Consider the following 69,552-nt stretch of genomic DNA (forward strand, 5'->3'; position numbering starts at 1 on the left):
GTCACATCACACCAACTAATTTGATTTATGGTTACAATTTTCTATTTTGTCCGTATCAAACAACAAATTAATCATGGGACAAATTGATGATTCCGTTAAAAAAAAAATAGAGTTAAATCACCACAATTCTAATTGTAAAGGAAATTGCCTTACCTAATCCAAACAACTTAAAAGTTCAAGCAATGACATCAATGAAATTAGAGTATAATTTTGATTGGGAGATTATAAGATGAGTAACTGCACTTGAGTTTTATCTCAATAGTTTGTCATATACAATTTTTAGTCAAATTATTGTATCAATGATAACAACACACAAGTTTCCAAGTTGAAATGGCTCTTCAGTCATTCATCAAATACAATATACAACAATTACGCAGACACCCAGTAAAATAATAATAATAATAGCAACAGATTTTGAGAAAAACAAAAAAGAAATTCAAAGCTTCCAATATATACCCAATCGGTGCAAAATGCCTGCAACAAAGGCCCAGAATAGGATCTCCGCAAAGATAACATACAACAGGATTCCTACTCTCTTCGAATGCCAAACATTAATGAAGACATGCTTTTGTATCCAATAAGTCTGTCGAAAAAGTTACAACCTCATCAAATTCGAATATACGAAAGAAAATTACAGAAATTATCAAATAAATGGAGGTTTAACTAAAAGACATTATGAGGATGTGAATTTACCAGTGTATTATGAGGGTCATCATAGTACCACCCATTGATGAATCCTGCGAAGATTCCTTCAGCTGCCATGACATAAACAAGCATGGCATTCATACCAATCCATTTCAAAGGCAAGAACAACAATGTCAAACCCCAAATATCAACCTGCAAGGATAATGCTAAATCCGTCCATATGAGAAATGTGTGACATTAATCAAAGGGGTAAACCTGAACTGAAAAAGAAACTAGAAGAAGACCTTAATAGAAGAAAGGCACAATTTCTAGTATTACGAATAAAATACCACAATGTAGAAGGCTGAAAAAACTAATGCTGCTGCTCCAGATGTCACACAAACATAGCTTAGTGTGTACAACTGTTTATTCAAAGGAATGGCTGCAACAAATGGAAGGCAGGGGTGAAATCAAAGTAAGCAACTAATAGTTCCATGGTAAGTTTTAGTCAACACTGAGTTAAGAATTCACACCATGAGTGAAGTGAAGAATAAGTCCTGAACCAAGGAGTGTTAAGCCAACGAGAATCCAGTGCTTCAACCTAGAAGAGTGATCCTAAAGTCACAAAATTGAAGGAGTAAGCATGTGTTAAAGGATTGTAATTTTCAAGCACTTTTTACTTCGAGTGAAAAGGCTTCACCTGTAAGTGTACGAGTACATGTCCAAAATGCAATCCAATGATTGTGGAGAGAATAGCAGATATTGAGCTGCAGTTACACCTACTTTGCTATTAGGATCCGCAGAACAAGTTACACATACAAAGGTGAATTCATTATCTTACACAGTCCTCAAAAGGGTCACTGAGATTTTCAAAATTTTGAGAAAAAATCAAGTGGCTTGCGCTAACCAAGCTGCTGAAGTTGAACAAAGGAAGAGTGAATATGGAAGTTCTCAACTCTTTCTTACTAATATGAGTGTCATTTTCAATTATTTAATCACATATAATGACAGCATCTATTTCAAATAAAACAAAGCTAACGTTGTCAAGAACTGATTGAAGTCTGTTTATAGGATGTTTGTGAGTTCAGCTAAACAAAGATACACACTAAGAGGGTTTGGAGATCACAAACAGACCTTAAAAGTCCTTCTGGCTCAAAAGGAGCATAACACCATGAAGGTGCACTTCTTTTAAAAGGTCCTTCATATGGGGATTTCTCTGTGCAAGCCTGCAGCACTCAAAAGGCAATTAGTGTCTGAAAATTCCTACAGACATAGAGCAAGTCTTTCAATTTTAGAGTAGAAGATAGCAACACACTTCAGATCTTCTCCACGCTGGACGCTTATACATGTGGTTGATTCCAAGCACCTCTCTGTCAATATATCCCACAACATTACAAGGGGGATCGAGTTTTCCCCTGACACCACAGGTCACCTAAGATTGACAGAGAAAACAAATTAGCCAGAGCAGAGAAAAATTTAGAAATACAGTAAGTAGCACATATACTAACACAGATATGGACACTTCGACACTTTTAATCTCCGAAATGTAGGACATAAGGACACAAATCAATATATTAGATCATTATGTATTTAAATACTCAAAATCATCTATAAATAAGATTAGTCAAATATAATAATCCAAACAAATTATCAGCTAATAAAAAAATAATCTAATATATATATCTAATATTCAAAAAGTGAAAAGTAGTCATCATATCAGATTTGTTCCTTATTTCTATAATCATAATAAAAACTTATGTAACAAATTTACAAGTTCATAAGTTTTTCAGAAAACCACTGTATCCGTAGTTATTAATATTATGTTGGAACCATGTCAAAATTATGTTCGAGACTAAAAAATGTGTTTCAAATTGGACATTTTACACATTTTACCAATAATTGTTGTGTGTGTCGGTGTCTAATACTTATTTTTACAGAAAGAAAACTGTAAATATGTTAAAAACTAGCAAGAATGAAACAAAAAAACTCATTTAATGCAAAAACCATAATACAGTCCACACTGGTGTTTAACATGAGCTCAAGTGAGATCATCACCAGGATTTAAAACCAAATACTACTTTATTGATATTCCCACTTCATGTGTTTTTGTGTACAGAGAGAGTATCAATAGTGTTTGAGAGTATGAGAGACAACCAACGGGAAGCTTACAGTAAAAGTTGTCCCATTGTATATGCTGTCTGGGTTATGGACAGTGAATTGCCAGTCCGGAACATACATTCCATATAGTAAAGCCAAGTAAACAGCAAGTATGCAAGCCCCCACTAGCCTGAAATTTTAACAAATAAATGTTCAAAAGCATATAATATTATCAATTAACCAGAACCATACTTTCACACACTAACCAATGCCAATAGTACAACTTGAATATTGAGAGTTGGGTGGGTTCTGGATCTCTATCTTCTGCACTTCTTGAAAATATCTCCACTAGTGCCACAACCAAATATGCCAGAGCAATTCTCTAGAATGGTTCAAACACAAGTGTTATTCTTTTTGTACTTAGACTTATCAGCTAAAATATACTCTAATGAAAATGTGCTGGAAAACAGTATCAAAGGGACAATGATGTTTTTACAACTAAAGTTTGACAACTTTCTCTTACAATCTGGAGTGACATCTTCTAAGTAATTTTGGAATATAGAAAAATGAAAAAATGGAAAAATGAGAAGTTACTTAGAAGATCCTGTCCCAACTACCCCAACCATACCACGAACCAAGGGCAAATGCGCATAGTATACGGTATGCGGCCAAGTGAGCAACCTGCCCAGGCCACCTATTCTCAACTATAAGGCACACATATAATACACGGCCAACTAGCAACTCCCTGTGTCGTATACTCTGTACTGAGTATCCCCTCAGTATAGTATGCAGCCACTAGCAAACCCTTGGGCCGCATACTCCGTATTGAGTATCCCCTCAGTATAGTATGTAGCCACTAGCAAACCCTTGGACCGCGTACTCCGTACTAAGTATTCCCTCAGTATAGTATGCAGCCGCTAGCAACCCCCTAGGCCGCATACTCTGTACTGAGGATTCCCTTATTACATAGTATGCAACCACTAACAACACCCTTAGGCCGCCTACTTTGTGCCAAAGAGCCCTCAGAGTATAGAACAAGTAGCCCATAACCAGCCATAGTCACCCAAACGACTAAGCGACCAAGAAGTACCCAGCCATTCAGATCCACATGATCGCTTACTGGGTACTGCATACTATGAACACCCTTCAGAGTATGCGGTATCCAGCATTCGTGACCCACAACCGCTTGCCAGTGATTCTCGAGGAACTTCTTAGTAATTTCACCCATCGCCACTAGATCCAGAAACAACCAAAAGAGGTATTTGGGCCCAAAGGCCCACTCCAGGTAGGACCCACAGGTAAAAAGGAGTATACGCATTAAAATATTTTCTAAATCTCTGACATCATCAGTGCTAACTTAAGCATCAGAGTGTCTTTTGCAGGCACCCCTGTACTGACATCGGAGCTTCATCGGAGTAAGAAGATACCCAACTGACAACCCAACACCAGATGTGGAGTACAACTTGGTCCCTTAAGAACAGATACCATCTCAGATTGTAAGATAAAGTCGTCAAAATTTAGTTGTCAAAGAATTATTTTCCTTATCTCAAAATCACCTGAAGAATGCCACACCACCTTATGTGTTTCATGTCAACACCATATGTTAGATTATCCGGAGCATGAGAGAAACCACCTTCATCATTGAGGTCATCCATCATACAAAAACAAGGCATGGCTTAGATGTTACCAGAATTAGATTTGCTAAAATGAAATCTAGATTCAATTAGTATTGCACATTATAGAAGAATAACTTTCAAAAGATCGAGCATATTTCAGCGAAGTGTATGTAACATCAAATAAGAAGTTCCCGATTCCTTTTCTCACCCCCTCCTGAACAGTGGAACTATTTAGTTATGCTGATTTGAAAAAGGAGGGTAAAAGGAAATGCATGAGAAAAACTAACCTTGCAAGAGCAATCCCCAGAAGAGGAGTTTGAGTGTTCTAACCACAACCTTTTTTACAGCTACAACTCTATTTGGTATTCTCTGTAGATAAATGGAAGCATCAACAAAGGGCTGGTTTGAATCAAAAAGAAGAAACATAGAAACTAACGCTTGAAGCATTCATAGACACCTATTTTCTCATTCGGAGCTAACCTTGAGAGCCAGAGGAATGGCCATCCCCACAATGAACAAAAAGAAAGGCATCACAAAATCAGCAAGGTTGCAGCCATTCCACGGCGCATGGCCAATCATAGGCCATTGCCCTCCGGCATCATCAACCAAGATCATTAACTACATCACATAGATTCAGAACATGTTAAAGCGAAATCATAACGATATACACGTCTAAAAAAATAAGCAAAATGATACATGATAACACTGAACGAAGGAAAAACAACTCATATATACTACTTCAAACCTGAAACTTCAATCTTTAATGTTTATGGTCTTGTTTTTCTTATATGCCATTCGACTTTTTCACTTTTATCGGTTTTGTTTTTCTTATATACCATTCAATATACTAACAATATAAATGAAAAAGAAACACAATAAGTAACCAAGTAAGTAATTGAACAAGTGACCAATACCAGTTCTCTATAATAGACTCTAATCCCAAAGCATTCTTCATATTATTCCTATTTTTATAGCAATTTTCATAGGCTTTCATTTATAACAGTTCATAACCTTAGCAATCTCTATAATGTTCTAAAAACACAGTTGAACTGCAAAATTAAGAAAGAAGAGAGAAGCACCGCAACAGTGAGGCCGCGAAAGATGTCTAGCGACGCGACACGCTTTGATTTAGGCAGCTTTGTGTCTGAAAGAGGAAGCGCTTCGGAAACATTGAGGCTGTGTTCGCCTTTGATTTCGGCCATGCTGTTTGTGAATTCTTTTACTCAAACTCCAACTTGAATTGGATTATGCTACTCTCAAGTCTCTTTCTTTACTGTGCTAATTTCTGATTCTAGTGCAGAATAATTACTATAACATAGTTGATTAAGAAAACAATTTAGCTACTCTGTGCATATCTTCATGATTTTCAAATTATTGTTATTAATCAACAAATGAGGATATGAATCATATCATTTGAAAGAAAAGACAAAAAGATTGATTCAAAGTGTAACTTTATTATATATTATTATTATTTGGAATACATCTATCTGAGGCTTAATGGCCAACCTTCTTGTCCACACGTGTGAAATACAAACATGTGCCACGGGAATCTTATCCACGTGCTCATAGTGATAGGCTGTGCAAAGGTTACTTCAAGTGAGACACATCTAGGAATCTGGATTCTCTTCTGTGTTTTTTCTTTTCCCTGTGAGTATTAAATATATATAATAATATTGATATATTAAATTTCTTTTTAACATAATTTAAAATATCAAAATGTCCATCAGTGTGTTTAAAACAGCACACAAAAATTCAACATAAAATTCAAATTCCACATTCAGGTAGATCAGACATATAATGATTATAATTTTGTATTTTCTACCTACATGTAAAAAATATTACACTTTTTACATTTAATTGTTGCATAGATAATTAATTTTATTTATTTTTCTTTACTAATTACATGAAATAGGAACGACTGAAAACAAATATTTATGCAAAAAATATTGTAATAATAGCAAAATCAAAATATATAATATCTTATGTTAAAATGTTTGAATTAGTTTTCTGATAAATTCTGAATTTTTTAAGACATAACTTTAATTAAAATTTTCATCGAATAATTAAAACAAGTTATCAGACAAAAGCTAAAAGAAAAAAAGATTACACCCTATGTATTACTGGCATAATGTCCACAATAATTATGTAATTTATAAGTGATTACATTCTATAGTAGTTGTTAAGCCTCTTTTTATGCTTGTATGATACTTGAAAGCATGCTTAGTAATTTATGTTTAATTTTATGACTGTTTAAATTTTGAATAGTGAACTTGTAATGCAAATGATAGAGAAGAAAGGTAAGATGCATCAATAAAATGAATGAAAGGAATGTGAAAATATGAGAAATAAGGGAGATGATGGATGTTTTGCTTATAATGTATATGCAATGTGATCTTAATTGAAAATTGAAAAATACCCACTGCCGTAAATAATTAAATTAAAAAACTAAATCCAAAATTACCTTATAATGTCACCAATGGTGAATAAAAAAGGATAAAAAAAATTAACTTTCGCCCTCATTATTTGATTAATTTTTCATTTTATATTCACATATCAAATTTAACATGATATTAAAGTTAACGGTGATAAAACAGGTAATAACACATGAATGAACTCTCCAAAATTCGAAGAATCAAGTTAAAATTTTTATACATGTTGAGTTTAAACCGATTCACTTAGTTTAATAAATTAACATGTCAAAAGAAGGATAGAATGAATGATCATATTCATCCGTTTTTTTTCAAATTAAAAGTTAAAAAAAAAAAGAATTTAAGAGGTTAACTTTTTATATTATATCATTTATAAAATGTTAATAAATATATAACTTAAATGATTAACATTTATAAGTTTAAGTTTCAATTATGATTATAATAAAATAATTTCACATATAAATATAATAAATATTTTAATTTTTCCACTTAAAAATATTAGTTAATCCATTAAAAATTTAAAAAATACACATGACTAATATGTTTTTAATCTTCATATATAATCATAATTAAAAAAAATATTAGTGCTAAATTCTGGTCACAAATTCAAATCCCATTTATAATTTAGTCAAGTCCACCTCATTTTTGATAATAATGGATTAAAACGGATCACATTTATCCGTTTTGTTATATATATATATATATATATATATATATATATATATATATATATATATATATTATATTATGTGATGTCAGGTATTTGATAAACCAATATATTCATTTAAAAAATAATAAAATACGATAAATAATATATATATATATATATATATATATATTTTGAAAATGTACAATAATTATTAAAAACATTATAAAAACATTATATTTATTGTACAAATCCAAATTAAATTATATATATTAAAATTATTAATATAAAAAATTATAAATTACTGTCACCATAAAAATATTATTTCTTTAAAAATATTATTTCTTTATAGATTAATACTTTATTAATAAGGAGTATTAAGGTATTCTAAAATATCGAACAGAGATACATTTTTAACATAGATACTTAATCCAATTTGAAGAATGAATGTATCGTAACCAAACTAGAATACTCTTTTTCCTTAATTACATTGTTATAGTCACATACTAGCCTGATAATGTCTTACATTTCCAGGTCATAATTTACTGTATTATATTTATAAGTACATAAGGACAACCCATTTGATAATGTCTCTATAAGTACATTGTTACCTTCACTAAGCAGCCGAAAATTGCATTCAGAATTTCAGATACCATATAGCTAAGAAGGGTTCTAGCCCGACTACTGTTAATTTCCGTACAAAATCATTTTGTTGTGATTATGTTTGTTTTAAATAGTTGATAAGTAAATTGAAACTTATTTTATGCGCCTATCTGTTTAGCAAAGCCAAACATCAATTATAGCAGGTTTCTAAGAGAACAGTATAAATGTAGTGGAGGCAACAAATTCCAAAGTTCTCTTGCATTTAGACACATAAAAAACAATGGTTGATAAATCATGATTTAGAAAACATGGAAAATTTGCAGCCAAAGGTGGCTTTCAAAATTCTACTGTCAAAGCAAACAACACACCGTATGCAGATCAAGAAGTTTTGGAGACATGATCGTTTGTCCCTGGGACTTGGTTCTTTGGTAGCAAATACAATGGAAGAAAAGAAGGCACGATGAATGCAATTCCAAGACCAAGTACAGCCAGTGCCACTACCCACCATGCTTCGTGGGGTAAGCCAAATAATAGTTCATCACATACTGCCCCCATCAATAGAAGAAAATACAGAATATTAGCAAATAATGAAAATGGTCGTAATACTGGAGTGGATTCTGTTGCAATAATCTAAAAAATATCAGATAAACTTAGGATAAAAACTTGTAATGAAGCATAGGAAGTCACAATAAGATCAATTATTAACATACTATGCAAAAAAGTTACCTATATTGTAGATAATAAATTGCCTCTCCGGCACATGCTGTTTTGCAGGAAACCCTTCTGGCTCAACAGTTACTAATACTAGCTGGAATTCCTCCTGAATAACGTCAATAACATAAGCATATATAAACTTTTCAGAAACTTTTGAGTATAAGGCTTGATACTAATATTGGACCTGATTGTTGTTCTTAAAAATTAGCTTTTCAGTGTTGAGCAATCTCCTGTTATTGTTCAGCATCACATCCGACCTGTTTCTCTTCAGTTGTATGGAAAAGCTAGCAGGTATCTGGTGTTTTTTTATTTAGTGTCAGTTTCCAGAGGAAAGATCCTCTGCAAAGAACTAAAGGAAGACATAATATACATACAGAAGCTGGATATGATATCTTCACTTCATACCACGTTTGAGGTTTCAGGCCCTGTAATTGATAAAAGCAAGAGCCACCTTGTAATGGCATAGTTTCTTTCCACAGCTCTTCTCCAACTTTCAAAATTTTGTCCTCAACGCTATCACAGAAAACAGTTGAGCACTATAACTAAGTTAATAACAAGAAGAATTCTGATATGAGGAGACCAAACAATTAAGGTGAATTATAAATAAGGACTTTTATACACTCACTTATTCCCAAAGCAGGGAGTTGGGCCATTCACGATGATGAGAAGAATGCCAAGCAGAATAAGCATATTTCACATGCAAATGCAAGGGATTGATAACGAAACACCTAGATCTTCAACTCAAGCCTGCAGAGGATTAGTATTTTAGTACACATTGAACCATTCAAACTTGGTAGAATTTAATATTGCAACAGACTCTTTATAAACCGCACCACCTATCATCAGATAAAAAGGGGCATTTCAAAGGATAAAAGAACATACAATTGAAGCTGACTTTAATGAAAAAGCTAGGGGAGAAAGTATTAAAACGTCAAATATTCATATTGTTATTGCGTTTCACAAATGTATTTAGTTTTAGATGGATTCTAAGGTGGACCATGCTCCACAATTAAGAGCCCGAAGATTCATACAAGGTGCACAATCCCTCCCTATAAAAAATCCCTTTCTTCATTGGCACCATGCAGCATCACTAGAGGCAATTTTCAAAATCATGCCATTTTTTCCGCTTTATCTCCCTCTCATTATTCCCCTTCTTCGCCCCTAACTCTCGTTCCATCTTCACAGTTGGATCACTAACAATTCCTAAAATGAAAATAGTTTTCAGAATGGACCCTTGCATCTCTAATTTTAAAGAAAAGATCCGCCAACATGATTATCACGTCATTGTCCCTTCTTCATGTCTATTTTGTCTACCAAACATAAGCACAACTCTAACTCCTTCAAAAGTGACACCAGATCAGTTGCATATTTAAAATGTAAAAAATAAGCTGTTACTAGACAAAGTCCAATCCAATCTAATTAGCCTACAGGTTCAGGCATACTCTTTCCCGAAACAAAGTTCCCTCTTCAAAACTCAGGGTGTTATCAAAGGACTCACAAGCATATGCACCTGCCTTACTTTTTCTCCATTGGTTGAATCATGGAAAACAACGATGCTACGCAATAAAAGACAATGACGCAGGACTAGAATAAACTTATATATTAAACTTGGCCACTGTCTTTCCCTACTCTGGAGAAACTAAACTGTTGCAGTTCTGGTCAGGAAACAACCAATCTCCTGGTATATCATCAGGGAAATGCACTACAACATGAGGTCTATCAACATCAACCAAAGCTTGATTGCACGCTTAGTTTTACAGTGAGAGCAAGCTTTGGAAACAATGTTTGTTCCCACATGGAGCACATGAATGTATGATTTGGCTAATTCACATCATTCCAGAGCCAGAGAGAAAAGCCAATAGATTTCATTAATTACTACTATATACCAACTGATCACATATGGTTAAAGATATGAAATGAATTGTCATTCACCATCCATTCCGATTTTAACGTTTTCAAAAGCAAATATGTCTATGAAATGCAAGCTGGATCAAAAGAAAACAATAAAAAATTAAATCTATGAGCTTTTCCAAGTTTAAATGTAAGATACATGCTACTTTGTCGGAACAGATTCCAACATCAGAAGCAAAACCCAAAAAGTAGCTTGAATCAGATGCCAAGAAGCACGTTTTTTACTACACTGATGAAAAGCCGTATGTGAATCATTAGAAAAACTATTGTTGTTAGTAGGATATTAAATGTGAGTTAGAAGCTCTCACAAGATTCTAGATATCTCCTTGTAATCAATACTTTAGAGTTAGAATTCTCTGTATATAGAGGTTGATGTATTCTTTCAAATCAACCAATTGAATAAAATCTTCTCTTATTTAGATTAATCCTTTTCATGTTGATAGCAAGTCCAGGTTCTGATTCTGGAACCTGTGGGTTATGACCCTAGAATCTTCTGATAGCTTCTACAAAAAAACTTAATATCCTACTAACAACAAATACTAAGGGAGCAATTATATAATAAACAATTGGGATGCAACATCTATATCTGGTAATGCAGGTAAACAACGAAAATCCTTGGTGCCTTACATGAAATATTTTTTCACATCAAACTTTGATAGGAATTTCATTTGGACCATTAACTAGGATTACCATATTTTTATTTAAATCTTGAACTGTTTTTAACTTATATTGTTTCTCTGTATTTCCCTATCTTGACAAAACTTGCAAATCAGAATTCATGATTTCGGATCCTTGGTATTATTTCTTTATTAGGATAATTTATGATTATATTAATTAGAAACTTTCCTTATTTTTTGTTTTATCAATTAGAATAATGATAATTATGATCCAATTAATTAGACATATCTTTATCATTTTTATTAAAGACAGTGACCTGATTGGAATTTTGTCAACGAGAAATTATTTTCAGAAAAGAAAAAACCTTTGTTAGAGTTTAGAATGGACGGAATATTATCAATTGAATCCATGCAATAGAGCTAATCAACCCATTGCATAGCATGACAACACAACATCAAATTCTAAAGGGTATTTTATGTTTACCATTAGTTTTTTGGTCTTCTGTTTTATGATTGACAGAAAAAAACTGACTAGCTTAGCTGGTAAAGAAAGGAAATACAATGAAAGAATGGAGGGATAGTGACCCAAGATTGTTAAGCTAACTGAAGAAAATCTCAAGTTCTGGTTGTCAATGTTCAAATTCACTATTGCCAATTGCCAATTTTGCAAGTGACAAAATGTACTAAATTTATTCAATATGATTCTCTCACCCAAAACTAATTGACCAATTTAAAATTTACTAACATCTGCTTCTTCTATTAATATCTTACCTCTGCTAACTAACAAGACCTGTAACAATTTCTCTAACCATTTTAACTAAGAACACCTATTTGAGGCCGACTCACTTGGCTGTTTTCAACATACAGTAGCGGCTGGATTACACACATTTGGCTTCTTTTTATCAAAAAATTTATCCAGTGGTGCTGCCACCATTACTAGTTATCAACACAACAAATCGAAGGACACACATGAACAAAGGTTCAAATCGTCAACCCTGCAACCTTGTCTTATTGCTCAATATACATACTTACATACATGCTAGTCTCCCTCATCTATACATATCCCTTAGTAGGGAGGAGACCTAACAAGCTAACATCGTCAATCATCTCGTATATAGCTATATACATGTACCGTGCAGTCAGATTAAATCTTCCCTTGCATGCTGCCCTAATTTTTTCCTTCTAAAATTGCACACATGCCATCATCTCTACTTCATCTACATCATTACTAACTATTTAGTCTAATTTTGAAATTGCTTATAATTCCACAGTCCACGAGGTTTGAATAACTCAAGTAAAGGAGATATCAGCTCATAACGAAAGTTGAAAGGTGGTTATGCAGCACAGATATGCATTTCAAACAAGGAGTCTGATTAATGTTCGCGATAATGTCTACCAGTAGGGAAAATATGGGAAAAATATGATGAAAAACATTTATATTTTACATTTTTGACATCAGTTGAAATCAAACAAAAATAAATGCAAATCCAAGATAATTTGGTAAAAATCGAACAAACAAATTCTAGATTATAGAGATAAAATGCAAATCAGTGAAATTAAAAAGAAATAAAATCAAAACACAAATCAAGGAAAAACAAATTGAATCATCAAACCCTACATTAATTGAGTTAACAAGTCGTATATTAAAGACATGAAAAAGATAAGAAGACAAACCTGAAACTAACTACCCAAAGACAAAGCTACCGAAGCTTCCAGGGATGGAGCGAGTGAAGCTTTGAAGGGCTTGAAGAAGTGTACTTAGGAGAGAGAAATTCAAAATTTACAATTTTCTAATGAAACTTCAAATTGATGAAATTAATATAGAAATGGTTTTTAAAAATAATTATAGCACTTTGATGTATATACTCATAAAGTAATTTAAAAATTATTATTAATAGAGTAGTCACCTTTTAAACATTTAAAAATATACTAAAAAAATGTTTCCTTACCACCATTATCTAAATTTATATAGGCTTAAATATACATTTGGTCCCTATTTTCATCAAAATTATTCAATTTGGTTCTTATTTTCGTTATTTTGTCAATTTGGTAAAAGGACTCGATTGAATACAATTTTACAAAAGTGAGGACCAAATTGACCACACAACGAAAATAGGAACCAAATTGAATAATTTTGACAAAAATGAGAACGAAATGTATATTTAAGCCATTTATATATATATATATATATATATATATATATATATATATATATATATATATATATATGAACCCATACTTCAATTAAAATTACGTATCTCTGTCATTGTGCTGGATAATTATCATGTTCAATATTTTAGAATACTGTACAAATATTTATTAAAGAATTATCTAATTTATAAAATATAGTAAACATTTGTTTTCCGTATTTTGAGTTGAGAGTTTGATGCAGACTTAATTGGAACACAGGCTTATAAAATTTTAAAAATTATATTACGTTATGGAATATTAAGAATCATATCATTACAATATGAGATATTATGAGTATTGAAAATGTGGAATTATTCTAAAAGTATGAGATATATAAGATATATCATAAATATAAAAGATATGTTATAAAAGAAATTTGTTATTTTATTTTATTCACATACCTTTTTTTTTTCTTTCTATATATACAAAATATAAAGTCAAATGACTATACGTGAGTTTTTGTAAAAATAAAGTCACAGCATTATTGATTCAAAAATTTTATTTTTTTCAATACAAATTTAAACGAGATACGGACTTAAACGAATATTTATTGTAATGATATTTTATAATAACAATAACTTAAACTTTTTTATTTTCACAATATTTCATACATATAATTTTAACTTAGATTGAAACGATAATAATTATATATTTATCATAGTTTTTAAATTTTCACACACTTTTTATATACATATATTATATCTTATTATTTTTAAAATAAGTGTATCAGATACATGTGATATCAGATAAACATGATGTCACCATAGCACAAAATTATTTTAGTATAAATGAATCTTTATAAAGTTTAATCGAATTAAAATATTTCAAACTATAATTAAAAAGGTAAAAAGAAAATAATTTCTAACTGTACATTGCTTAATCATCGAATCATAAGTACTATTTCAAGAACCTGAAATATATTAATATTAACATAAATTTAACATAAATTTTAAAATATGTACAATATATATAACCATATCATATCATGATATAACATATTAGCATTTCAAACTAAGTAGGAAATAAAATCGATTTAAATTGCATCAATGTATAATAATTTCTAAATGTAATAATATATTTTATAATACTTTAGCATATTCTGATTTAGAAAATTGTTGTTCATTAACATAATTAAAAGAATAGTGAATGTTTAGATTGAGATTGGCATTAGAAAGCATAATAAATAGAACTGCCAGTCAAAACAATTCATAAATATTTGTTTTTTTCTGTTTTTATATTCTCATTCATACCTATTATAACTTATCTTTATTACAAATTCAAATTTCTGCAATACGACACACTATGTTGAATTTTTGACGAGGAACTTAATAGTCTAACCAAACAATAACTAAGATAAAATACATCTAATCCAATTAAACTTTACCTTAAATGAATTTTACAAATATTTGATTTACTTAAAACAATTCTGTATTAAACAAGTCTCTATTCTTGGTTAAAAATTCGATGTTTAAAAAGTTATATCCAACTTTAAAACAATTAATTTTATAAATTATAATAAAAACTTTAAAATACACTTAAAATAATGATAAATGTAGATGACAGTTAAAATATTGGCATGGCCTAAACGGGTTCAGTTTCGATTAGATCACTGTTTTATATTTTATTTAGTCTCATCTAACTAATTTTATCAACTCCTACTGAAAACACATGCATTCACCTTCTCTTTATAACAACAAAAAATAATAAAATTAAATAACAACCATAGCGAGTAGTAAACCAACTTGCAATATTTTGAACTGCAATCAGAATGTTCTTAGGTATGATGGACAGAAACAAGACAAACTCTTCTGCTATACAAATAATGTCAAAAAAGAATTACAATGAACTACAGTACATCAGCGGAAGATACTCACTCAGACAAAGGATGAAGCTTCATGAAGCAAATGAGTGAATATAAAGAACGTCAATCTAAAGAATGATTGACTTGATGATACGAGGTGCAGTGAATATATGAAGAACTTGTCCCACCGAGTTCAAGTAAAAACACAAACTTCTATTAGTTCTGTGTGACTGTGTGTATTTACTTTCCAATGCCAAGTTCTTTTGATATGTCTCTCGTCAAGCTAAATTGCAAAGTATTATTCCATGGAAATAAGGTGCGGGTCACAGGAAGCTTTCGCCGAAGATCCTGCAAATAATATAATGAATAGCCTTCAAATTCAATAGATATGCGTAAGAAAGGTATCACATATAGCTTGTCCTTTTTATTACCTCTTTCACTCATACACCCAGGTAGTTCGGATTAATCATATAAATTATATAATATCAATTACATAAAATACTTAATTCGGTCAGAAGAAGGATAAAAGAAAAAGGAACTTAAAGGTGTTCGGTCTCGGTCATGACACGGATTATTGAGAAATGCAAACTTAATGCAAAAAAAGCAACTTAATGAGAAATATTAGGTACATGATATTGGTTTAATGAGAATCAAAAATCACCACAGACTTCACAGAAATGCCACATCTGAAGCTTAGATTAAAAATATGCAGTATGACATAACAGGGGTTACCTTGAACGTCGAATCAGAAAGGTTTAGATATGATGCCTGTCAAGTTATGGTCATTAGAAAACCATGTGCACATTATTAAGATAGAAAGAATGAAAGACCCTAGCGACAACAAACAAAATCAGAACCTCAAGAGAAGCAAAGTACTCTGCTTCATGATGACGAATAATGGTTGTTATGGCAACTGCACATTCTTCGGGGGTCTAAAATAAAATCAAATAATAAAATATTAATAGATAAGCTTTAACAGAAACATAATTAGATAAATGTTTCCTTTCTAACAATCAGTTTCTGTCTCAACCTCATCATTTTATGCATACATTTACTAAAATATTCTTTGGCTTGTAGAATACAAGTACATTTATCGGAAAATAACTATGGAAAGACTTGGGCAGTGCATCCACACCTAATAAAAATAAAATGTCTAATGCTGATTTTTGGTAACCTGAAAAAGAATTGTATCTTTGCATTCGTGCTTCGCATCTAACTGCACATTTCCTTCCTCAAAATAATGGGCACCCACCTGAAAATGGGTTAAAAATAATCAAGTCTTAAGAGCCTTGCACCATACCATTCAAAATTAATGCATAAATATCTATACAATATTACCTGCATTTTACCCTTTACTTCCACTGCTTGTTGATCATATTTGAACTCAATATTCCATACTGAAGACCAACTCCCGTTGCTATGAACAAAAGCCAAAGAAAAAACAAAGTATATTGACATTATTAATGTATCAATGTTCTTATTTGGAACTAGTATGGAACAAAGTATCAATAAAAAAAATAGTTGGAATTTCAGTCAACTTATTTCACGAACCAGAAATTCTGGGGGCTGTGCCTAGCAGCAGAAATCACCACAGCAAGCTCAAAATTAGAACCTGGAGCCTCTACATCTTTCCCATTTATGCAGTAAACAGAGCAGACACCTTTTGGATAGGCTTCTTCAACATATTTAAGTAATTCAATGTCCAGATTGCATCTGCAGAAAACAAATACCGTTAAATGCAAACAATGTACAACAACAAAGATATAAAAATGTGGTATTCAATTTACTCTATTAAAGGGTTGAATCACTATTTCACGTCCTCAAACATCAGCAATATAATTTTTTTTATTTAAAAGAATAAATAGCCGGATATTAACCAAAATCAGTATTGAATCTACTTGCCAACTAAAATACAGTACACCTTCCCAATAAAACAGCTCCAAGGAAACCACAAATCTAAGTGGATTACGAATTAGCATATTCGAAGAAGATATTTCCAGAGCAATCTACTGTAAACAAGTTTGGGCAGGTAAAAGTCGAGGAATAATATGCATTGAAGCAACAGAGATTAATTTATTTGAAAGGAGAAAAAATTCAATGAAATTTAACATGAATCAGTATGTTCTGCCTCTGAATAGATTTTGAAGCTCGCTCTGGTAAAGGAACATTAGATTATCAAACATTAAATACTTCAACCACGAAGAAAATCAGAGAATTACCGAAATTCTTCGACATATGGAGTTGCAAGTTCTTCGTCTGTGGCAGGTCTCACATCTGTACAAACCTGTGACATTAAGCATACTATCATAAGACAGCAAGCACACAGCTTAGAACTACTGCACTTTAACCTACTTATCGCAAAAGTCACAGATAGTTAAAGTAGCAAAATTTTTCATGATTTGCTTACTCCCACTTTCAAAGCTAAAACGCATGTTCCAGGAAGCAAGTTTAAAAAGCATAGAGTTGAACCTTATAATGCTTCACTTTATACATTGATATACTAAAGTTGAGATCAATGCATGAAGATCCAGACTAAAGTAAATCTAAACATTAACTTGTACCACTTTCATTACCACTAAAGCTGAACTAAAGAAATTAAAACTAGTGAGCATAACAAATGTGCAGTCTTCACATTCCTTTCCTTAAAAAAGAAACCAAAAGTTAAGCGAAGCACGGATATTAAAACTCAAAAATAGCTCCTGAAATAGTATGTAAGAAATTATGGTACTTGGTACTTACTTGTTTAACATGGTCAACAATTGCTACTTGAGCAGTTCTAGGTTCAAGAAATGCATCACCATCAAGTTCACCAAACGAAGTAACCAGTACCTGCAAGAACGTGAGAAGTCCCACAAGAAATTCGAAAATAAAATCCACTAAACGAACTAAAAAGTAAACAAAAATTAACGAGGAAACCCTAGGAAAATAAGTTGTTAAGTGAGAGTGAGTGAGTGAATGAGAGAGAGAGAGAGAGAGAGGGAGAGAGAGAGTTACGTCTCCGCTACGATTGGCCATTTGAATGGAAATCAAGTGGGATTTGTTGTAAAAGGGAAAAGCCTCGGAAGCGGCCTCATTGTACAAATCGTCGTTGTTCAGAATGGATTTGACATCTGCAGAAAGGATTCGTGAATTAATCGAATTGTGGAACAATAGATAGATAGAAAAAGAAAGGGAAAAAAGGAAGAAGAAGAAGAAGAAGAAGAACCTTTGGCAACGTATTTGATTTCCCCAGGAGGAGAGTTGAGGAGGAACCATTTGGCGATTTCGACTTTGTGCTTATCGCTGAGCTCCGAATCTTCTTCTTCTTCGGCCATGTCTGGGTTCAGAGGAGAAAACGCGATTTTTTTTTTTATTTAAAATGAAATGCGAAATGAAATGAAGATCTCATTGTGTCGTGGTCTCGTCTTTTTCTGAATGATATAGGAGAGAAGAGAAGAGAAGGGTTCTTCGCCAATCAGGGTGGTGGGCTCCACAATTCAAAACATAATGGGCCCAACCTCGTCTAATAATCATACTTAATACATCGTTGTGTAATGTGTGGAGCTAGTGTGTGATCTGTAAAGTTCATCGCATAGGCCATAGCTCCCGGTTTCGGCTCAAATCATTTTGCTCCACAATCACGCTCTCTCAACATCATACATTACATTACCTTGCTAAAAAAGCTCAAAGCACCTAACCATATTCCTGTTCCCCAATTCGCAGTACTACCATTAACTACTAGACAAACCGGTTATTGTGATTTTTGAAGGAATAGGTTTTAAATAATGTCGGTAATGGCAACTGTTTTTAAAACTTTCATTATTAAATGCATCAATTGAAAACAAAATACACTAGATATACTATTTTTACACAAATACTAGCAACTTCTTCAAAATTCTAAATATTTTCGTCTCTAAATGATAAAACTTCTATCATAAGCCAACATAAAAACTGCACGTTATGTTCTTGCTTTAAAGAAGTAAGCTTTCTTTCATAGAACTGAGCTATCTAACAAAAAGTTTGCATTCAGTCAGTAAATATAGGAATAAATTTCAATCATTCAATTAAAATAGATTATTAAGATCAAATTTAAAATATCTGCGATCTTATGTGTACATATATGACTATTTGAGTTAGATTAATTACTTCCATGTTGAGGTGAGAAGTGAAAGCATTATATACTAGCCGCTGAAAATATTTACAAAACTTATTTAACGAAAGTGCGATGCATATACGCGAGATATTTGCATGCTCTCTTTTTTAAACTGGGAATGTACTTTTAGAAAATCAAAACTGCTACTTGCTAAAATTTATTTTCTAAATAATAATATACATCAGACAATAACTGTGTATATCACACAAATTTTATTTTTGCCCTACTCGGTGCCTCCTATAGTTTTTCAAAAAGATAGTATGAACGGGCTTTTACAGTTCTATCTTCAGGACGCCTTGCCACAATGCAATTCCGCCCTCAAACTTATAATAAACTATACGAATAAATAAAAGCTATTTAAGTTACAAATTCTCAGCAATTTAACTACGTTTAACTGCTTGTCTAACAAAATCTCGATTATTTGAATTTACACACTGATATGAACTTTCAGTGATGGACGTAATTCCACTGGCGTAATAGATTTGCTTCCAAAAACTGCTTCCATGCCTTTAAGGGGCCTACCTCTCTACTAGTACAGCCGGCATTGTTCTTCGTTTCGTAATTCATAAATATGCCTCTGGCAGCGAATGACACAAGCTCCATCTGATCAGTATAACCACGCATTCTGTATGAGAATCCGGCTCTCCAACTCTGATCGCCATCATTAGATTGTTGAGGCCGAGAAACACCAACAACTGGGAGGGAAACTGTTTCTTGTCTCTGTTTGGAATCATCTTCAGACATGAAGCTATCCGCTCCAAATAATTCCCAATCAACCTGCTGTAATATTTCAGAGGTTCGTTCAGTGCTGCGTGAAGAGTGATCTTGTAGTTGCATTTCCTGTTCGGCTAAAGTGTCAACCTGGGCCTTCAGTTCATGCAACCGATCGCCAATTCTAGATGCTATTGCATCATACAGTCGTCCTCTTGGCACATCCAAGCCTTTCTCCATGTCAAGTTCAAGTATATCATCAAAATTGATCGGATCACCTATGAGCACTGTAACCTAGAGAATCCAACCATGCCATACTGATCAGAGTATGAAATTTAAACTGAAAAATAAAGAACAACTAAAATTAATCCCATCAATAAAAATATATGCTAGGCCATGCAGAATCTAGATTCTGTAATCGAACATCTTCATCCGAGGATTAAATATTCTAAGAAATGAATCAAGAATACGTACAATTTTGCCTATTCTGGGAAAGTTAGCACCTATAGGCATGATCTCCTGCATCCCTGTATGTACAAATGGGACAACAAGGGGCGTCCTATCTCCATCCAGGACCAACCTGATGGTGGAAGTTTAAGTCAAGAGCATGTTTTACACTAATAAATTAAAAATTAGCAGAAATAGAGAGAAGCGAAATTTAGTAGATGAAAGTACAGTATTGACCCCATGCACATGAACAAGGTTACTAAAAACAAAAGAAATAATGGTACAAATATGAAACATAGTCTCCAAATATAACATAACATGCTAATTTAGAAATTAATAATTCAGTTATTATGGACCATGGCAAATCATTGGTGGTAAATTACCATTATATTACGACTACAGCACACATAAATATAAAAAAGTATCTTTGAACCTTGACTAAGACATTCTATGAAGCCACAGACAAATACATGGCCTGAAATCATGAGAACATAACCTAAAAAATCATATTTTATATTAATGATATCAATACATCAGAGTTTAAAAGATCGTGCTTACATAAATAAAATAAATAAGTCATAAGCCTGAATAACATCATTAAATCTTTAAAGAAGAAAACTAGCAAATTATACATCATTATCAACACTCCAGAACTATAATTTAGAATATGACAGTTCAGTAAATTTTAGTTTACATTCGACTTCATTTGGTCAAAATGTCATTTGAGTCAATAACAATAATTTTTGGCACTAATGGTAATACACAACTTTTTTAGAACTTATCTACGTTCCTAACTTCTATAAGAATATATAGAAAAATAGATTGTGAAAATTTTCTTGAGAACCAACCATTTCTTTAATTAATAATTTAAATCGTAATATATTAAATAACCAGAAAATAATATTGCTATGAGACAAATAAAGTGTAAGCAAAAACCGGTCTGCATTACAAGAAACAAGTAAAACTTACTGCAAACTACTAAGGAACATTCTTACCTCCCAACACCTCTCTTGGAAGAGCTCATGGTTTTTCCACCATCCCGGGAGCGGCTGCCTTCTGGGAATATGTGGACCCAGCTACCATTGTTCAATTTTGAAAGGGCCAAGTCCATTCCCTACAAAGAAGAAAGTAATTGCAATCATCCCTAACTATAGAAGCTTCAGTTCAGAGAGGCAAGGGGGAAGCAAGAGACAAATGAAGGATAAGAAAAGATAAATACAAATAAGATATACTCTATTAATTACAAAAATAACAGCCCTACAATAGGAAGTACACGAAGAACTTATGAAATTGTTAACAGAAGAAAAAAAACATGAAGATAAATTTAATAACTCAATCAAGTCATAGAACAGTAATAAAAAGGTAAAAACAAAGAACACTGAGATCTTCACCAGAGTTTAGCTATTATCATAGACTCAAAAACCTCAAATTGGATGACAAAAGTTCATGAGAATCATTCACCAATATTACAAACAATGTAAAAGGCTTTTAGCTTATGTCTGTTAGATCAATACCTCCTGATAAATCCCATCACCCCTAGAAACTGGCAAGACTTTGACAGATCGAAAAAACGCAGAAGTAACTGGGTTTTTAAAACACCTATCACTTGCACAAAGCGTCCATCTAAGATTCCTAGCATCCAAAAGAACACTAGGAGGAAGAAGAGAAGCAATAACAAGCGGATCATCCATGGAAGCAACATGATTGCTGACCTGAAAACAAAAGGACAAAAGCAAAGCCTCACCAAATAATTAAACCCAAACAAACATAGACTCCAGTTCCACAGCTTAGACGAGCACGTACCGTAAGAAGAGGTTTACCCTGAGGTCTATGCAGCAAGGCGGAGTGCAGTTTTTCTAAACCATACACCTATTCTTCCACACATAAAACAGTTCCATCATAAATCAGAATGCAAGATATGGTAAACCAAACAAGAAATATATGTAGAATATCATACCTGCACACGGTTTAACCCGTTCATAAACACATGGCAAACATTTCCAATAACAGGAACGGCAACTGCTTGCATCATACGAACAAGAGTGGAATCCTCTTCCGAACTGAAATCCCTAGTAACTTTAAATACACAGGAAAAGAAAAAACATCCAGTGAAAAAACTAGCAAATAGCACCTATCGTATATTTAATTTGAAACCAACACAATATTCGAGAAAATATATGTACAGATTGATTGTAAGAGCGTTAATTAACCAGGCACCTCGTTTGCGATAGAAAGAGGTGGACGAAGGCAACGATTCTCTCCGGAAATCACGAAATCTGGTAAGCCAACGTTGAATAGTGGAGGAGAAGTAGACGTCGGCAGCTGGAATGAATGGGTGGTTATGGCGGCGGCGCCAATGGCGGTCGACGGCCACTCGGAATCGGTCTCTGAGCTGTAACTGCAGAGATCGCGCCTTGCTCTTCCAAACATCACCGCGATCGAGACGGGGGATAGGCATCGATAAACGAAATGGAAGAGAGAAGAAGAGAAGAATTGAGTTTCCGAAGAATGGGGGCGTTCAGTTAGTGGCACAGTTGAAGTAACAAATCGTTAGTGTAGAAGGAGAAAACAATGGGATGGAGCAATTTCTAACACCGCTTATTGACTAGGGTATCCACTAAGCTCTCTCCTTCGTTGTACAAGTTTATTTATATTTTATTTATTACATATTTATATTTATAAATTAATTTGGTAATTGATTGGATAGGGATGACCCACTCCAAGGCATGACAACAAGTATAGCTTTTTCATTAGGAAGGGACCCGCACCAGGGATATTTCTTCTAAGTTATAGTACCACATTTGTCAGATAGAACTTAGAATCTTATGTTTCGGCTTGGATTAATATTTTGTTTGGCTAAATTAAAAAAAAAAATCAAGAGAATTTCTTAATCCGTTTCTTTCTTTCTTTTCATTTCATAATTTGTTTTTGTCATGTGGCACTAAATTTGTAATAAAGATATTTAAACATTCTTCTTACCAGAAATGAGATTCCTCTCTTAGGACTTTGATCAGCCATTTGGCCAAAAAAATTCACTTGTACATGTTACTCAAGTCAATAAGAACAAAAAAAAAAAGTAATAGAAGAGTATATGAGAAAATTAAATGAACGGATTTGGAATCGAAACAGACATGTCTCTATGTATTAAACATTTAGAAAAATAAAACAAGACAAATTTCTGCATAAACTAAAAATAATAGTTATAAAAAGAAAAAAAAATCATAAATAATTTATATATAAACTAGTTTTAATTCTTTTAAATTATTAAATTTCTCTTTCTATTTTTTTCTTTTAATTATGCGGTATATAATTCCACAATCTATTTTAGACATTAATTTATATTTCACTATATTTTTAAAATTATTTAATTAATAATAAAATATTAATCTATAATTTTTCTTATACATTTATAATTTATAATCGATATAAAAAATAATTCCGTGCACTGCACAGGTTAAAAACTAGTATAACAACAAAGGCAACGCAAGTTGTTTTCATTTTTTCTGTCAACAGCTACGTTTGTTTCTCCTCATTCTTCCACTGGGTCTCATCCCATTCTATTATTTGGTGTTCACTTTCTGAGAAAAAAAAATACAATTTAACTGCTATTGTACATTGATAACAAAAAATAGCTATATTTACAACAATTGAGTCTAAATAAATACAAAATGTAAACAGACAATATCTATGTTTGTGCTAATATTTTGTTTTACCTTGTTATAAATCATCACAATTCTATTTCAGTAGTGTTCTAGATTACTTACTAATAATTTTAAATAAACATTACGGTGAAGAAGTTTCTTTACATATGCAAGGATAAGAATCTGTGGAATGATCCTCTTTCGTATAAAATGCACATCGAAATTCCTCGCTTAAAATGCACACCCAATTTCAAATATAATCAATTGGTTTTCACTATAGTTATGTACATTTTTTCTTTTGACTCCTACACTTAAAAACTATCTATTTTAGTTCCCCCATAATATCACCTATAAACTTCGTCTGACAATCAAAATCATTCATGATTGCTGAGTGACTATGCAAAATCAATTAGGAAATGCAAGAGCTCAAGCCAACGTTCAAGGCACCAATCATGATACGGAATTTGTGTTATAATGGCATAGAATTGTTTAAAATTGTTAGTTAGTCCACAAAAATTACACGAGCATATACATTACCTGACATAGCTATCAGGCAACCTATCATTTTGGAAGAAATATGTTATGCAATAATAAAATTGACATACATTATTAGCTTTAAGCTTCGGCAATCTTCATTTGTACGAGCTGGTTTGTCGTTGGGATGTGACAGTACGTCATAGTTATGTATCTCGATCACAGCATCAACATATGAATATTTGATAATTTCTGGTTTGAGATCCAACATTCAAGTAGTTCACGTCAACAGCAACATGCCCAAGATCATCTACAGGGAATAGGTAAGGTGAAAAAGCACACAAAAAAGTAACTTTTCTCAGAAAATTTCAAGAAAATGTTAAGTTTCTGGGATAACAAAACAGCAGTGCAGAAAAAAAAACAGAAACCCGAACCTTCATATATAGTCCTTGCAAATTTTACATAATCAGGTATTAGATCTCTGTATATGATTCCATCAGGACTAGCATCCAGCACAACCAGAACACCTGTGCAATTGATATTATTAAGCCAATTATTAATTATCAACGCCTAGAAAAGTTTATCAATGGTAAAAATGGATCAGGATGAGTGAAGAAAATGCATTATGATTTATAAATGAACTCCATTAGTCCAGATCGTGCCCAAATGTGGTGCAACTCAAGAATGGGAAGAGGTTACAAAAAGGACCCAGCCTCTCCCAATTAAAATTTTAATCTCCCAGACGCCGCAATCTAGTTCCCTACTTTTTCTTATACAACTCATCCCTTAAAAATTACAACCTCGCCTACTGTTCCTTAGCTTATTTACTTCCTTTATAAGCTAGTTATTGAAGGTCTGTTAGTTGTTGCGCATCCAGTTTGTATCCAAATAAACAAAAGGAAAAAGAGAAGAGATAAACAGGAAAATAGTCTGTCAACATATTTCTTTGTTAGTACAATGAAGATCAGCCATAGTCAAAAACTTTTATTTCATTAATTTTATTTGAATTCGGTTAGTGGTTGAGGTAAATGAGTACGTGGTTGGTCTTTAGTAATGATCACATATGTTTATTAAAGACAAAAATTAATATACAATTAACCTTGAAAGAGCTACTAAGGATTTTAAATTTACAAAATAATAAGTAAAAAGACTTGCTTCAAGGTTAATTGCATATTAACATATAATTTCTCCTTTATTAAACCCACGTTACAATTATTTAATATAAAACACATGCTCATTTACTTCAACCATTAATGGAGTTCAAACAAACTAATAGAATTAAAAATTATGTACTAAAATGGTTCCATTGTCCAAAAAATGAAACATGTCAATACTTATTGTATTAAACAGACTATTTACCTGTGATACTTGTATTAAACAAACGTTTTAGAAAGGTAGAACTAAAGATCTCTATGATGTCAATTTCAATTTAGTGTATGAAAACAATTGACATGTTAAAACATCCACATTATTTAGAAGTGTGTTCACCTGCAAGTGAAGTATGAAGGACACAGACAAGAACAAAAAGGAAAAGAACATAAAGAAAGTGATTGCTTGAATATAAAACCATTTGTGCAGGACACATGTAAAAGTAAAAGAGTGCAACCGCCATGTATCATAGGTGCAAAAAATTGAAAGGTCATACACACATTTTGCAACCGAGAGATGGTGAGATACAAGTGATTTCTAATGTGTCCTACACCAAAAACATGGGTTGTATTTGAATAATGGAAAATTAAAGGGCAGTACAATCTCATTTGAATAATGCAGTAAGAATTGAGAAGACTTGCTGCAAGTAAAACGTAAGGACTATGCATTGTGGTAATACCGTAATAGAAATGCTAGAAAGTCTACACAAACCAACTACTGGAGGAATTTAACAGGAAAATATCCATCCCAAATTATCAAAAGCCAAAAGGAACAGACCAATTTCAAAGCATTGTTTACCACCATGCTTCAGGATCCAATGAATCGCTTTAAGGACTATTATTAAAGTTCCCAAATCACAATAATCCAAAAATTTTATTGGACAGTTTGATAACTTACCGTGTTACACATTTATTATAACAAAAATGTAGTGCGAAACTTAAGAGTATGTGCCATACGAAAAAGCATTCAAACTTTATACAGATATAATAATTTCAGATAAGATACCCGGTGCCACCCAAGATTCATCAGAATCACCAGGATTTGGAGCCAGCCAGAGAATATTTCTCAGATTCATTGAATCTCCATATGTCACATTGGACCCTGAAAGAAGAACAAAGGAATGAAAAACTGAAATAAACATTTTCCTAAAACCTGAGCATCAAAAGAAAGACAACCAAAGATAGATAGACAAATACACACACATATAAGCATATATTTATACACACACACACACACCAGCCCTTCACTGGGAGGTCTTAAAATTAGGAACATCAAGTCATCAAGGTTCTCGCCTTTATCTTCATCTCATGTCACACAAAAAAATGAAGAATCTCACAAGATTCAGACAAATATAATACCACAGTATTTCCAGTTGAACCATACATAACATTTACGGATGAATGATAGAATGTACCTCTCTGACAAAAACCCATGTTGTACGGGAACACTTGCTTATCATATGATGGGTATTCCTTTGCATGAAATCTGCCAAATGTAAATTGTAGCATTCATAACTGTAACAAACTTAAAATTCTTAAAATGTGAATTAAGTATAATCTATATAATACAGATAACAGTGGAACCAAATCCCCCTTCGGAACAAGAAACAAACAAGGCAAAAGTGGATATACACAGAAAAAGCATCAGAATCAGTATTATTATTAACAAGTGAACATACAAGATACCGAGTCTTCCAGAGTCTTTTGCAAGAAAAAGGTGACCATGGAACAGATCAAACCGGTTCAAGGTAACATCCAATCCAACAGAAGGACCTCGCTCAGCAATGAGTTCAAACAAAAACTGCAGATACAGGTTCAGTTCCTGCAATATTTGAGAGAGAAATGCACCTTAAGTACTCTACCTATCAATGTGAGCTATTTCTATCTATTGTTGAACTAACCTCACAAATGAAACGTCTACCATAGGGAGTTCTAGTGAGCTCACACCGTTCTTCCTTTGATCCTTCACAATCAGGTACCTGTGATATCACAATTCAGAACACCACGCGTTCAGATAACAGTGAAGGCATTGGTATCCGAAGAGAAAAGCGAAAGAAGCTGACCTGGATAATGGTTGGGTCGAGAAGGCGATGAATAGCGTCGGGGTCGCCGCCAGAATCGACGGCGAGACGCGCCAGCTCCAAAACGGCCTCCGGCGGCCACCAAACAAGCTCGTTCCGCTTTCTCCAACTTGGGCCAGTGTGTTTGGACCAGGCGAAGCCCAACTTTCGGTGAGTAGGCTCCACTGGAGAGAAAGGAACGAGAAATTTGAGGCATGATTTGAGCTCACGTGCTACCACGGGATTCACACCTGAGGAATGGTGTTTGGAACCTAACAGAGACAACAAGTCAGAGGAAGTCGCTTTGGAAGTGGAAGAAGACGAGGGAGCGTAACGCTTCGAAGAAACAGGTAACGGTGGCAAGGAAGATGACGACGTGAGAGAAAATGAGAGGAATAGTGCGAATCGGAATTTGATCGAAGGATAACTCATTGTAAGTGTAGCTCACAGATAAAACAATTTTGAAGTTAAATTTAACGTCGAGATGGAGCTGTTGTTTCTTGCATCATTGTACATGTGCATGGTCATAAAGCAAATTTATTTGGTGTGCATTAATTACGATATAAATAATGAAATGTCAGTACAACTATTTGTAGGCCAAAATATCTAATACTTAGAATTATGTCATTTTAAACGAGTGAGTAACTTGCAAAATACATACTTTTCTGAATCAGTTTAATGATTTCAAACATGTACAACGAACTGAATAATAGAAAGGGGACGGTACGTAATTTGTAAAGATTTATTTAGCTTGCTGAACGATATAGAAACAAAAATATAACAAATTTGCATGTCCTTCATTGATAATATAATGATAAACGTCAGGGTCCCTATATAAAAATTGGGCGACAATCAATGACTACCCAATGATCAGAACCAAAACATTGTATATGACCACATGGATGAACATCGCTGTTTCTTTTTCTATGTTTTTTCCGACATTCTTAGTAAAATGTCCATCGACTTTCTTCCTTCTGGGCACTTCGGCTCATGATCTACAGGTCAGTTTTCTGTCAATAGCTGTGGCACATTTCTGGACTCGTAGACAGTGAAAACAAATCCTACGGAAACTTGGGACCTGAAAAAGGCAGCATAGTCATAAAACTTCTGATCACACAACACAGAAATAAATGAAACTCGATATTTTTAAAAAATTAATAAGCCTTAATAAGCCACAGCAAACTAAATCAGAGAGTCATTTATCATGCGGACAAGAATATCAAGTTGTCGCTTTGATGTTTAAGGAAAAAAGTTTAGATCGCTGATACGCATCACACCATTGTACGCCAGTGTCAACATAAACTTCTCAGGTCATTTATAGTAGGATTCCAAATAAATTTTCAACAGAGTACGCTATGAAGTTACTAGTTCCCATTTGAATCAAAGGCAACTTATTTTTTTTCCAATCCCTCTTTCTTTTTTCCTTTTTGCTTTATGAGCACAAATTAAACAAAGATAGCCAAACACTATTCATTAAACTGCTTCAGAAACAAACTTTAGGCAAAATCAATATGTTTTGAACTAGTTCAAATTTATATGGACTTATTTACATCTTTGTTTAATCAATTCAGAGCTCGTTTTCTACTTTCCCTAACACCACCATATATGCTGCATTCTCACGGAGCAGCTTAGGAGCTTCACTTGGTTCTCACTGCCAAAACTGAAGCAGCAAACCCCTTTGTATACCCCTCGGCCACCCCAAAAAAAGAGGAAAGCATTGTCACAAAAAACCAAATAGAGATTCCACATTTTACAGTGACCAAATGAGTGAGGAAGATATGATTCACTTACATTGACAAGTATGTATCCACAAAAGAGGAACTAGAATTCATCTACAACTTTAATACCAGCACCCTTGTCCCACTCCTCTGGAGGAGCAACATCAGCCATAATCTTTTCCTGGCCACGCCAAAGAACCTGGGACAGTGTTCCGGCATTGATTTGGTCAGGAATGCATGTTCAACAGAATAGACTAGACAACCCATTCACACTATATAAATAAGTACTTACTCTGTCAATGACACCAAATTCCTTAGCCTTTATTGCATCCATATAATATGGCCTCCTCATCACTTTGGCAACTGTTTCCTCTGACTGGTATTTTAGAGAAGACGTAAATAACAGAAATATAAGATTTAACCTCATCTTTCCTAAATAAATATGACATCCAGTATCTGAGCATGATACTCACATTTCCCGTGTGTTTAGCTAGTAGTTTAATCAGATTGTCTCTGTTAGTTATCACCTGCAAAATAAAATAACTATAAATAAACAGAGTTTAAAGATAAAATTAGGCATTGTTTAGAGTTAAAAAATAAATAAATAAAAGATAGAAAGAAAGGAGGGGGAAATAAGATGTTTTCATTCATATTTATATAGATGAAGAATTGCTCCTGTTTCAACTCACGTATGTTGAGATAACATCATTAAAGGTCAATTATATCATTCATGATTTTGTGTTAAAAGGCACTTCAGAAGGTTAAGGAAGGAAGGTGTATTTAAATTGTCCTTAGTTTAACTCCTAAGAGATGTATGACTATTGGGTGTACCAGAGTAGTCCCTTATTAGTCTAACCTTATGTCTGGACGAAGCATTTCAACAATGCTGAGAAATTGAAATGCATTGTATTTGAAATTCTTGCAATTAAATTCCCTTAATTTTCTAAATAACTTGTTTGGATAAAGAAATTAAAATACCTCACATTTCAATTTCTTGTTTGGATAAAATAATTGAATTTCTTATGAGATAAAATTTCATTTTATCAATATTTATTTTAGACTTAATTATATTTTGAGTTCATGATAAATTTGGAAACGGGTCGGTCAAACTTGTCAGGTCAACAGGTCGATCGGGTCGTAGGGCCTGCTCGACACGTCTGGGCCCGCCCGACACCTTTAGGTCATTTGGCCCGCCAAACCCGTGTGGGTTGTTGGGCTCGCCCATCCTGCTTGGGCCATCGGACCCGCTGACTCGTCTTGATTGTCAGGTCGATTCAACCCGTCTCTGTCTTTGAACCCACCTAACTCGTCTGGGTCGTCAGTCCCGTATGGGTTGTTGGGCCCGCCCGACCCGTTTGTGTCGTAGGGCCAGTCCGGTCCGTCTGGGTCGTTGGGCCAACCCGACACATCTTGGTCGTCGGGCTTACTTGGGCGATGTGGGTTGTCGGGCTTGACCGACTAGACCAACTTGTTTGAGTTGTCAAGCCCGCCCGACCCATATGTGTCATCAAGTCACCCCCTCGATCTGGGTTGTCCGGCCTGCCTAACCCGTCTAGGTCGTCGGACTCGCCTGACCCGTTTGGGTCGTCGGGCCCACTTGACCTGTCGAGGTCGTCGGGCCCACCTGACCAATCGGGGTCATTGGGCCCGCCTGATCCGTCGAGGTCGTCGGGCCCACCTAACCCGTCTAGGTCGTCGGGCCCGCCTAGCTTGTCTGGGTCATCGCGCCCGCCTGACCCGTCTGGGTCGTCGGGCCTACTCGGCCCGTATGTGTCGTCATTCGGGTTTGTCGAATCCGTTTGGGATTGAGTTCAAAGTGTGAGGTTGAGTGAGAAGAATTTCAAATTCCACCTTTTTTAGGGTATTTGAATTTCTTCTACTTTAGCTAATTGAAATACTTCAAAAAAATGCATGCATTTTAAATGCTTTTTAATTGCTCTATCCAAAAGCATTTCATTGCAAAGAATTTCAAATTCTCCAAATAAATGAATCACCCTCTTGAATTGCCTCATCCAAACACACCATAAGGGAAATGAGGGTTCCTCTTTGGAACCAATTTTCCATTCTTCCCAATAATTCGTCTTTGAAACCTCATTTTTATCCCCACATACATCCTTACTTCTTCAACTTGAATGTGAGACGAGGCCTTATTTCGAACTTCGTCCATTGACTCGAATTTATTCCAAACCTGAATAGGCTAGCCCTAAAGCCCTTGTTGAAGGCGTCAGTGAACATCTCCTTGTTTGGTTGATAGATGTGTACACTAATGTAACAAAATTGGTTGAGATAACCTTTTTGGGACTTGCTTTCCTACTACTTGATATCAAAGAGATTGGTCGTCTTAGGGGGTTTGATTTTGTTAGCTGTGATTTTGTGAATCGTTGGAGTAACATGTGAGAGAACCAAGGAAAAAAGTTGATAGCCCCATCAGGAATTCCACTAAACCATTGCAAAGCAGTTTTAAAGAAGGTCCATACTCACATTACTGTACAATGTCTAATCCGCCTGAGATTAACATATGGATTAAAATAGCTTTCAGGTGATTTTCAAGATCTCTTGACCCTAAAAAAGGAGTGAGCTTTGGTACCATGTAATGTGGTGACACTGGCTTGTCCATGATTTGTTAGGAAAATGTCAGAGTATTTTGGCTACACAGAGAGTAGATTGGCGTCAACCTTCCGTAGGCCCTCAAGGTTTCCTCCATTTGTTGACAAGACTCCTTGGCTTCCTATCTAAGTGTTTCCTATTCTAGTTATGATTCCTCTGTTCTCCTTCTGTTTTTCTCATTTTCTTGCCATAATTCTTGCATTGACTCTCTAGTATATGTTGTAAGGTTGGAGTGTCCTCAACTCCTTCTGAATGGACCCCTTGTCGTGGTTCCTCATGATATATTTGTGGGGTAGGGTGAGTTTTACCAGGTGCCACGGTGGGCCTCATTACTCCTGCTTAGGGTTGAGTTAATCCAAGAAATAATTTTAAGGGTATAGTATATGAGTGTTTACTTGCCTTTTCCTTGTGCAACTTTATCTATAATAGCAAAATTCTTGAAGCTTTCCGGTATAAAACCCTAAGTACAAGAAAACCACTACGAATGCCTTGGACAACTGGAAAACTGATAAAGCCTGATTTGGAAGATTGTTACTCGTTTCAAAGTAACTGAGTATTTTTCTGAAATTCTAGCTAAATCTGTTTTCAACAGCTCCCAAAGATATGGCTGAATATGTGACTAGGAGTTCCATCAAGACAATGCTTTTACAATTTGAGGGAAGGTGAAGTATTCAATCTTAAACTAGATAAAACCCATAGAAACTAGGTTTAGAAGAAAAGAAAAATTGCTAATTTTTTTTTGGGGCAAATGGAATTTCATCAAGAGGTTGCATTTAAAATATGAATGATATATGATACTTTTAAATTCTAATTGGACATACTATAAAAGCTTCAGCATGAATAAAGTGTTCTATTGAAACTTCTTTGACAACAAAAAATAGTTAGTCAGTATTACAAGCTGATTGCCGAACAACCATAACCATTTGAGGAACAAAGCTTTTTGTCATTTGTAATAATAAAAACTGCAGTATAGAAAAAAAAATGTGTAGACTAACCTCCTTTGCACGAATAAGAACATCACTTGCAGGCATCAACCCAGAGGATGGGATACGAGGTTGCTGAATCATAGCTGAAACAGATATCAATAGATCACTATTACATCTATAAGGAATTAAAGAAACAAAGATACAAAGTTAAATCCCAACTTTACCTTTAGCATGTGGCATCATAAAGCGTTTACCCGGAGTCCCTGCTGAAAGTAGCAAACAGGCTTGACCTATAGCAGCTCCAACACCCACTGTATGTATCTGCTCGGGATGCCAAAGCCAAATACACGACAAAAGATATATTCAAAATCTTAGTGAAAAGAAAAAAAAAACACAGCTCAACAAGGTAGAATAATAATTCGTAATGCTTATAAGAAAGGTAATTACCCTGCTGTCCATCATAATTGTTTCAAAATAAGTTACTCTGATTAAGTCATAAATATTAATTCCAGGCCATATGCCAATAAAACATAAACTGCAGTATAGAAGGAATTGTCACTGGGCTATCAGTAACAAAAAGTACCTACAGAATAACCCAAAGTTGATGCCATGATTTCCCAATCACCATAATGATATCATCATTATTCAAATTTTCCAGAAACCCAAGGCAACCAACAACAATCTTATTGGATCATTACTACCTACCAAGTACCATCACTAATAGAACTCAACAAGGCATACCAGTGTAGATAATCAATAAAAGGAAACAAACCTCGTTCTTTAACTGCCTCATTGCATCATAAATGGCAAAACCTTCTGTCTCCATACCTACCTGAACGCAAGAACTCAAAATGTTCAAGGATAAAAATAATGAGAAAGGCAGACAGTCAGCTTTACAGATTATCTTAAACCACGGATATCAAAAACACATCCAAAAAGAGTCCATGGTACATCAAACATTTCATATAAACAGCAAGGCAGAAGCCAACTACCGTTTCACCATCATCTCGAGTAGTCCCAGTGGAATTTATGTACATATAGATTGGCTCTTTAGGATCCATATACTGCAAGTACATCAATTCCGCAATAACAAGTTCTGTGACAGCCGGAACCAACTGAAACACAGAAAGAGTCACAGCAGGTTGTAAAAATTACAACAGTGAAGTATTAACTAAGGGCAACAATCAGAACTGGAACCAAATGCAAAAGCATATAAACCAATGCACAACTGAACACTTACAGGCATCCCAATGTAAATAATTCTACCATTGAGAAGCAAGGAAGGCAGGTCCGGTGGCGGTCTTGTGGGCCGATGTTCATTGTATGAAACAGACCTTTCAACCTAATTCAAACCACACAATTGTTCAAGTTACACAAACAGAAAAGCAAAGATTATCATCCTATGCATAAACTAATTGCAAACAGTATTTACAGAAATTCTCCCGTATTAGCTTCCGTAGGAGAAGATTTTTAACTTGTGCATAACCTCAAATTTATATCACTTTTCCTTCTTATTTCCATCTCAAATTATATGTATCTATCTAAAACTTTATCCAAACAGAAATTCCCCAGCACTTACCAGAAAAATAAAATAGAGCATCCAATCTCTTTCACCGCATGTTTAACTAATTCTAATCAATGAAACTGAGACACTAAATTTTAACTTCAAATTGTTTCGCTAAGTAGTAAGTAGCACGATATGTAACAAGAAAACCTAACCAAACCAAGTATTGACACGGCAGTCAAAAAAAGTGAAAATGAATATATAATTACTTGAGCGGGAGTAGCCATGAGTTTGGGGGAATCGAAGATATCGAGAAAAGGAGGGGTGTCGGAGTTCCGGGGAGGGTTGAGGAGCGTTTCCGGGGAAGAGGCGGCGACGGAGGCGAGCTTCGAGAGAAATGGGTCTTTAGGGTTGTGAGGAGGCATCGGAATTTTGGCGCTGTTAGTGGCGGCGTTAATGGAGCAACGAGTTCTTTGATTTCTGCATCTGGTTGTGGTGGCTGTGGAAGGTTGCGAGAAAGTGAGCATGGGAACACGCAAATACGCAGCCATCATGGTTTCACCTATCATACTGTGCAACACTTCAACTGGTTTCAGCCACAAATGGATTAGCACATATGGAGTGAACCGTCACTGTAGCGTGCGTGAGATGTAATATACAATTTTTTTTTTCTTTTGGTAAACAGTGGATTTGATATATTTATGTTTTAGTACATATACTTTAATCCGTTCAAATTTGTTTTAAATTAGTTAATAGCTGAACCGTATTTGATTTTCAAAAAGAAAATGACATTAATATAATTGTGTATATTGATATAAAATAAAGGTAATAACAGAGACAAAGGAGAGGAAGAATAGAGAATGAGATAGTAGTAGGGAGCAACTTCTGTTTGTATGTGTGTCTTATTAATGATAGGACGAGTCCTATTTATAGATACAATATGGTAACCCAGAAAGAATATAAAATCAAATAGTAAATACAAAAAAATATTACATAAAGAGTAATGAATAATATGATTATCAATCATATGAGTAATTGTATAAATCAATGGACGACCATTAATTTATAACACTCCCCCTTGGGTGTCCATTGATAAAAGAATGTGCCTCGTTAAAACCTTACTAGCAAAAACCCTTTGGGATAAAAACCTAGTAAAGGAAAAATAGTACATCATTCTATATAATATTGTTCTTTGCATCTTTTATTTCTCCCCCTCATGTAAACTTACATCATTAAGATGGCGGAGTCCAATCCTGTGAACTAATTGCTCAAAAGTTCTCCTTGGCAAAGACTTTGTAAATAAATCTGCTAGATTTTCACATGAGCGAATCTTTTGGATTTCTACATCACCATTTCTTTGAAGATCATGAGTGAAAAAGAATTTTGGAAGAATATGTTTTGTTTTGTCTCCTTTAATATATCCTTCTTTCAATTGAGCAATGCATGCACTATTGTCTTTATATATCGTTGTTGGTTTCATTTTTCCCAAGGATAAACCACAAGTTTGTCGCACATGTTGAATTATAGACCTTAACCAAACGCATTCACGACTTGCCTCATGTAATGCTAAAATTTCTGCATGATTTGACGATGTTGCTGTTATTGTTTGTTTCACAGATCGCCATGAAATCGTTGTGCCACCACATGTGAACAAATATCCTGTTTGTGATCGACCATTATGAGGATCTGATAAATAACCTGCATCTGCATAACCCATTAGATCTAATTTTGAATCATTTGGGTAAAACAAGCCCATATTCATAGTGCCTTTAAGGTAACGGAGTATTTGTTTTACTCCATTCCAATGTCTTCTTGTAGGTGAAGAACTATATCTTGCTAACAAATTTACAGCAAATGCTATATCGGGTCGAGTATAATTAGCAAGATACATTAGTGCTCCTATAGCACTAAGATATGGTACTTCAGGACCAAGTAGTTCTTCATCTTTTTCTTGAGGTCTAAAAGGGTCTTTATCAACATCTAATGACCTCACAACCATTGGAGTGCATAGTGAATGTGATTTGTCCATATAGAACTTTTTAAGCACTTTCGTTATATAAGCTTCTTGATGTACAAGAACACCTTTGTTTAAATACTCAATTTGTAATCCCAAACAAAACTTTGTCCTTCCAAGATCCTTCATCTCAAATTCTTTCTTTAAACAATCAATTGCCTTTGTGAGCTCATTAGGAGTTCCAACTATGTTTATGTCATCTACATAAACAGCAATTATGGCAAATTCATTCTCGGATCTTTTCATATAAATACAAGGACAAATAGGGTCATTTTTATACCCTTCCTTTAATAAGTACTCACTTAGACGGTTATACCACATACGTCCTGATTGTTTCAATCCATAAAGGGACTTATTCAATTTTATTGAATAATCCTTTTTAGAATTTGCTTTGTTGGGCACATTAAATCCTTCAGGGAGTTTCATATAAATATCATTTTCCAAAGAGTCATACAAATAGGCTTGTAAAAACATCCATGAGGTGCAAATTCAAACCTTCTTGTGCAACAAGGCTAATTAAATATCTAAATGTTGTTGCATCCAATACTGGAGAATATGTCTCCTCAAAATCAATACCAGGTCTTTGTGAAAAACCTTGAGCAACTAACTGTGCTTTGTATCTAACAATTTCACCATTCTCATTTCGTTTTTGTACAAAAACCCATTTGTACCCAATAGGTTTTACACCCTCAGGTGTGCGAACTACATGTCCAAAAACCTTTCGTTTAGCAAGCGAATCTAATTCTGCTTGGATTGCATCTTTCCATTTTGGCCAATCATTTCTTTGCCGACAATCTTCAATTGTCATTGGTTCTTGATCATCATTGTCACTTATAACATCCTTTGCTACATTATATGCAAAAACCTCGTCAATATTGACTTTATTTTGATTCCATATTTTATGATTCATGACATAATTTATTGAGATCTCATCATTTTCAACAATTTCAGGTACCTGAGGTTATTCTGGAACCGAATCATTGATTATGTCAAAAGAATCTTTTGGGACTTTTACCCCCTCGATTAGGCCATCTTGCCTTTTTTCCCTTTTTCTCACACGAGGATTTTTATCTTTGGAACCCAAAGGCCTACCACGCTTTAGGCGTGTTTGAGATTCATTTGCTATATTAGATTGTCCAACATGAATATCAATTCTGATTGGAGTATTAGCAGCGGGTATATGCGACTTAGTTACCCTTTTTGTGTCAGTAAAAGCATCTGGTAATTGGTTGGCCAATTTTTGTAAATGAATTATCCGTTGAACTTCTAGTTCACACTCTTTTGTACGAGGATCAAAATGAGATAATGATAATTCATTCCAACCAATATCCTTTTCCAGTTTCTTTCTTTCTACCCCTAACGTTGGAAAAATTGATTCATCAAAATGACTATCAGCAAATCGAGCTGTAAATAAGTCACCTATTGATGGTTCAAGATATTTTATTATCGATGGAGAATCATATCCAACATATATTCCCAAACGTCTTTGAGGACCCATCATAGTCCTTTTTGGTGGGGAAATTGGGACATATACAGCACACCCAAAAATTCTTAAATGAGAAATATTTGGTTGTTGACCAAAAACCAATTGTAAAGGAGAGTATTTGTGATAACTTGTTGGTCTGATGCGAATCAATACTGCAGCATGCAGAATTGCATATCCCCAAGTAGTCATTGGAAGATTAGCTTTCATAAATAAAGGTCGTGCAATCAATTTTAGACGTTTTATCAATGATTCTGCAAGTCCATTTTGAGTATGAACATGTGCTACTAGATGTTCAACTTCAATTCCAATTGACATACAATACTCATTAAAAGCATGAGATGTAAATTCACCAGCATTATCAAGACGAATTTTCTTAATTGGATAATCTGGGAAGTGGGCTCTTAACTTGATCAATTGTGCTAATAACTTAGCAAATGCTTGATTTCGAGTTGATAGTAAACAAATATGTGACCGTCTAGTGGACGCATCAATTAATACCATGAAATATCTAAATGATCCACATGGTGGGTGTATTGGACCACAAATATTACCTTGTATTCGTTCTAAAAATGAGATTGACTCATTTCTATTTTTTTTCTGGTGATGGTCTTATTATCAATTTTCCCTGCGAACATGCAGTACATGAGAAATCATTGGACTGAAGAAGCTTTTGACTTTTAAGTGGATGTCCACATGAGTTTTCAGCTATTTTTCGCATCATGATATATCCAGGATGACCCAACCGATCATGCCAAACAAGAAATTCATTCTTATTTGTAAGCTTCTGGCTTACAATAACATGCATTTCAATCGCATTAATATATGTGTAGTACAAGCCATAAGAGAAGGTTGATAATTTCTCCAATACACATTTTTTATTTGACTCAATTTGAGTGATATAAAGATATTCAACATCTCCTTCATTATTTGTCTCAATATGATATCCATTTAGACGAATATCCTTGAAACTTAATAAGTTTCTATTGGACTTAGGAGAATAAAATGCATTTTTAATATGCAATCTTGTACCTCTTGGCAGAAGTACTGTAGCTCTTCCAGAGCCTTCAATTATATTTGTAGTACCAGAAATAGTACTAACATTGACTTCTCGCATTACCAAAGTAGAGAAAAATTTATTACTCTTGAGAATTGTATGAGTTGTTGCACTATCAGCAAGGCACAGATCCTCATCATTGGTGTTAATGTCAATATTCATTCTTCATATAAACATAAATATCAATATTAGAGATTACTTTGTAAGAGGAGAGAAAAAAAAATAAAATAAAATAGAGGATTTTATTCATAAAAACATAAAAACTTGTACATATAAAAGCAACATGAATTAAATATAAAACATTGTCTTAAAATTTAATTATAAAATAAAACTATTTTCTAACACTCCCATCACCAATAAGGTGATCAATGCATCCATCGGGTTTAGAAAAGAAATCACCAATATCAAGATGAGTAGTATCCATATGACCATAATCAGAATCACCATCTTCACAAGCAAAGTGTGTTTCTACATTCTTCTTTTTAAGTGATTCTTGGTAGAGTTCAACAAGATGCTTTGGTGTATAACAGGCACAGGTCCAATGACCTTTACTACCACAACGGTAACATATATTTTCAGCCTTTTTGCCATTATTTTCACCCCTTTCTTTTTCCTTTTTTCGCATTCTTGTTCCACTTCTGTTGATGAAGTTTCTCTTTGAAATTTCCTTTATAACCATGTCCACGACCATGATTAATAGCACGACCACGACCACGACCATGGCTACGACCACGGCCAAAATTACGACCACGATTATTATTATGGTCTTGACCTCGTCCATGATTATATGGATCAGATGTTGCTGCATTCACTTTTGGGAATGGAGCAGAACCAGTTGGTCGGGCCTCATGATTTTTCATCAAGAGCTCATTATTTTGTTCAGCCACAAGAAGGCATGAAATCAATTCAGAATATTTGTGAAAACCTTTTTCACGATACTGTTGTTGCAAAAGCAAATTAGTTGCATGAAAAGTTGAGAATGTTTTTTCCAACATATCCTCATCAGTAATTCTTTCTCCACATAGAGTCAATTGAGAAGTAATTCTAAACATTGCAGAATTATATTCACTTACAGTTTTAAAATCTTGCAACCGTAAATGCATCCAATCATAACGAGCTTTTGGCAAAATCACGGTCTTTTGGTGGTCATATCTTTCTTTTAAATTTTTCCATAATACAGAAGGGTCTTTTATAGTAAGGTATTCAATTTTCAACCCTTCATGAAGATGGCGATGAAGGAAAATCATAGCTTTAGCTTTATCTTGTTCAGATGCTTTATTTCCTTCTTTAATAGCATCACCAAGACCCATTGCATCTAGATGAATCTCAGCATCTAAAATCCATGATAAATAATTCTCCCCCGAAATATCAAGGGCCGCAAATTCAAGCTTTGCAAGATTTGACATGTTTTAGAACTAGCACATAAAATATTAATATAATCAAATTTCATGTATGAAATTATTAAAATCAAATAATAATAATAATAATATGACAGAGAAAAATAAATCAAACAATTATCATTACACAAAAAAAATGAGATAAAGTTTGTGAATGAGAAAAAGATTAGAAAGAACCTCGGTTAAGGAATGTAGAGCGTTGTTCTTAGGGAGAAAAAAAAATATGCCTTCACGCTCAGTTGGATAACCCTCGTGCTGATAACGTGTTATAAAATAAAGGTAATAAGAGAGACAAAGGAGAGGAAGAATAGAGAATGAGATAGTAGGGAGCAACTTCTGTTTGTATGTGTGTCTTATTACTGATAGGACGAGTCCTATTTATAGATACAATATGGTAACCCAGAAAGGATATAAAATCAAATAGTAAATACAAAATATTACATAAAGAGTAATGAATAATATGATTATCAATCATATGAGTAATTGTATAAATCAATGGACGACCATTAATTCATAACATATATTTAATTAAAGATAGTTTTATTATGATTAAGGAATGTTATTGGGACGGGTATGGTATGGGTAATAGCTCTCTTGTATCTTACATGCGTGATGAATATCTATTTGTATTTGTATTCATATCCGTTATGTGGGTACTTGCATAATTTTTTAATATTCACGGGTACTCGTGGGTATTTACTACAAAATTAAAAATAAATATTTAAAAACATATTTTAATTGTAAAATTCAAATAAAATACAATATGTAACATTCATATATTTTAAACAAAGTCCAAATAATTAATGTAAAGAGTATTGAATGACAATTTATAAATAAATGATTTTTTTTTAAAAATTAATTGATAAAAAAATAATGCATTCAAAATTGATATATTAATACTTTAATCATGTTTTTTATTTTTTTTAATTTAAATTAAAGTATATCGGATACGGGTATCCACGAGTACATATACTATGATATCCGTACTCGTCCCGTTAACATGCGGGAATTAAAACTACCCATACTCGTTACCTGCGGATCTCCATTTATAATATTCATTTTCTATCAGTTGCGATTTTATCTGTGAATACATACAACTATGAATTTTTTTTACATCCCAAATAATTATCTTATTCACAAGTAATGGTTTTTAACATAAAATTTGATTTCAGGAACTATTCTTTTTAAATAGTTTTTCCTTGTAGTATTTTCACAACAAAGTATAATGACAATTTATATGTTCCCTTAAATATTTTGTTAATAATATTTTTACCTTTTTAATCTTTTTTCTTTTTTAAAATATAAAATTTAATTTTTTAATGATTAAAATACTTCTAAAAATAGAATGTCAAATACATACAAGTGGTGTAAAAAATATTTTTCATATTTTTATCATTTTGGATAGAATAAACAATATATATAAGATGAAATACTCATAATTCTATTATTTTAAAATTGTTGATTAAAAATATATCAAATATTTTATATACGTAAGACTTGTCATATATAGTCATATATAAAATTATAATTTTTCGATGACTATAATTCCACATGAAATATATGAACTCATCCCATTCTAAGTCCGATTGCAATGGAAAGAGATATTCCCATTTTTCTTTTTAAATGAGAAAATCAATAAGGGCAATAACATGATCTATCCACTTTAACTTGTGAAGTATGATGTATCATAAATTGAGTCTAAATTTATTTTAATCTATATTTTTAAGCCAAAATTTCGTAACCTGGATAAGCTTGTGATTATTTGGAAAAAATTATGTATTTATGGTTTATTAGTGAAATGAAATCATGTTTTGCATCTCATCCATGTTATGTGTTTGTGTTTAACCGATTAAACTAAATACGTGTTTGGTTATCCGTCATTTAAAATTAATTATAATTAATTTTCTAACTCATAATTAATGTGTTTAGATTTCAAAATCAATTGAAAAAAAAACTTATATTAAATAAGAAGCAATTAATTGTTATTTCTATATTAAGAAATTAACGTAACAATTAGGGATGGCAACGGGACGGGGCGGGGACGGGTTTCGCTATCCCATACCCATCCCCGCATAAAAAATTCATCCCCATCCCCATACCCAAACCCAACGGATATCAAACTTTTTTCCCATCCCCATCCCCACCGGGTAACGGGTATAATCTCGTACCCATACCCGTACCCGTGTTCTAACTACTTCAATATTAATTTTTATAAAAGAAAAAAAATTACGGTAAAGAAAACATAATATTATGAAATATTCAATATTAGGAGGATTTTCTTCGATGTCAAATACCTTAAAATAAATTATAATTGTTTACATTTTATATTAGAATACCAAATAAAATTTCATGTGAACCAAAACATTTATTAAATTTGCAAACTACAACATTGATGAACTTAGTTGATAAAATTAAAAAATATTTCAAAAAAATATAAAAGGAAAACAAATATTCAAATTAAAATATATTTTAAATGTTTGTTTACTTCAATTTTTTAAATTCTAATGAATCTCTTTTTTATACACTAATAAAAGTTATAATATATCACTTGATCAAAATGACACAAAGAACAAATAATAAACATAATAATAAAAGGAAAAAAAAATATTCAAATTAAAATATATTTTAAATGTTTGTTTACTTCAATTTTTTAAATTATAATAAATCTCTTTTTTATACACTAATAAAAGTTATAATACATCACTTGATCAAAATGACACAAAGAACAAATAATAAACATAATAATAAAATTTTGACATAGATTTTGTATCTTTTGAACTTCAATATATGTTGGATAGTGACAAAAAAATATTCATAGCAATTACATTAAATTTTTATATTGTAGTAAATAAAAGTTATTTATACAATTAAAGTGAAAAAAATTACAGTATGATTAATAGTGAGTTATAAAATAACAAATAATTAGATAGAATATATCAAAATATTATTCTACATGATGAAAATAAACAATAAATAAAAATATTAAAAAACTAACAAATGTGTGTTTTAGAAATAATTTGAGAGACTATCGAAAGAAATCGCACAAAGGAAATCAAATGTATAATTAAGGTATGATAAAATGAAAAATACATTAGAGAACTAATTATTAAATTACGTTTGAAGTGGTTAAAATTAAATAGAAATATCATTAGTGACAAAAAAATTTGTCATTAAATTACAAATAAATTAGTAATTAAATTGGTCACTAAATCAAATATCGATTCGATCATTGAATCAGTCACTAATTTAGTCATTGATTCAGACAATAAATCAACTACTACCACCAATGACGAAAAATAGTGACTGATATGGGTTACTGACTAAATCAGTCACCATTTCATGTTTTTCTTGTAGTGAATTATCATATACTATTCCTAAATATCATTATATATATATATATATATATATATATAATTTTAACCACTTCAAACAGAATTGAAAGTGAAAAAATTACATTATGATTAACAATGAGTTATAAAATAAAAAATAATTAGATAGAATATATCGAAATATTATTCTACATGATAAAAATAAAAACAATAAATAAAAATATTATAAAACTAACAAATGTGTGTTTTAGAAATAATTTGAGAGACTATTGAAAAAAATCACACAAAGGAAATCAAATGTATAACTAAGGTATGATAAGATGAAAAATATCTTAGAGAACTAAGAAAACTTTTCAAATATCAACATATATACTTAATGGTTGAAAAATAACGAAAATTATTTCAATGAAACAAAAGAGTTATTCAAATTAAACAAAAATTAATAATAATAACAATAATAATAATAAGTAAAGAATTTTTTTTATATTATCTTAAATTGAGAGTATAAACATTCTCATGTGAAAGGAAAATTTATAATAAATAAAAATATTAAAAAATAATATAAATATTCAAATGTGAGGCATAATATTTTTTTTTTATTAACATACATCATTTTAACATAATTACATAAAGGTTATGATAAGATAAAAAATATATTGGAGATGAGAATGAGTTTCATGACAAATGAAATAATTAAAAGAAAAAAAAAATAGAATATATATATATATATAGGAGTTACTTAATTAATTGTGAATATTTTAATAATTTAAACGAGAAAGAAGATATGGCGGGGACGGGTATTATGGTGGGTATATGTACATCCCCATACCCATCCCCATACCCAACTGAAAAAGTCGGGAATTCCCCATACCCATACCCATACCCAGTCAATGCGGGGATTCCCCGTCAAAACGGGGACGGGTTCGGGCAATACCCACGGGGACGAGTTTATTTGCCATCTCTAGTAACAATATGAAGCCATCATAATAACAATACTTGCATACATGGATTTAAATCCTAAATTAAAAGATAATTAAATTAAATTTTTAGAATCATAGAGTTACAATAAAAGGAAGAGGAATACTGCGAAATCCGCATAAATGTCTAAATTTTGTTGAAAATATAATTTGAAAAGGGCCTAAAAGAAAAAACCGAAAATAAAATAAAATTATAAGTAATTTAAATTACTATTTTTAATTGTTTTTGATTATTTGCGAAAATTGTTACAGATAGGTTTTGATTTCTATAATATATATTTTTTTATTATTATCGAATATTATGAATTACGATGATATTTTAAAAAAAAAATTCTTCTTATATTTTATATATTATTATTTATATATTAAATAAGTGTATAATAGATCAACAAAGTTCAAAAATTTTTTTTGAAATATGTTCTGAAAAATATTTTCATATTTGAAAATATCTTCTAAAATATTTATTTCATAATATATTTTTTACGCTCTATAATCACTGTTTCAAAAAGTATTTCTGAATTTGAAGTATAAAAAACAAATCGAGATGATTATTCCAAAAAATATTTTTGGATTTGGAAAATACTTCTGAGAAAGTCAATTTTGAATTTCTTTTATATTTTGAAATAATTATTCCGAAGGTATTTTCGAATTTGTAAAATCTTTTAGAATAGTGATTCCAAAATATAAAAAAAGTACTTGTGACAAGTTTTCCGAAAAGTATTTTTTTAATTCAAAAATATCTCTCGAAAGAAAAACATAAATTATATTTTAATCCAAAAATACTTTATAAAATAATCATTCCGGATTTTTTTTTTTTAAATAACCCAAACAACTTCTCTGAACCTGCATCTCGTTTTGTATTTTGCGGACAAAAGGTGGGGTTTCATAACTCAACCCATATAACAAATGCAGGCTACAATTTTTTACAAATCATGTATAACATTTCAGTCATGAGCCTATGGACCAACTCATATAAAGATTATTTATTTTTTAATTTCATTCTTTTGAATTTTCAAGCACAATACATTGCATCCAAAACAAAATTTAAAAATGTAACTAATAAAATATTCATTCAAAATAAAATAATAATTATATTTAATAGATTTTGATTCTTTTAAGTGTTCGAGTATTAATTTTTTTTTTATTAAAATTATGAATAATCATAATGGTTAAATTTACACATTTATCTGAATTCTTAATTGATATCTTTTATAGTTATACACATACATTATGATTACAAATTACTCATGTTATTTGTCTTTCCATTTAATATATATATATATATATATATATATATATAAAAGTTTATTTGGATTACATTTATGATGCACGGATACGATAAGTGTGTCGAATTTGACATGTAACCAATACATCAATATATTTATTTTAAAAATAATAGGATACAATAAATAATAAATACGCGATGAATGAATATTAAAAAAATATACAATTATTGTTCAACACTGTAATAAAGAGCACCCCATTTTAATAATACTAAAATAAACATTTTTTTTCATTATAATATACCATTAAATTTTCATATTACAATATAAAACCGGGTACATGTATTAATAGCGAAATATATAATAAAATCACAAAATTAATTTAAACCACAACTTAGTTTATTTCTTTATGTTTAACCGGGTACAAGTAAGTTTTAACTAGAAAAAGTAAAAAGAGGAGATGATGATGATGATGATTCGTATAATAATGACCTTTAAACAACCATAATTAGAGGCTGGTGATTATGACAAATTGTTTCTGAAGGTAACTGGAGTAGGAGAAATGTTACCAAACAGATACCACATTTTTCCAAGTATCAATTGACAATGGTTATAAACAAAAATGCATTATTATTAACTAGGCCATGGGTCATGTTGTATTCATTAGAAGTTATTTTTCTGAGAAGTTATTAAATAATGAAAATGAAAATCTCTCTCAAAAAATTGACCTTCCACATTAAACAGTGCCAGAACTTTATACTAATTACTGTGGTCCCAAACCATGATGAATGGAATCTCTCGTTTTAATTACACATAAATAAAACCATCCAAAATCTCACTCAATACATAGATACATAGTGAAGTAACAATTTTTTTTGAAAATTTTGTACATTAAAATTACTATAATTTTTCTTATTACATTAGAAACAAAATTTATTCATTAAAATAAAATCCTATTACTTTGGTTTTGGTTTTAGAACAATAGAATGTGATGGGAAGGAACCCTTAACAACCCAACCATAAAAAATTATATAAAAACTGGGGATTTGTATCTTTCTTTGTTTGTTAGATATACATTTTATAATACAAGAACTCTTCTGCCGGCAACTTGTTTTTTTTGCCATTAATTTATTTATTATCTTCTTCTTCTCAAGAAAGAAAGACATAAATAATTCCATCAAGTTGACAAAATTAGCAACTAAATTTGGTGTACTGAAAGTTAAATGAAATTTGCCGAAACCAAAGCTTCTACTTGGATTTCTAAATAAAATTCCCAGGCCCAAAGAAATCTCATAGTAAAACGTGTAAAATTCAATTTTATGTGTATAGGCATGCGTGAAGAGTAATTAAAGCAGTGTGCTTAGGCAACCACAAATAAACCATAAAATATCAAAATTATGAACTGTGCATAAAGTTGACCTAGTTATTTTGGCTAATGAAAAATGAAAAAACTAAAGGACGATAACATAAGAAGTAAATCGTAATTAATAACAGTAAGATGATGATGAATGAGTGACATTCATAGTAATTATTTATCGGCAACAGGACAATACATAATAATAAACAAACATTGAATATCATCACCATGTGTACAGCGAAACGCGAATACCAAATATTAAAAAAGAAAAGAAAAAAAAGAGAATAATAATTTAGCTTCTGCACCTGGTGATGGCGCTGCAGCCACGGCTGTAGGGGTTGGCCTGAGCGCCAGGCTGGCAGTTGTAGTAGGAGGCGCCGCGGCGAGAGCAGGGGACAGTGTTCCTCTGGAGCGCACCGTAGCTTATGTACTTCGTGGTGGCTAGGATGCGCCGGCTGATCTCGCTGTCCAGCTGGAACTCTTCCTCCATGGAGGGCATCCACGCCATTTCCATGCTCAGCGGTCCCGCCTCCGCTGTCGGCGACGAAGAGAGGAGCAAAACGGTGGCGCAAATCGCGAGGAAGAGCCACGTATACGAGTTCGCCATTGATGTGTGTTTCTTCCTCTGTTTGCTCTGTTTCTTTATTCTCTGTTGTTGTTGTTGTTGATGGAATGAATGAACCTTCAGAGGAGCTCACACGATAGCAATTTTTCGCTCTGTCTATTCCTTGTTGCTTTGGTTTTGCAGAGTAACGGCAGCATTTCCAGCAACCAGTTTAAAAGACCCTTGCGTTCAACAATGACACTCGATTACCCTTTATTTACACTCTTGCCACTCCCCCAAGAAAAATTAAACCCATTTGTAAATTGTGTGATTTTCATTGACCCTTAAAAGTTCACTGAACCGAGTTTTTTTTTTCATATAAACATTTGAAGGTTTTGAAATATAAATTTTTGAAAATTTATACTTTAAAAGTGATTCTTAATTCAAATTCTTATTTTCAGTTGTTCTATAAAAAATAATTTGGAAATTTTATAATTATATCTTAATAGATGATACCTTTGTAGAAGAATATATTAGTGGAGATAAATAACTATTTATTGTATTTTTTTCTATTATATATACATATATAATATCTGTAATAATTATTTAAAAATAATGAAAAAAATTCTTAATCGGTTAAATGTGAAAAATTTTAGAATGACCATAGATGATTAACATCATTACCTTTTATCTAAAAGCAACTCTTACCATTATATGTTTGAAAATATCTGATAAAAAAAAAGTTCCACTTACATGCAGTAGTTAAACACGACATGCGATATAAAAACGCAGGTATTTCTAACCACAACCACATTCTATGATGTGTGCATTAGTTTTATATTCACCTGCTACTCCAACTATCAATTTTCAAATGTTTGAACATATATATGGCTTTTAAGAATGTCTAACTTTAATGAATACCAGGTAAGGGTTTTCATTGATAGAGATAAAGTTTTGAAGACTTGTTCAAGACAATGCAATGATGGATAACAGCTAAGTTTCTCACGTAAGGATTTAGATATATAAAGAACAGAAAGCAAAGAGAATAACTAATTCATATTTGAATAATACAAGTGCGGCATTGTGAAGGTGGGAACAGAGTCAAGTAAAAAAATTATTCATTTCATATCAGGAGTGTCTCTCTCTTGTTTGTCATTTGAAATCTCCTCTCATAACCTTTTTTTTTTTTTAATAATCATAACTTTCACTTTCTCAATTTTGAGTGTGTTAAAAAATTGCAAAGTTAAATTTTGTAGAGGCTCATATAAGGTATTTTGCTACAAACAAAAAACTTGCAAACCATAGCATGTTAAAAAAATTTATATTCCCAATTTCTTTCATCAAATACTTCAAACAATTTCTTCCATTCCCAAATCCCCATACTCCAATAGCCCACATCATTTTCATTTCCAGTTTAAACACATTTCTGCATTGTGGTTAATTTGCATTTCGGTTCTAATTTTATGAAGGAAATTTTGTTAGTGCGTAGTGGTTTAGTTTTTCTTGATGAATTTCTTGGGACAGAACTTGAAGATGTAATTATACATTGTTCAGTGACTTATTTTATATACTTTCTAAACTATTCATACATATGAAGAGGATAATTTAAATTTCTTAATCAATTAAAACATAATCAAATAAGGTAGTCAAATTTTCAAATCATCAAGAATGTTCATGGCATATATAAGGAAGATTGAAAATATCTAAAGATAGAAAGTACCTTTGTTATTAGGTTAAATTATTCATTTGGTCTCAATTTTCGTTTGTAAATTTGAATTTGGTCCCTCAATTTTAAAAAGTGTTAACTAGGTTCCTAATTTTGATAATTTGTTTCAATGAAGTCCCTTCCGTTAAAATGTGGCAGAAACGACGTTAAAAACACAGTGACGTGGAGATGTTAGACGGAACTGAACAGTGAAGTGGCACATTAGATGTGGTACACATGGAATTTTGAAATGCTGTAATAAATAATTAATTTGGAAAAAAAGTTGAATGTTATTTAATGTTGTAATTAAGATGTAATAAAACAGAGAGGGCATGTGTGTTAAGCTTCAAATTGGGGATTATTCTAGGATTTGCGTTCGTGGACGAAATTGGAGGAAGGAGTGGTTTGACATTCAGCTAAATGGGATTTGACTTCGTGGACGCAGTAGCCACCATGTTTGTGCTTAATCCCCCTCACATGCTAAATGGTTATGAGTCCAAGCACCATCCTAAAGTGCGTATGAGACTCCTCAACGATATTCATTCACTCTGAAATTGCCTTCTCCGACCAACCACTTCGAATTTCATCTGTTCCTAGTCGTTCCCCAGCCCGTTGGCTCTTTTCTTCTCATTCCAAATCCTACCGTCGATTTTTTTGTTCTATTTTTCTCGTTCAATTTTCACTCACATTAATACAATTTTTTCTTCAAATCTTAATGATTGGCATTTAATGTGTACCACATTTAATGTGCCACTTCACTCTTCAGTCCCGTCTAACATTTTCACATCACTGTGCTCTTAACGCCGTTTCTGTCATTTTAACAGAAGATGCTTCATTGAAACAAATTATCAAAACTAGGAACCTAGTTGACACTTTTTAAAATTGAGGGACCAAATTCAAATTTACATACGAAAATTGGGACCAAATGAATAATTTAACCTTGTTATTATTAGTTGTTTTGTTCTAATCGTGATCGAAAAAAGAAACCAAATTTTAAAATATTTGAAAAATAAAAATAAAAGAATACTTACAACCTTTACTACATTTCTCTGTATCTTATAAAATAAATCAACTTCAACGCTTTCTTCTTCTTGGAGACAAGAACATTCAACTCCACTCCTAAGTTGGTTTAATATTCCAATAACCAGAGCACGTTATGTTTTCAAACATCTATGCATATATATATAAAGTTAGTTTTGTTGAATAAAATGTTAGTTCAATATTCATCTAATAGTTTCGATTACCTAAATGTATTAATTAATACAAAAGTTCTCCTTCAATCCCAAAATTTCTTGAAAAAATCCCTGTAATAACATTATTACAAGATGGCATCTTCACCCTTCAACTTTTTACTAATAAATAATGTTTTAAATATAAAGTGAAGTTTGAAAACGTAAGTGGTGACTGGTGAGAATCATACCACTTCATCATCCTAACTTTTTTTCCACTTTAGAGGATCCTTTCCTTTCCCAACCCCACTTGTCTGGCTTCATTCATTGATATTGTTTATGCTATTTATCTTTCTCTCTTTTTTATGTTCAACACCTCATTTTCATACACAGTGATTAAAGATTTATAATGCACCATGTAGTGTATAACAAAGACTAGAGAAAAGAAAAAGAAAAAACTCATTTGAACAGGCCTTTATATTCATTAGCTGTAGCCTTTCTGAGAAAAAATAATTGTAGCTTTCTTAGAATGTCCATTACTTTTGACAAAGGTACAAGAACTGTATAACAGTTTGTATACAATGGAAAAACATGTAATGACACTCAATTCTTTTCTTCCTTTACTTCTATCTTGGATTATTTTGTTTTTTAAGAGACTTGTATGACACATCGCGAATATAAAAGACATTTTCTCTTGAATCAATTCTCCAACGCAAAATATAAAAATTAATTACTCCTCATTTAACATGAATTTTTTATTCTTTAATTAATTTTGGAAATCAAATAGATCTGATTCTGTGTTGGAAAATCAATACACATTGACGCAATACCAAACACACAGGTAGCATATACATCACAGAAAATACATTTCGTTTGGGTTTTTGTCAGGTTTTCCAACTACTTTTACCTTGTACAATATTAATGTTTGTTTGGTAACAGGAGATAAAGCAACAAAACAAAAGATTACACTATCTTAGGTTGGCAAATATATATGGATCTTGATTATGGTTTGACCTTATTTCATTGTCTTCTTATATTAAGGTTCCTGATGTAAGAAATAGCCTTGGAAGTTATACCTATTTTATATAACACTCAACCCCATCATTTGAACAGATATTTTGGTATTATGTGAAGGGAAAGGGGGGACAAAGGGTTGTTATTAGTTCAACTTCAACTTTGGTTGAAAGTGTGTATGTGGTTGAAGGAAGAGATGAAGACAGAAGGTTAGCATCAAAGCACAAAGTTGCTTAGGTATAATGTGGACTGATAGCAAGTGGCACCAAAAACCATACCCTCTGTTTGCTATGGTGGCTCCACCATGGGGTACTTAAGAATCAGAAAGTTTACCAGAAAAAAAAGACCACATATCAGTCTTTTATAGTGCAACTCTGACCTACACACACATCATTGAATTTTTCCCTCTATGATGGTACAATGGAATCTGAAATTCAGTCCCAAATATAATAGCATTACTGAGAAATACAGAGCACACCAGATTTGTGCAGAGTAGAAAAATTGACTTAAGATTTTCAGCAAACAAAAAATCTTGTTTTGGCTCATGATGTTCGCATACCTCTAATGCATATGAGTAGAAGAAATTGACGAATACAATCATAAAAGATAAAACAGATTTATCATTTATTTATATTTCAATGTTTTACAAAAAGTATAAGGAATTTAAGTACCAGTCAAAAGTTTTATATTAAAAGTTCCACACTGAAATAAAATAGTTGAATTGAATGATATATATCAATAGCAAGATTGATCAACATTAAGCATTAATTGTTAATCTAAGTGTAAATAGTTTAAATTATTTGTTTTGTCACATCCTTCAATTTTTAGTTTATTCTTTAAGCTTAGATCATTAGTACTTTAAAAGAAGAATTAGAATGCAAATTTCACTTCACTGAGATAAAAATATCACAAGTTAATCTAAGTGCAAATAATTTGAATTCTTGGTTTTAGGTTATATCCTTCCATTTTCACTTTCTTTTTTAAGCTTATTAGTTCTTCCAAAAGAAAAATTAGAATATAAAATTTCACTTCACTTAGAATTCACAAATCAAAATATCTTTTATCTTATTTTTCTTAACTAAAGTTAGATCATTGTCTAATAATGTACAATAATTTTATATATTTTTTCTTATTCGTACACGTTCAACAATTTTATTTATGTGCTACTCCCACCAAAGGAAAGAAAAGTAGTGCTGAAGAAGGTTCTCCTAGAGGGAACATTAGCCAAGTGAAAAAAAAGGAAGGTATTGAATAATAAAAAAGAAGAACGAGTAATATCGATAAAAAAGCTCTTTAGGATTTAGGGTTCTTGGTGTTAGAACAAATTTTGGAAGCGACATGAACATGTGTGGTGATTGTGCTTCTTATATGATGCGATAATCCCTGTTCTTGGAATCGTGACAGCAATTGTGTGGTAATTTTTTGAAAGTGGCATAATCGTTATTTGATGGTGTTTATTTAATAGAGAAGCACATGTAGATGCAGAAAGAGATATTGAAGAATAAAAAGTTTAATCTGACTCACCAGGAGCGAAGTGCAACGAGACAAAGAGAAGAGTCGTTGGGAGAAGAAGGGTTGGGACCCGCACACATCTCTGTGCCAGACGGTGTTTACGCGTTCCAAAGCTACCAGCTGCCATACCATACCACCAAATCAAGTAATCAAATGCTATAAGTAATCTTATTCTTTCGTCAATCATCAATGCTTATTTTATTTCATCTAAACGTCACCTCTGTTCACTAATTTATACTATTTTTTAATCACCACGCTCTCCGTTTTCATCCATTCGCTGAACGGAGACAAATGTCAGAACACATTATCATGCTTTTATTTATTCCTAAAACAACTCCAAATTTTATCAAATTTGTTAGTTTTTCTTTTTTATTCTTGTCTTTCGTTAATGTCACAACTAATTCAAGAAAACTAAAAACTAATTAAAGAATATAAGATTAAATGAAAGAAAAACAGTGCGATTTTTCTTGGCTAATGAGCAGTATTTTATTGAATAACGGCAAATGTCAAAGGAAGATTTTGCATATAAAAGGATAAAGTCAAATCTACGTTTTTCCGGAATTTGGTTTAAACCGTTGAACGAGTCCCATCAAGTCGAACATCCCAAACACCACAAATTTTGCAGAAAATCTCCGGTACTACCTTCTGGAAGAGTTTGATGGTTTCCGTTCAGTGGTCCAAAGCTCCAAGTCCTCTCGCCTCTAAATAGTCAACCAAACTAGCTGTCAAAAGATACAGCACAACGATGAGATGAGATATGAAAGTTCACAAATGAATATTTATCAAACTACAAACTATAAGGTTATATTCTAGTTCCGTTCATATTTCATTTTAATTTATTTTCTACTTCTGAAAGTTACATCAAAGCATGGATTTTATCCCGAATGTATTCCCGTCCATACGTAGTCGCGTGCAATATATGATAAGTAACAGTATAATACTGCTATCTAATAGCTATTCGTTTAAATTTACAACTAATGGATACAAAGCGTTACCTTCACAATATGCCAGCATTATAATTTTTCTTGGTCCGTTCTATATATCTCGGACTTTAAGAAAGCTTCATATGTATAGATTGAAGCCAATTCCAAACCGATTTGCACCATGCTTTACTGGAAAAATACAAAATTTAGAACCAGAAATAAAAAGATAAAATGTTTTGAGGTTGCATACAGACGAATCATAATAAATCAAGTTATCGAACCTGTGCAGGTTTGCTTTGTAATATTTCCCCCCGGAAGTGTATGTTAATTGTGGATTTGAGGGTAAGGCAGCAATAGTTTGATAGGGTATAAAATTAAAAGAACTTAACTACTAAAAATAGTTCTATATTTTCCCCATAGAAATTCTTAAATACTTGTAATTTGTATCCAAACAGACCCTAAGATTCTGTATTTTTATCTCATCACAACAGCTAAAAGGTTAAATATGATTTTCTTAACTGAACAGAAGCCCAAATCGGGTTCCACATTCCACTCCTTGCAATCAGATCACTTGCCCATAAGTTGACAGCAAAAGCAAAAAACGTTTGAAGAGTTAAACCAGTGGACCATAAAAATTAGCATTTTTACCGGAGCACCTTTTAATTCAACGAGGCACCATCAGCTGTCCATAATGGTTTTAAAAATTATGAAGGGTTATCTATTATCTACAAACCCAATCCAGAATTTGGCAATAAACTAGAAAAAATGCATTATATAGGCAGTTCAAACCAGATACATAAATCATCATGTAGTTGAATTTGATCGAGAAAAATAATGTGAAATATACGTATAAATAAATAATTAGTTGGGACAGGCTATGAATCTTCAAAAGAATAACTACAAATATGGACGTACAGTCAGCAATTGAAATTCTAATTCCAAGAGCTAGAAGTTATACAGAACTAAATTCAACAATGATGAGCGGGTATTTTTAAATTCAACTAAAAAAAGAGAAGCAAAAGGTGAAAATCTTAGATAAAAAAAAAGGTTTAATTACTCGTATAGTACCCCAGTTTGGGGCTAGTGTGTCAAATAGGTACCCGGTTTTAAAAAAATTACATCCCAACTTTTGAAAATTGCTTCAATTAGGTCCCTTTCAAACAAAGTTGGTCAACTTGCCACATGTCAATATATGGTTTTTTTAATTTTTTTTTAAATTTTTACTTTTTTTTAATTTTTTTTTTAAAAAAATTAAAAATGCCACGTGTCAAGTCTCTGTGTGTGACACGTGGCATTGTCAGTGCCACATGGCATTGTAATGCCACGTGTCAGTGTCACTATCAGATCTTATTGTGTTGATTTCGATTTAGTTATCATATATGTCTTTTTGTTTCAATTTAATATCTAAGTATGTGTATCTGATTCAATTTTGTCCCAATTTTTTTTTTAATAATTAAAATATTTTTGTAATCCATTTTTTATAAGATTAGAAATAATTAAGTATAAATATTTTTACAAAATTAAGTACTAATATTTATAATGTTTCTCTCAATTTCAGACCAAATTTATTATTTGTATAAATGTTATACTAATATTTTTTATTAAAAACGACTTTTTAACATATTACTTTATTAATTACTTTTTTATTAAGTATTCATGTTTTGTTAATTTTTATTTTTTTTTTCAAAATAGAACAATATTGTGTCTTACTAATTTTAAATCAAAATTTCTATTGGTATGAATGTTATAGTAATTTTTTTTTATTAAAAATGACTTAATAAAATAACTTTTACCACTAAATTTTAATATAAATATCAAATACTTAATTTTTGTAAAACTTTTATACTTAATTACTTTTAATTTTATAAAAAATATTTTAATTATTAAAAAATATTATGTCAAAATCGAATCAAATACACATAAATAGGTACTCAATTGAAACGAAAAAACATAAATGAAAACTAAATTGAAATCAACATAATGACTTCTGATAGTGATACTAACACGTGGCATTGCAATGCCACGTGGCACTGACAATGCCACGTGTCACACAAGGACTTGACACGTGGCATTTTTTTTTTTAAATTTAAAAAAAATTAAAAAATTAAAAAAAAGTAAATTTTAAAAAAAAATTTAAAAAAAATCACAGATTGACACATGACATGTTGACTAACGATGTTAGTTAACTCTGTCTGAAAGAAACCTAATTGAAATTAATATGCAATTGACACTTTTTTAAAACCGGATACCTATTTGACGCACTAGCCCCAAAATGAATACTATACGAGTAATTAAACCTAAAAAAAATCATAGTTTTCTTTTTGTTACTACAAGAAAATAAAGAGAATAAAAAACACCATAGTTAAACAACCATAGAATTCATAGTCAATAAAGAATATTTTATTTAATTATATAAAAAATTAAAAAGAGATGTCACTTTTGAAATTGAAGGAGTTACTGAAATAAATTATATGAATCAAGGCATATATTTTCTGTCATTAATTACATAAGACGTGTAGAAATTCAAACCAATATTGATTAGTTTTAAGCAATAACACCTGAGAAGAACAAGGAAATTAAAAACTACGATTTTGAGATATTTGATATAAACGAAGTCAGTTGGCTTCTTGAGTACGAGAAGATAGATCCTAAATTTCAAGAATATGAATAAATGTAAACAATTAATCAGTCTGTCTACGATGAAAGGAAAGGAACATATAACATTGGTTTGCCTCCTTTAATTTTAAGTTAATATTAAACGTCGGATTCATCTAATTCCTCGACAGTGTCTTCATGGTCGGATCACAACATTTATCTCTTCATTATACCACGTTTCCTTAACTTTTTTTCTGTATTATCAGGTGACATGAACGGTCAAGACTTCGATCAATGAACCCTTTAAAAATGCGATCATCGTCCATTTGTCCATTGATCAGGGTAAGAGTTCTGGGGTACATAGTAGGATCAAGAACAGACTAATGGGGGAATACAGGAAGCTTGTCAGAACATATACTGTATCCCCTATGTTTTAAGCGAAGCGAAACAGGTAGACTAATTATCAGTAAGAAACTAGGCCTTTGTGCAGGTTAAATAGTATAATATATACAAGAAAGTCAACAATATATGGCTATTCTATCATTTTAAATGATGGATTACTGGATCAATTAGAAAAAACTTCAAAAGACAAGGCAACCTAGGAGAATCACCACAAGCAGGTAGTCGAGATAAAGGAGAACCATTACAGTAGAGTTGTCTAAATTAATGCTCTTCATAGTATGGCGGTGTTGACTGAATGCACTGCTCATTTTCCTCCTCTTCGTCTTCATCATCCTCTTCAGCCTCAATCCAATTACTGCGGTGATGTTGTGAAATTGCTTGAACATTATCTCGCAGCACATCTGGGTAAAATGTACCAATTATATTAGTTGCTGATGAAACTACAACAACATTTGGCACGCCCCTTAAAAAGCAAAACTAACTAACCTTGAGTCTCTGGTCCATGATTCAATTCAGTTGGTCTGAGACATCAGTCAAGGTACAGAGAGTAAGAGAGAATGAAGATAGCAATTTGCTTTAAATTAAAAGGGTTTCAACAGGCAAACAAGTCTAAAATCCATATAAACGGCTTTATTCCTAGTGTCTAGTTTGAGCACCCCATACTTTGTATCTGCTCTGAGAATTCAAACAGGTAATGGATATAAACAAAGAAATTACAATAACATTTGCAGCTGCAGCATCATCTGGGACAGTAAATCATGATAGAATTTCTAAGATATTGGCACAAACAGCAGTATCAAGGATACAAATTGGAGTCAATGGGATTATTTCCTGCAACTGATGCCACTCTAGAAATTTGCATTGTTCTAATTCTTTGAATTTCTCTTCCACCATCATCATTAAAAACGGTTTCTCCTTGTGCCTGCCGCTCTTCCAAAGGACTAATGCTTTTAAACACACTTGCTGCAAAATGAAAAAGCTTATGAGAATTTTGATCAATAAAAAATTATCCAATCCAAATATTTAAACAACCTGAGAGGTCCGACCAAATACGGGTGTGATCAGATGGAAGCTCTGATGATGCATTTGCTCTACAGTTCTCTTGCTGCATGTAAGATGCATTTCTTTCTTCAGTATGAGAATGTGCTCTGGTGGCCCCCGCAGGAGGTTCTGAGACAGCCCCTTCATGAAGCTGAGATATTAACATGGTTGCCAGCACAAGGGTTGCATCAAAATTTGAGTGAGACCCATCTTCCAAACCGAACTTAGGCGCCAAAAGAACAGGTCTGCTTGCCGAACACAGTATCATACAAGAATAACGTAAATAACAAATAGTAACTACAAAAAACAAACATAAAAGTATAAAATTCCGAATGCAAGAAAATATGTCGATTTATTTGGGCGTATGTAGCTTATTTCTCCACACTAAAATCCAAGACAATTTGTCTATGCATCTTTTCACATTTCCTTAGTTCTATTTGGGGTTTAATCTATGATAATTACACTCATCATAGCAATATGCATGATGCCATAACATAAAAGAGAAGGTATGAATTTGTATTCATAGGACAATCCATGCCATTGAGGATAAACAGTGTTAGATATTAAATACATCTTACTCGCCAGCTTTCTCGAAATGTAAATGGATGTCAACTTCACAGCCCTCACAAAATGAAAGAAATGCCTGCAGTTTCATCAGAAAAATACCAAGTGTATTTTAATACTCTAATTTATCATAGAATGGAAGAAAGAAAGAATAACACAAATTCTGAGAGATAAACATGATAAAATTTTAAAAACATGATAAAATTTTAAAAACATGATAACATTTGACTTAAATCTCTAACAACATTTGCTAAACTCTCATACAAAATCTTACAAACAAAAGGCCATACCTTCAATTCTTTTACACTGAAAGTCACATCTATTGGATCTCCAGTATGAACATACTGCAAAAATTCTGCTTTAGGATCTATCCATAGTTGGGTGTGCAGCAATGTATCATTGTCTGCAATGACATCCACAAACATAAATATATACAGTTTGCAATATAGCTACCAACAAAAGAATCCTCTTTACCTTTGGTTGGGTCCATATAACTTCGAAGTTCAACAGCCTTTCCACCAATTTCATTTGCACCATCAAGAGGTAGAGCAGAAGGTTCTGTTGCAATGATAGTGATCTCTTGAAGAGAGGACTGAAAATTAGCAAGTAACCTGTTCAGATCTCGAGGCCTCACAACAAAGTTGCTGGGAAATTTTTGCCTATCAAGGGACAAGTGTTGTATGTCAGGTTCTACATTGCAAGTAATCCAATAGCTTTTTCTCATACCTGCAGTCATGAAAACGTATCCTTACTAATCGACCTTACAGTCAAACATGTGTTGGAAACCACACACAGAAAATAGCCGCATAAATTATGAGATGCCTAACACCATTTAAACAGTAAATTACATTGAATTGAAGTTACAACAATTTCATTAAGCTCATTTAAGAAAAAAATTGCTACTATAGACTTTTAGAACATTAATAAGCAGCAGACTTCAAAATCTGCAGAGGAAGTTGCGTATAGTGATGGGAAGTAACAAATCCTTTAGCTGCTGACCAAGATAAAAGATGCAATTGACACGCAGAAGTTAACCCACTCGAAGAAAGGGGGCATGCCATCAATATTAAAAGTATGTTTCCATAACATTGGCCAAGTACAAAATGTGGCTAGTTTTAATTCAGAAACCAACTAAATGATTGGTCTCCCATGGTAACCAAATTAAATCCAAATGCAATTTCTTGTACTATAACTTTCCCTTGTCGAGCAACCACCAGAGATAGCGTACACACTAAATAAGCAATTTACCATTATAGCAATCCAAAATCCACCGCACTTTGGGAGCATCTGGATCAGGCAGTATCACAGTCAAATGATCAATATTCGTAATAGGTGTCCTTAGAACAGCACAAACAGCCTAATCAGAGTATGTGAGAAAGAACTTGTTATTTGCAAACCTCATTTAATTTAAAGTGAGAAAAGACCGGTCCGTACCTTCAGAAGCACACTACATTGCACGGAATTACCAGAAACAGTATACGCGTCAAAGAAGTCAGGATTGAAAGCGATGCATTCGTAGGCCGAACGCGAAGAATTAATAGTGTGGAAAAGAAGCTTCAATAACAAATCAAGAAACAAAAATTAGTAGTACACCAGAGCATTACACTCCTGAACAATCAATAATCAACATTCTCCAGTTCGCTTTAAAGCACTAATTATGCTCACAAAACCCTAACTAAAGTGTAAGGAGCTACTGCAAACAGTGAGAAAACAGAAGTGGTTTTTCCGCGTCTCTTAATCTGGTTCGAAATTATCATTAAGCAAAATTCCGTTCGGATTGAGAAATGGTGAAAACGGAAATGAAGAAAATGAGAATTGGAGTTGCAGAGGAATGTTATTGTTACCTGAGAGGAAGAGGCTTGAATGGCAAGCTCGTTTCCGATGCGTGCGAGACAAGTGATGCATCGCGCAAAGGTTTTGAGAGCGTTATCGCTTAACTTGAATTCCATAGTTCGTTCCACGCGGCACAGTGCGTAACGCGCTTTATTAGGGTTCGCGTTTTGGCGGGAAGAAGGCTACTATTCACCGTTGGATCATGTGTTTGTATTGCTGTTTTACAGATGTTCATTAATGAAATTCAATTTGTTTTTTAGTTTTAATTTAGGCTTAAATATTTGGTTCTCTAATCCTAGATTTTATTTAATTCACTTTGATTCTTTAGATTATTAAACATATTCAATTTGGTCTTCAATGTTATGTTTAATTTAGCATCATTCTGACTAGATTGACTCCCAGGTTTGCACAAAAAAATGCGGGATGGGTTGAAATGTAGAACTCATTGGCCCGCATAGATCCGCAGCCCGTGCAGGCTAAAGGCGGGACGGAGCGGGCTGGCCTGCTAGCCCGCTTACAAAATTATATGTTCTTATTTTGTAGTTCTCACATCATTTATCACGTTTTTTCTTTCATTTTCTTTTATTTGTTTTATTATTATTATTATGTTTATGTATAACAATTGTATATAAGATAATGATTTTAGTTACTGAATATGAAATATCTTTTTATGCAATTTTAGGTACATGTCTTATAAGGTGACATGTTGCAATTGTACTTTAATTATAATATTGCACTTTAGGTAAACTAATTTGAATTATTTTAATAGAAAATGAATATTAATCATTATGAAAAAATAAAAAGATTTTTATTTTGCTCAACACAACAAAAAATTCACTCATCACAAATGCAGGTCAGCTCGCGGGCCATGGACCAACCAGCGAGACAGGACAGACCAGAAAAAAGAATCCAATAATAAACTGCGGAACGAACCAATCCGAACCGTACTTTGCGAACCAAAACACGAGACGGATCAAAACAGACCGGACTCACTTTGTCATCGCTAACTTTGACACGGGTAAGGTGGCATTATCCTTTAATTTCATAAGATGTGATTCCAATGCCCCCTTCTTGCTCGGTCCACACAAAGTTTCGTATAAGAATAAGTAAACTCTTAGGCCACACACATATATATTTGAAAATTATAAAGAAGAATAACGTGAAAAAATTATTAAACAGACATTGATTTAAAAAAAATGGAGCATACGAACTTTAATTTATTATGTCGTGTGTGTAGATTTGTGAAAGGATAGGATGAATTGGATTGAATTGCATCAATGTACATAGAAAAAAAGTGCAACTAAATACATGAAAGCTATACTTGCTATTTTTGTATCAGATCCTCTTCAAGAAATAATCTAACTATTCTATGTATTTCATATTATCCGCCCCAAAAAAAAAGATTAATCGTGTGTGAGAAGATGAATAGTTGAAGCCTACGATTATTGAAGGTTTGAATGTGAATTCAACTGCTCTTAAAGATAAAGGTGGTTTGGAATTGTATAGAACACAGAAGGAATACTCAACAAAAGAGAAAAGATACAGAGAAAGAACCAGGTTCCTCAGAATATTGATCGGACCAATAGGAAGGGATAGAAAGTTGAGTGTGATTAGCTAAAATCTACCACTACGTTGTGTTTGGTTGCTGCTGAATGTTCATAAGCTTAAAATAGTTATTTTTGCAGCATAAAAACTAGCTAATGAAAACACAGAGCAAACAAGAAAAAAAGGAGAGTAAAACGTAAAGCTAATGACATCATATTCATACTTCATAAGAAGGTAAATTTTAAAATTTCCAGCGCTTTGAATTGTGCAAGAAAAGGAATAAATTCTTAGCCAAATTCTGTTTGGCTAAGAGATAACAAGGGAATCTCCAAAAAGCATAATCAAGTTGATGGGGGAATCGAAGCAAAAAAGAGCTTTTTCATAGATTTAAAGATGGCATTTTCAGCGGTTCAACAACTTCAATCCCATTCCCATTTTCTTATAGCTGAATCTTATTCCAATTTAAAAAATTTCCCCAAAAAGATTGATTCACAAATAAAATCATAATTAATTAATTAATTCGTACCTATAAACAAGATTTGAGAATCTGGGAGACAAAAATAAAATGATTTTACTCAGAATTCAAACGAAAACACCCGGTGTTCACGCATCAAGTTAAAGAGAAGAACACACCGAGATTAACATTAACCTAACTGAAGCACAGAGCAAGTAACTAATTAACTAACTAACGATGAAAAGAAAGTTAGTTAAGGTGGTTGTGACATGATCTCTCACATGATAAAACATGCATTGGGGTTTTCATCGCTGAACAATTCGAAGGAATAAGAGGGTGGTGAAGGTGAAGGATAAGTTTCTGAGTCTGACTCGGACCCAGCGCACCGATACACGTGGGAATACGAATACGGTTGCGAGGACGTATAATACGCAGCACCGTAGCGGGTGACGGAGGGATACGTTGTTGGGTGGTAGGTTCCACCATACACCGGAGATGCTGGTGCATGATAGTGCGGTGGGAACTGATGCCGTGTGGGACTCTCATTGGGTGGGCCCAAAATAGTAACCAGGCCTGGGCCCGGGCCATGTCCATGACCACCGGGCATCTGGTTCCGGTTGGGGTTCCAATCTCCACCAGGGTGTTCGACCACAGTAACACCACCCTCGTTACCGTTGATGACAACATTCCCCTTTTGCCCCTTGCTTTTCGACTTTTTCCCTCCACTCCCACCCTCGTTCGCTCCTCCGTTATCGTCAATTCCCGGCACGTTGATAGTAACCCTTCTCTCCCCCATCGATGACTGGTGACCGGGTGGCAGAGTCATGGCTTGCCTCAGCTCCATCCTCGGCTCTTGGAACTGCAAACCGGCTAAGCCGGTTGCGCTTCCTTCACCCATTCTGTTAACGTTGAAAAACCCTTCGCTGCTTCTGATCATGTTGCCACCTTCCATGATTTTGCCCGTGTCTTGAACGACAACCTTAACAGCTTCCTTTTCGTTGTTGATGTTTTGTTTCTCGTCGCCGCTTGGGTTACTTTCTTCGCTGCTTTCTTGCTCGCTCGGTCTCTCTTTGTTCTCTGTGCTTGCCTTCTTCTTCTTCTTCTTCTTTTTCTTCTTCTTCTTCTTCAGTTCGGGTTGGTCAGGCCACAGTTCTGCTCGTTTCCCTGTTTCCGTTAATTTCTTAATCAAAGTATCGCTGTCCACGTTCCCCTTTACCACCACCTTTTGTTCCTTCAAATCAATCGTTGTGCAATAGACACCTGGCTCAACGAGAAATTCGTAGTAATTAAGACAACCTTGGAATTTCAGAATAAACAAACAACCGTTCACTAGCTTCAGTTAAGAAACTAATCAAACCGTTAACAGAGATTTTAATAGAGTGGTAAGATTGAAGGAAATTTACGAGGATGTTAGGTTTTAAACATGATTACCGTCTATGCTCTGTAGAATTTTCTTTACTTTCCTTGTGCAGGCTTGGCAATGAATGGAGACTTTCAACACACAGCTCTGGAGAACAGAGGCGATAGGAAGAGGATTAGAATCTGGTGGAGATGAGAAATTATGAGAGAAGAAGGGAGAAGAATGAATGTTCAACCTTGCACGTGAGATGTTCTAAACCTTCTTCTGGTTCTCTAACTTCGACTCTTGTTTCTGTTGCAGCCATTGGAAACACAGAAACTAATTGAGATGCTTCAGTTGTGTAGCAGAAGGGTGCTTGAAACTGGTTGAAATGCTTCAAAAGCAAGAAAACGATGCTCTAATACTTTGGCATCAATATATATATCCTATGGAAGTAAAGGGAAATGTATTCTACTATTTTAAGTATTTTACTTTTTTGGTGAAATTCCTTCTTGTTATTGTTCTAATAATTTAAAGCAATGTCTCCGGTCTATACTATTATTTTTTTCTGGACTGTTCTTCAATAAATATTAATATTATAGATTTAATCATTGCTATCAATTTTTTATCGGATTTTATCTAATAGTAACTTTTCTTAAACGTAATCCCACATTTCAAATTTTCATTTATATTAAAAGAAAAATATTTTTTAATTACTAAATTTTGATAACTTTTTCTTATAACTTAGGTATTATTTTTTAATTGGTTTTTATTTTCTCTTTCTCAATATTTCAAAGTTGTCAAAATTTAGTAATCAAAATATCATTATTTAAATAAAAATTAAGATTTAATGTTATACAATTGATATAATTTTTTACTGGATAAATGTCGTACAAATTATCGTTGTAAGTTTTATAGAAAAATTTATGCATAATTATTTAAAAATAATATCAATATAAACATTAGACTTTTAATTAAAATAAAATATAGCAACATATATACTGTTATGTACAAATTACCTTCTTCTAAATAGTTATTAAAAACTTGATGCGATTGTGGTTTATGTAATGGATACTTATCATTATAGCATTTGATGCCTCTTCACCTTTTCTGTTTTGTGAATTTCATAATCAGCCCCTGACACCCTTTGAAGGTGAATTTTTGTTTCTTTTACAATTCTTTTGATATAAATATATACATAAATGAAGGGCAATGCTTGTAACCACTTGCTGCAGAAACAACCCATATTTTCAGAGGTTTTACTTGAAAGAAATGTAACTTTCATGAGATTGAAGATATGTCATAATTAGAGGTGTCAATTTGACCCCTAGTTCATGGGCCAGTCCTGGCCACTCTTCATAAAGTCCCCTTTTAGGGGGGTCCTAAATGAGGGGTCCAAAAAAAAGTACCAGCCCCAAAACCCCCTCTCTAGTGGGTTAGGACTAGGGCTAAGGTGGGTTAGCCCCCCAAATAATACTACATTAAGCCAGAGTTAAAGATTAAATTGAGCGACCCAAACGGGCCCGATGACCCGGACGGGCTCGACAACACGGACGAGCCCAATGACCAGGACATACCCAATGACAAGGACAGACCCGACGACCAAGATGAGCCCGACGACCAGGACGAGCTTGACAACCCGGACATGCTAAACAACACGGACGGGCCCAAAAACCCAAACGGGCCAGACGACCAAGATGGGCCTGACGACCAGGACATGCCTGACAACCCAGACAGGCCAGACAACACGGACGGGCCCGACGAACCAAACGGGCCCGAAAACCCGGACGGGCTAGACGAGCCAAATGGGCCCTACGACCCAGACGAGCCCAACGATCTAAACGGGCTGACGACCCGAACGGGCCCAACGATTCAAACAGACCCAATGATCCAGACAGGCCCCACGACCCGAACGGGCAAACGACTCGTATGGACCCGACGATCAAAACGGGCCCGACGACCCGAACGGGCCAGACAATCCGAACGGGCCCGATGACCCAGACGTGCCAGACGACCCGAACAGGACCGACGACCGGAACGGACCCAACGAGCCAAATGGGCCCGACAATCCGAACGGGCCCGACGACCTGAACGAGCCTGACGACCCGAACAAGCCAGACGACCCAAATGGGACCGACGACTCGAACGTGCCACACGACCCGAACGGGCCCGACGACCAAGACGTGCCAGACGACCCGAACGAGTCCGATGACCCGAACGGGCCCAATGACCCGAACGAGCCCGACGACCTGAACGGGCTCGACGACCCGAACGCACTCGACAACTCGAATGGGTCGGACGACCCGTTCGGGTGGTCGGGCCCGTTCGGGTTGTTGGACATCTCTAGATCATCGGGCCTATATGGTTCGTTGGGCCCGTTTGGGTCGTCGATCCTGTCCGGGTCGTTGGGTTCGTCCGGCTCGTCGGGCCCATTTGGTTCATTCGGTCCCTCTGGGTGTCGGGCCCGTCTGGGTGTCAGGCCCGTCCGGGTCGTCGGGCTCATCCAGGTCATCGGGCCCATCCTGGTTGTCGGGTCCGTCGGGCCCGTCCGGGTCGTCGGGCCCGTCCTTGTTGTCGGGTCCGTCTGGGTCGTCGGCCCCGTACGTGTCTTCGGCCCCATCTGGGTCGTCGGCCCCGTACGTGTCTTCGGGCCCGTTCGGGTCGTAGGGCCCGTCTGGGTCGTAGGGCCTGTTTGGGTCGTCAGGTCCATACAGGTTGTCGGGCCCGTTGGGGTCGTTTGTAGGGTTTTTGGCCCTGTGAATTTCTTTGTTGGGGGCTTTTTTTCAATGTGGGCTTTTTTGGCTCTAGCCCACATGGGTCAGGGCCAAACCCTGTGGACTGGGCCAAATTGACACCTCTAGTCATAATTTCCATCAATATCCAAGCAGTTGCAATTGAAAATCGTTTGGGAAAATTTACTTCATAGTTTCTGGGACTATTACATGTGTACATGCCCATGGTTTTAGTCTAGTTTTCAAGCAATTTTCTAGATTGAAAAAATAGTTTTCCAGAAATAGAAATGCGATCCATTATCATGCGAAAATTGACATATTTTTTGTACAGAGATTCGTTAGAAGTATGGATATGTGGTGTGGTACATGACGTTGGAAGATGAACTAAATTATGTTGCATATATACACACTAAATCGTGGATGAAATTGAGTCAAGCACTTTGGTATATGTTGCGATAATCATTTAAGGCTTTCTTCGATGGTAACATTAATTGTTAACAATTTCATCGTTCATTTTACATCAAAATGATACAATTTCTTTTATACATGTATGTATAAACCTCAACCCACTGCAGCTAGCTGCTTATCTACCCAGTACAAAAAAAAAACCCAGAAAATTATACACGTTATCACAGTTAAGAAAAAATAACGAATTATGACAAAAGAATTTAGAAGTTCTCTTTGTGAAAATCGAACTTAGTGTTGGTTTTTCTGGAGAAGTCAAGAGAAAGCCTTTTAAGTTCTCCAACCAATGTGTGCGCCCCACAGTAGAAAACACCTGAAATTAATCGATTTGTATAGAAAAATGAGATAATATGATACAAAATTGAATTGAAAAAATTGAACTTGAGCAATATTAGAGTACTCACCAACTCTTTTTCCAGGGTGTTTGAGTGCAGTATGTTTAAAAACACTGCGCCAATTTGGTCTAGCAAAATGTGTCTTCACCCTTGTCCCTGAAACAATATCCACACCACTTTTCGCGTGGTGGAGAGATTGAAGCATGGTGATCAAAGCAGAGCGAGCATCTCCTTCCTCGTACACACTTGTGCAATAGTTGTGAAGCTCGATTATTCCATCTTTGTCGTACTCTGCAACATCATCCATCACACCCTTGAACCATTCGAAGGAACCTTGCTCACGCGTGACCCAGTAGAAATAGGCCCTGTTGGTGGCAAAAGGTTTCCTCTTGTTGTTCTTAACTCCACTTTCTACCATCCCTTCTTCTAAGTCTTTCTGCTGTTTCATGTTGTTCAGCACGTCTTTCAGGATACTGATCAAAGGGGTGGCTCCAATTCCCAGACCCACCAGAAGGATCACTTCGTAGTCTTTGTAGTCTTGTGCTGGAGCTCCATAAGGACCATCGATCACAAGCTTTGGCATCCTGCAAAAACAATTTCAATTTCACCACAATCAGTATAATACTAGGAATCAGTTTTGGTGTTTTCAGAAGTAAAATCGTTGCCTTTATCGTTCAACTTACCTTGGTATGTTGTTTCCTTGTAACATATCAGCTCGCAGAAGACCACTCTGGTCACCACTTGCTGGTTGACATGCCTGCATAATGGAATAAATAACAAGGTAAGGTATTACATTATATGCAACATTTTTTAGGATAAATGGTTGTGTCTCGAGCAAAATTTACCTTGGCAAAAACATTCTTAAGCTGTGATGTCCAATCACCCAATGTCCGAATGTGAACGCTTACATAGTCATCTCCTGGGGCTGATGTAATAGAGAAAGGATGCCTACACAACAACGTTGTCAACTTCGTCAACACCAGAAAGTTTTAATAGTAATGTGTAACAGAATAACAGTAACAAAAAAGGAATGTTTATTATACCATTGAAATGGAGAAACATCTGAACAGTTAACGAAAATATACTGTCCACTAGAGTACTTGAATCCTTGTGGTTTAGATACATGTAAGGCCAACACATTTCCTGGGTACACTGCCACCTGAGTTTCAAGAAAAATGCATTGAAAACATTAGTTTATAATAGAAAAAACGAAAAATTGAACTTAATAAGAACTTCAAGTGAGAGAAGGTGATGTTTTACCTTCAAAATCTTGACACTTTTGTAGCCAGACCTGAAAGCACGAAGCAATCGCTCGCATGCGTATAGTATCATAGGAATTGCAAGATACATCCAAGTCTGTGGAAATAAATTCTGAATTAAGAACAATATTTCATATGAAGCAAAGTTAAAGGGTGGTAATAGTTGATGCATGCGTGCATACCGTTTTCTTGTACCATTCCTTGGAGAGGTACAAGTAGTATCCGTGAACGATGAAAAGGGCATAGACGATGACAAAAAGATGATGAGAGTACCAAAAGGCGTTGAAGCCAGTGAGCTTTTTGAGAGGCTTGGGGAGGTTCAATCTGTTTCTTCGGAACCAGGGTTGAGCCAAAGTGAAGGCAATAGCCATAAGCACCACAATGGTTATCCCGGTCCAACCCTCTGTCCCTTTCACGAACCACCAATAATCATCGGGTCTCTCTTCTCCAAAAAATGGCTTCATGGGCTCATATTCGTCATCTGTCGTATGTAACAACCTTGGGAAGTCACATGTTAAATGACAAAGTGCATGTATCCCAACCCCAATTGCAATGCCAAAAGCTATCACCTGTATCAAATCAAAACCATTATCAGCAAAGAAAAACGAAACTATGTACTGTGATAATGATAAGATAATCTTCGTGTGACACATTATGCTAATGTTATT

At 33.6% G+C, this 69,552-nt stretch overlaps 10 protein-coding genes and 1 non-coding gene across 14 annotated transcripts in view; all 11 read right to left on the reverse strand.

The window, feature by feature from the left end:
• Positions 1-317: 317 nt before the first annotated feature.
• Positions 318-5,717, reverse strand: LOC114187075 (heparan-alpha-glucosaminide N-acetyltransferase). 2 transcript variants are annotated; one of them, XM_028075199.1, is made up of 13 exons: positions 5,417-5,715; positions 4,818-4,955; positions 4,625-4,706; positions 4,278-4,354; positions 2,988-3,103; positions 2,794-2,911; positions 1,940-2,056; positions 1,759-1,850; positions 1,325-1,391; positions 1,158-1,239; positions 975-1,066; positions 694-837; positions 318-583 (listed from the first exon to the last, which is right to left on the reverse strand). In XM_028075199.1, exons 1-13 carry the CDS (start codon positions 5,537-5,539, stop codon positions 437-439), a joined length of 1,395 nt encoding a protein of 464 aa, XP_027931000.1. In that variant the 5' UTR covers positions 5,540-5,715; the 3' UTR covers positions 318-436. The 2 variants fall into 2 exon arrangements, with proteins under 2 accessions (XP_027931000.1, XP_027931001.1); XM_028075200.1 differs by lacking the exon at positions 318-583 and having other exon boundaries at positions 930-1,066; positions 5,417-5,717.
• A 2,539-nt stretch (positions 5,718-8,256) lies between these two features.
• LOC114187458 lies at positions 8,257-13,055 on the reverse strand. Of its 2 annotated transcripts, XM_028075719.1 has the most exons (6): positions 12,932-13,055; positions 9,355-9,476; positions 9,104-9,242; positions 8,914-9,024; positions 8,742-8,835; positions 8,257-8,560 (listed from the first exon to the last, which is right to left on the reverse strand). In XM_028075719.1, the coding sequence occupies exons 2-6, from the start codon at positions 9,417-9,419 to the stop codon at positions 8,394-8,396; spliced, it is 576 nt and encodes a 191-aa protein (XP_027931520.1). In that variant the 5' UTR covers positions 9,420-9,476; positions 12,932-13,055; the 3' UTR covers positions 8,257-8,393. The 2 variants fall into 2 exon arrangements, with proteins under 2 accessions (XP_027931520.1, XP_027931521.1); XM_028075720.1 differs by lacking the exon at positions 12,932-13,055 and having other exon boundaries at positions 9,104-9,265.
• LOC114189330 lies at positions 10,384-10,569 on the reverse strand. Its single transcript, XR_003605634.1, has one exon. It is a non-coding gene; the product is annotated as a small nucleolar RNA snoR127 (small nucleolar RNA).
• A 2,120-nt stretch (positions 13,056-15,175) lies between the features above and the next one.
• LOC114186648 (F-actin-capping protein subunit alpha) lies at positions 15,176-18,691 on the reverse strand. Its single transcript, XM_028074615.1, has 10 exons — positions 18,454-18,691; positions 18,243-18,358; positions 17,988-18,077; positions 17,468-17,532; positions 16,800-16,961; positions 16,587-16,665; positions 16,423-16,500; positions 16,106-16,180; positions 15,981-16,016; positions 15,176-15,596 (listed from the first exon to the last, which is right to left on the reverse strand). Exons 1-10 carry the CDS (start codon positions 18,560-18,562, stop codon positions 15,489-15,491), a joined length of 918 nt encoding a protein of 305 aa, XP_027930416.1. The 5' UTR covers positions 18,563-18,691; the 3' UTR covers positions 15,176-15,488.
• An 884-nt stretch (positions 18,692-19,575) lies between these two features.
• On the reverse strand, positions 19,576-23,179 carry LOC114188848. The gene is made up of 7 exons (XM_028077506.1): positions 22,756-23,179; positions 22,496-22,614; positions 22,342-22,407; positions 22,053-22,250; positions 21,534-21,652; positions 20,566-20,671; positions 19,576-20,385 (listed from the first exon to the last, which is right to left on the reverse strand). Exons 1-7 carry the CDS (start codon positions 22,994-22,996, stop codon positions 19,828-19,830), a joined length of 1,407 nt encoding a protein of 468 aa, XP_027933307.1. The 5' UTR covers positions 22,997-23,179; the 3' UTR covers positions 19,576-19,827.
• Positions 23,180-23,963: 784 nt separating this feature from the next.
• Positions 23,964-28,387, reverse strand: LOC114188004. Of its 2 annotated transcripts, XR_003605368.1 has the most exons (8): positions 27,865-28,387; positions 27,703-27,780; positions 27,481-27,623; positions 27,217-27,287; positions 26,808-26,903; positions 25,088-25,180; positions 24,785-24,963; positions 23,964-24,116 (listed from the first exon to the last, which is right to left on the reverse strand). XR_003605368.1 is itself a non-coding variant. In XM_028076479.1 (7 exons), the coding sequence occupies exons 1-7, from the start codon at positions 28,291-28,293 to the stop codon at positions 24,881-24,883; spliced, it is 993 nt and encodes a 330-aa protein (XP_027932280.1). In that variant the 5' UTR covers positions 28,294-28,387; the 3' UTR covers positions 24,195-24,880. The 2 variants fall into 2 exon arrangements, 1 of the variants encoding a protein (XP_027932280.1); XM_028076479.1 differs by lacking the exon at positions 23,964-24,116 and having other exon boundaries at positions 24,195-24,963.
• A 202-nt stretch (positions 28,388-28,589) lies between these two features.
• LOC114188005 (ATP-dependent Clp protease proteolytic subunit-related protein 3, chloroplastic) lies at positions 28,590-35,246 on the reverse strand. The gene is made up of 10 exons (XM_028076480.1): positions 34,886-35,246; positions 34,353-34,454; positions 34,105-34,227; positions 33,885-33,944; positions 33,337-33,433; positions 33,182-33,255; positions 30,053-30,106; positions 29,872-29,955; positions 29,653-29,778; positions 28,590-28,939 (listed from the first exon to the last, which is right to left on the reverse strand). The coding sequence occupies exons 1-9, from the start codon at positions 35,183-35,185 to the stop codon at positions 29,683-29,685; spliced, it is 990 nt and encodes a 329-aa protein (XP_027932281.1). The 5' UTR covers positions 35,186-35,246; the 3' UTR covers positions 28,590-28,939; positions 29,653-29,682.
• A 12,311-nt stretch (positions 35,247-47,557) lies between these two features.
• Positions 47,558-48,377, reverse strand: LOC114188921 (protein RALF-like 33). The gene has a single exon (XM_028077591.1). The coding sequence runs from the start codon at positions 48,058-48,060 to the stop codon at positions 47,746-47,748; it is 315 nt and encodes a 104-aa protein (XP_027933392.1). The 5' UTR covers positions 48,061-48,377; the 3' UTR covers positions 47,558-47,745.
• Positions 48,378-57,113: 8,736 nt separating this feature from the next.
• LOC114187257 (cell cycle checkpoint control protein RAD9A) lies at positions 57,114-60,971 on the reverse strand. Its single transcript, XM_028075452.1, has 10 exons — positions 60,767-60,971; positions 60,357-60,476; positions 60,171-60,279; positions 59,397-59,648; positions 59,213-59,325; positions 58,937-59,001; positions 58,350-58,603; positions 58,124-58,280; positions 57,804-57,838; positions 57,114-57,718 (listed from the first exon to the last, which is right to left on the reverse strand). The coding sequence occupies exons 1-10, from the start codon at positions 60,869-60,871 to the stop codon at positions 57,579-57,581; spliced, it is 1,350 nt and encodes a 449-aa protein (XP_027931253.1). The 5' UTR covers positions 60,872-60,971; the 3' UTR covers positions 57,114-57,578.
• Positions 60,972-62,848: 1,877 nt separating this feature from the next.
• On the reverse strand, positions 62,849-64,521 carry LOC114187121 (heavy metal-associated isoprenylated plant protein 35). The gene is made up of 3 exons (XM_028075254.1): positions 64,350-64,521; positions 64,186-64,261; positions 62,849-64,014 (listed from the first exon to the last, which is right to left on the reverse strand). The coding sequence occupies exons 1-3, from the start codon at positions 64,416-64,418 to the stop codon at positions 63,032-63,034; spliced, it is 1,128 nt and encodes a 375-aa protein (XP_027931055.1). The 5' UTR covers positions 64,419-64,521; the 3' UTR covers positions 62,849-63,031.
• Positions 64,522-67,264: 2,743 nt separating this feature from the next.
• The window catches only part of LOC114187879 (respiratory burst oxidase homolog protein B-like), a 5,481-nt gene continuing 3,193 nt past the window's right edge, over positions 67,265-69,552 (reverse strand). The window contains exons 6-12 of the mRNA XM_028076275.1: positions 69,067-69,453; positions 68,886-68,981; positions 68,669-68,784; positions 68,471-68,573; positions 68,309-68,382; positions 67,695-68,209; positions 67,265-67,603 (exon numbers count right to left, since the gene is read on the reverse strand). Of these exons, the coding sequence (XP_027932076.1) occupies positions 67,494-67,603; positions 67,695-68,209; positions 68,309-68,382; positions 68,471-68,573; positions 68,669-68,784; positions 68,886-68,981; positions 69,067-69,453 (1,401 nt within the window). The 3' untranslated portion in view covers positions 67,265-67,493. The remainder of the gene's footprint in view (positions 67,604-67,694; positions 68,210-68,308; positions 68,383-68,470; positions 68,574-68,668; positions 68,785-68,885; positions 68,982-69,066; positions 69,454-69,552) is intronic.

Source organism: Vigna unguiculata, chromosome 6 (genome assembly GCF_004118075.2).
Source record: "Vigna unguiculata cultivar IT97K-499-35 chromosome 6, ASM411807v1, whole genome shotgun sequence".
Taxonomy (NCBI): Eukaryota; Viridiplantae; Streptophyta; class Magnoliopsida; order Fabales; family Fabaceae; genus Vigna; species Vigna unguiculata.

Excerpts from the sequence above, each read along its gene's own strand:
- LOC114188921 (XM_028077591.1), bottom strand. The coding sequence starts at position 48,060 with ATGGCGAACTCGTATACGTGGCTCTTCCTCGCGATTTGCGCCACCGTT.
- LOC114186648 (XM_028074615.1), bottom strand. The coding sequence starts at position 18,562 with ATGGCCGAAGAAGAAGAAGATTCGGAGCTCAGCGATAAGCACAAAGTC. Across the intron at positions 17,533-17,987 it reads TTGTTGACCATGTTAAACAA|GTTTGTACAGATGTGAGACC; the intron begins GTAAGTACCAAG and ends TTAATGTCACAG. Across the intron at positions 16,501-16,586 it reads AAGTAAAGGGTAAAATGCAG|GTGGGTGCCCATTATTTTGA; the intron begins GTAATATTGTAT and ends ACCCATTTTCAG.
- LOC114187075 (XM_028075199.1), bottom strand. The coding sequence starts at position 5,539 with ATGGCCGAAATCAAAGGCGAACACAGCCTCAATGTTTCCGAAGCGCTT. Across the intron at positions 3,104-4,277 it reads GGTGGTGTGGCATTCTTCAG|AGAATTGCTCTGGCATATTT; the intron begins GTGATTTTGAGA and ends GAACCATTCTAG. Across the intron at positions 2,912-2,987 it reads AAGTTGTACTATTGGCATTG|GCTAGTGGGGGCTTGCATAC; the intron begins GTTAGTGTGTGA and ends TTAAAATTTCAG.
- LOC114187257 (XM_028075452.1), bottom strand. The coding sequence starts at position 60,871 with ATGGAATTCAAGTTAAGCGATAACGCTCTCAAAACCTTTGCGCGATGC. Across the intron at positions 58,281-58,349 it reads TATTTGGTCGGACCTCTCAG|CAAGTGTGTTTAAAAGCATT; the intron begins GTTGTTTAAATA and ends TTCATTTTGCAG. Across the intron at positions 57,839-58,123 it reads AATCCCATTGACTCCAATTT|ACCAACTGAATTGAATCATG; the intron begins GTATCCTTGATA and ends CTGATGTCTCAG.
- LOC114187458 (XM_028075719.1), bottom strand. The coding sequence starts at position 9,419 with ATGCTTATTCTGCTTGGCATTCTTCTCATCATCGTGAATGGCCCAACT. Across the intron at positions 9,243-9,354 it reads ACTCCCTGCTTTGGGAATAA|CGTTGAGGACAAAATTTTGA; the intron begins GTGAGTGTATAA and ends TTTCTGTGATAG. Across the intron at positions 8,561-8,741 it reads ATTTATTATCTACAATATAG|TATGTGATGAACTATTATTT; the intron begins GTAACTTTTTTG and ends TGATGGGGGCAG.
- LOC114188848 (XM_028077506.1), bottom strand. The coding sequence starts at position 22,996 with ATGCCTATCCCCCGTCTCGATCGCGGTGATGTTTGGAAGAGCAAGGCG. Across the intron at positions 22,615-22,755 it reads CTCTTTCTATCGCAAACGAG|TTACTAGGGATTTCAGTTCG; the intron begins GTGCCTGGTTAA and ends GTGTATTTAAAG. Across the intron at positions 22,251-22,341 it reads AGGGTAAACCTCTTCTTACG|GTCAGCAATCATGTTGCTTC; the intron begins GTACGTGCTCGT and ends TTTTGTTTTCAG.
- LOC114188004 (XM_028076479.1), bottom strand. The coding sequence starts at position 28,293 with ATGAGTTATCCTTCGATCAAATTCCGATTCGCACTATTCCTCTCATTT. Across the intron at positions 27,624-27,702 it reads GTAGACGTTTCATTTGTGAG|GAACTGAACCTGTATCTGCA; the intron begins GTTAGTTCAACA and ends CAAATATTGCAG. Across the intron at positions 27,288-27,480 it reads TCTGGAAGACTCGGTATCTT|ATTTCATGCAAAGGAATACC; the intron begins GTATGTTCACTT and ends TACATTTGGCAG.
- LOC114188005 (XM_028076480.1), bottom strand. The coding sequence starts at position 35,185 with ATGATAGGTGAAACCATGATGGCTGCGTATTTGCGTGTTCCCATGCTC. Across the intron at positions 33,256-33,336 it reads TATGATGCCACATGCTAAAG|CTATGATTCAGCAACCTCGT; the intron begins GTAAAGTTGGGA and ends TATCTGTTTCAG. Across the intron at positions 29,956-30,052 it reads TAGCTAAACACACGGGAAAT|TCAGAGGAAACAGTTGCCAA; the intron begins GTGAGTATCATG and ends CTAAAATACCAG.
- LOC114187121 (XM_028075254.1), bottom strand. The coding sequence starts at position 64,418 with ATGGCTGCAACAGAAACAAGAGTCGAAGTTAGAGAACCAGAAGAAGGT. Across the intron at positions 64,262-64,349 it reads TAGAACATCTCACGTGCAAG|AGCTGTGTGTTGAAAGTCTC; the intron begins GTTGAACATTCA and ends TCTGTTCTCCAG. Across the intron at positions 64,015-64,185 it reads AATTCTACAGAGCATAGACG|GTGTCTATTGCACAACGATT; the intron begins GTAATCATGTTT and ends TCGTTGAGCCAG.